The sequence below is a fragment of the Leopardus geoffroyi genome, chromosome A2 (genome assembly GCF_018350155.1).
Source record: "Leopardus geoffroyi isolate Oge1 chromosome A2, O.geoffroyi_Oge1_pat1.0, whole genome shotgun sequence".
NCBI lineage: Eukaryota > Metazoa > Chordata > Mammalia > Carnivora > Felidae > Leopardus > Leopardus geoffroyi.
This window is the reverse complement of record NC_059331.1, coordinates 162,531,314-162,582,074: the sequence shown is the minus strand read 5'-3', so window position 1 is coordinate 162,582,074 and position 50,761 is coordinate 162,531,314. Positions and strand designations below refer to the sequence as shown.

The window sequence follows — 50,761 nt, the reverse complement described above, 5'->3', positions numbered from 1 at the left end:
TTTCTTTTGGGGGAGCCCTGAAGGTTAAGAAAGAGCATTCCCACAAGGGGCTGGCACAGCAACTTAGGGTAAACAAGTCCCTTCCCGCTCGGCCTCAGTTTCCTCCCAAACGACGGGTCCGGCCCCTTCCAGCCCCAGCACTCTATGATTCTCGGAATTGTGTCCTTTCATGTCGAAAACAACACTCGGGCATTTCACAAAAGCACCCAGCCCCCTTGTTACCCTTGGAACCACGCAGCCCGCTTCCCTGGAACCCGGGCTGCACAGAGCCGGTCACATGAACTCGGGCTTTCTTTGCCGTGCCGGGTTTCTTAGATCCCTTTGTGAGCGCAGGTTTTGAAAGGGAACGACCCGGGTTCTGGGTTTGAGAGGAGCAGGGGGATCCGGCGGGAGGAAGGCTGTCGGAGCCAATCAAGCCGCCTCCAGACCCCAGCACGTCGCCTTGGCTGCGCGCGGCTGTTTGTGCTCGGCTCTCCCGCCTCCGGGTCTCGCCCCAGGCTGCCCGGGGAGGCGAGGACCCCAGGTGAGAGGCCAGGGAGGGGGGGACCCCGGGGGGGAGGCCGAGCGGTTCGGCCCGGGCTCCACGACGGGCTGGCCCGGGGCTCAGGGCGTGTCCGTCGCCGCCTGGCTGCTCGCTCGACACTGTTCGCTCCTACCGGCTGTAGATGGAGCTGTCTGGGTTCCTGCAGCCTCCGACGAGCCTCGGAGTGTTTCTCTTTAAACGGCCTGAGAGGGACATGCCTCCCAGGATGCAGTTTGTATCAACATGGCAGCTGCTGTGCAGCTCCCCTGCTGAAGAGGCGCCGGGACGGCAGCGCAGCTCGCAGCCGGGGCCGGGGCCGGAGCCGGGGTCGCAGCCGCGGCCGCAGAGGGGCCGCGCGCGGGCCGGGGGCCGGTGCTGAGGGCCGGGGCCCAGCTCGCGGCCGGGGCGCAGCCCGCCCGGCCGCCCGCACCGCCGCGCGCCCCGCTCCGACGCCGCCGCCCGGCTCGGCCGCTCCGTCCCCGCCCGCCCTGAGCAGGCCGGGCCCGACGGCCGCGCGAGCCCGGGCGGGGAAGGCAGGGCCGGGCGGGCGCCGCCTGCGGAGAGGCCGGGAGGGGGGGCGGCCTGCGTGGGGCCGCGCGGCGGCGGCGGCGGCGGCGGCGGCGACTCCGGCCCGGGCCGGACAGCGCAGGGCCATGGCCGAGGCGGCCCCGGCTCCGGTGAGGGCGGCCCGCGCGCGCACGGACGCGCGGACTCGGGGCCCGGGGGACGGCCTGCGCGTCCCCGGCTCGGCGGCCCGGCCTGGGGTCTCGGTAAGGGACACAAACGCCGCGACGTGGGGGGCGGGGGGTGGGGGGCCGGAGGGCTCGCGCGTCCCTTAACGGGAGTGGGGGTGGGGGGGGAGGGCTGCGGGATGGCAGCGGGGCCGAGGAGCCGGCCGCCGTCCGGGCGAGGCTGCGGGGACGCCGGGGCCTGGCCCGCTCGCGGGCCCGGAGGTGGGCGCCCGGGGCGGCGCGCCTCGCTCCCTGCGGAGCCGGCGCTGCGTCCGTCGGGGTTGCCGCCGCACGTTTTCCGCAGAGCTCGCCCCCGCCGAGCCTCCCGCGGCCGGAGCGCGGCGCTGACGCGGCTCTCCCCATTTCGCAGAGCGGAGACACTGAGGCACAGACACCTGGCGGCGACCCGGCCGGCCTGCCCCAAGGTCACGTAGCGAGTCATCCGTGGCCCGCTGCCCGCGTCCCCAGAAAGGCCAGCCTCCCGGGCGGCGGGCCTGGACGGGGAGGGGGGCGGCTCTGGCGGCGGCCTGCCCTGGATTAGGGGCCTGGCCCGGCTTGCGGTGGACGCGGCCCGTCGGGGGGGAGGTGACGGCAGGGTGAGAGGCCGGGCAGCGCCCGGCCGAGCGGTTGCGTCGTGGGGAGCAGGTGACCCTCGGGCTCCGGCGCCTGGGGCCTCCAGCCCCTGCCTCCGGAGGGCCCCCTGCCAAATTCTGGGTGTCCAGACAGATGGGGTCGGGGAAGCGAGCTCCTAGGGGTTTGGTAGCTGATGTTCCTCTTTAATGGGCCATTCTCAAAAATCGGTCCTAAAATCTCCCCGCAGACCTGCTCTTTGAGATGCGGTGGCTGTGCCTGGGAGCAGGATTGCTGCATGAGGGTCAGTGCCTCTGAGCCTCAGTTTACTGGTGTGTACAGGAAGGGGTCGGGATAAACGCTTCCTAAAGAGCCTCCCGGTTCAATAAAACTCATCATCATCTCTTGGAAAAACAAAATACAGTGGAGATTTCAAAATGCCCACCTCTGGGTTGAGGTCTCCAGGGCCCTTGAATGGTATATAATTCTGAGTGAACCACACCGGGTCATACAAGAAACTGGCACGGCTTTTCTTTCCTTTCCTTTTCTTTTCTTTTCTTTTCTTTTCTTTTCTTTTCTTTTCTTTCCTTTCCTTTCCTTTCCTTTTCTTTCCTTTTCTTTCTTTCTTTCTTTCTTTCTTTCTTTCTTTCTTTCTTTCTTTTCTTTTCTTTTCTTTTCTTTTCTTTTCTTTATACATTGATAGGAATGGTTCTGTATTATTCTGCTAAGATAAATGAAGCCTGGAGACCCCCATCCACTTGGGATACAGGAGGCAGGGAGAGTCGGTTAAATCCTGTGATAAAGGTCCAGAATCCTCTCTGCCCCCCCCCTCACCCCCCATGGTTTGAGAATGCAAGCTTGTTCATCTTAGATATTATATTTACAGCTCCATCCCTCTCCTTGGCCATTTCTTTATGCTTAGGGTAAAATCAAGCCACAGGTTTATTGGTACTGACGACATTATAGCAAGGGGCTTTAATTTGGGGGTAGAGGAGGGGGTGTGCTCCTGTGGCCCCCTCATCCCTCAGCAGTCCTCCAAATCTGGAAATGGGAAGAGCCAGGCTAATCATAGAGAGCAAAGAAATGGTAGTTTCCTTGAGCCCTGATGAGACTGGTTGGGAAAGGTATCTTAGCCTGCTGGCTCTCTGTACTGTACTGGATGGGGCTTTTTGTCATGGTTTTAGTTAAACCCCTGTATCACTCAGGGACACTAACTTGGCCCCTGGGGATTTTCCCTTCTTCCTAGTAGTTGTAGACAAATACCCTAATCCCCCTCCCAGCACAGGGCCCTGATGGGCTTATTGTGTTGCATTATGCTAGTCACTTGCCCTGTGTCTGAGGCTCCTGTCCCACAGGCCTGGCCTCTGTCTGCCTTCACCGGTGAGGAGCTGAGAGATGGCTTACTTGTTGATGAGTCTTCAGGTCTAGGGGTCTGCAAAGCCCTTGAAAGCGTTCGCTGACTTTTGTGTGGGGGCCGGTGTGTGTTTTTTCGGGGGGGGGGTGGAGAATCCATAACTTTCATTAGGGTTTCAAAGGCGTCCCTGACCCCTGGCTTTCAGCGGCCCTGTCTTTATGGGCAGGGCCTTCCCTAACATAGAACCTACCCCCAGGTCTTTGGGAAGTCTCCATGCCTCTGGATGTTAGAGGTGGAGAGGATTCAGAACACTTACCGACCAGCTGCCCGCAGGCCCAGGTTCTGCGGCCAGCCCGCTGTGTGACCTTGGCCGAGTGAGTTGGCCTCTCCACGCCTCAGCGTCTTCATATGCTAAGTGTGGGGAATGGTTCTCAGAGTCCCTATTTCATAGGGTTTCCTGGGGATTAAATGAGATAACCCTTTAACGTGCTTAACACTGTTCATGGCACACAGTAAGTGCTGAGTAATTGTTAGCTGTTATCTGACTAATAGGCTCTCACATCTGGCTAGCTGCAGAGCTCTCAGATCGTACTTACCTCGGAAAACATTCTGCCTGAACAGGCCTTACGTTTTCAGTTCTTGGCTTGAGAGTGTGGTGCTGTCTCAGTTAAGGCTCTCGTGAGTGAATGGATGAGCAAATAAAGGAAAGAGAGCGGGAGGAAACGTAAATAGGTTTAGGCTCTGACAGGTGACCGAAGGAGCGTCATTTTTGTTTTTGTTGTGACCCAATCACGTATACTGTTCATTCATCCAGCTGACGTTTATTGAGCACGTACTACATGTCAGACTGGACACCAGGGATATACTCCTTTTCAAACAAAGAGAAGGGGCATTTCAGTTGTATTAAAGATCGCTTGTGTGTGGCACAGTGACAGGCCATTCAGATTCGCTGAAGGAAGATTATGAGGAAATGGACAAACATGTTATAGAAGGAATTCTGTTCAGCTCCAATAAAGCTATTGATTGTCTGGATAAGTAAATACAGAGCTAGTCATTCAGAAGACCTTGGCTTCACCTCCCCGGTGACACAAGAATTCTCTCAATGTGAATGTAGCAAGGTGGGGAATAGGAAGAGAGTGAATAAAGAAAGTCTCGAAAGGAATCGATCTTTCTTTTGGTTCTAGTCCCCACCAGCCTTGAGGCGAGTCACAGAACTGGCTGACTTCGGCTCTGTTTCCAGTCTGTCCAGGCCTTGGCTCCTCAGTTCCCATCTCACAAACCACAGGGAGGAGCCCAGACCACCAGGAGTGCACCTGCCTCAGTGGACCATCTGCCCCGGGGACCTTGCCTCCCGTACAAGTGGCTGAATTGCCATATCCCTGGCCTGGCTGAGGGTCTCTCTTCTCTCTTTGCTTATAGCCTGGACTGCCCAGAAGCCCACTCAGCCTCTCCAGGAGGGGCTGGGTCCATATAACATGTCTCAAAGTCAAACCTATACCATATAAATCCTTTGAAAAATGCTATTGCTAAGTCAGTAAGCTTTTATCAAAGAGCCTGGGAAACAAGGTAATTGTGTGTCCTCACTACTAGAGTAAGTGAGGGAAAGCATTAAGAGGGCTGGGACTACCTGATCATTCACGTAAGAAGCAGTGGGGCCAGATGGTATGTTCGTCTTGCAGGTAAGTCCTCGAACAGCACTGGCCCCACCGCTGTCTCCTCCCACCTTGCTGGGAGTCTTGGGGTAGTAACAGTGCCCAGCACCGATAAAACTCTGTCGTTTTGCCAGGTTTTATTTCATTTCATGCTCAGTGCTCAAACTCAGCGAGGTGGTCTTTGTTTCACGTGTGAGGGCACTGCGAACAGGTCGAGTAACCAGGCAGTGGTCCGTGTGGACAGGACCGAAAGCCAAGGCCAGCGTCCGTCTCCTACGCTGCTGGTCATGGGTGATCCTGTGAGGCACCTGTTGTGAAGAAAGAGACGCCTCCATCGAAGCAGAAGGTGGCATGGCCGCCCTTTCTTGGTTGTTAGTTGTGCTTTGGTCACTGATCTCTGAATCAGCGTGAGGTTCTCAAGAAGAGAGTCGTGTCCGTGGAACAGATCTTGATTGCCAATAAACCGGAAACCCTTTTTTACGTGGGTGCCTGACTTTGGCGTTTATTTTGCCAGCTGGAGACTGTGGCCTTCAATCCTGCCCTTTCTTTCCTTGACCACAGGTCCAGCAGCTGGACATGGAGACCCAACGCTCCTCACCTCTGTCCTTCCCCAGTGTCCTGCAAGAAGAGACCCCACGTCAGGCCCCTGCTGGACCCCCCCGAGAAACTCTGTTCCAGTCGCGTGTTCTTCCCCCCAAAGAAATTCCTTCTTCGTCTCCCCCCATTCCCCGACAAGCCTCCCTGCCCCAAACTCCCAAGCTAGAGACCTCTGGCCGGATGCCACACGTTCTCCAGAAGGGACCCTCACTCCTGTATCCTGCCACTTCTGAGCAAGAGACTCGTCTCCAGGGTCGCCCGGCTTCTCAAGAAGAGACCCAGTATCCACCCCCAGCTGCTGCTGAACAAGAAATATCACTTCTGTCCCACTCCGCCCCCCACCAAGAAGCCCTCCTCCACTCGCCTGAAGTTCCTGAGAAAGACCCCCTGACCCTGTCCCCCACAGTTCCCGAGACCGACATGGACCCCCTGCTTCAGAGCCCAGTTTCCCAAAAAGACACCCCCTTCCAGATCTCTTCGGCCGCCCAGAAGGACACACCGCTCCCGACAGCGGAGATCACCCGCTTGGCCGTGTGGGCTGCCGTCCAGGCCGTGGAGAGGAAACTGGAGGCCCAGGCCATGCGGCTCCTGACCCTGGAGGGGCGGACGGGGACGGCCGAGAAGAAGCTGGCGGACTGCGAGAAGACGGCCGTGGAGTTTGCAAACCATCTGGAGAGCAAGTGGGTCGTGCTGGGGACCCTGCTGCAGGAGTACGGGCTGCTGCAGAGGCGGCTGGAGAACATGGAGAACCTGCTGAAAAACCGAAATTTCTGGATCCTGCGACTGCCACCAGGGAGCAACGGAGAAGTTCCCAAGGTAAGAGCTATCCCAACTGGGGCTTCCCAAGGAGCCATCTGAACTGGGACGTGTTCTAGGAGTTTCATATAAAAGAAGGGAAAAGAGATGCTTAAGAAGGCAACAAATACTGGGGGCGTCTGGGTGGCTCAGTTGGTTAAGCGCCAGACTTCAGCTCAAGGCATGACCTCACGGTTTGTGGGTTCGAGCCCCGCATCAAGCTCTGTGCTGACAGCTAGAGCCTGGAGCCTGCTGCAGATTCTGTGTCTCCCTCTCTCTCTCTGCCCCTTCTTGGCTCACACTCTGTCTGTCTCTCTCTCTCTCTCTCAAAAAATAAATAAACATTAAAAAAATTAAAAAAAAAAAGGAAACAAATACAATGATACCTAGTTGCCAACATTGCTGCACTAAACCCAAGATGGCCCAAATTCAGATGATTTGTCCCGTTAATAAAACCCTACGTGAATAGAAGAGAACGTCCGACGACATCCTAGTGACCAGGGACCGTCGATTTGGAAGGGTGTTCAATTCACAACAGGTGTGAACCCGTGGTTCGCTGTTGAGGTGGACGGAGAACTTGGTGAAATGTCCCAGGGCTCTGTTCGGCCTGACGCTTTTATCAGTTGACTTATAAATTATGTTGATGCCAGTAAAAAAATGTGATTTCAAGAGGTATCCTAAAAGGCTAGGGAGTGGTTGGGTTTTAATATTATGTCCCAGAAGATCCTGATAGAACTTGAACGTGGACTGGTTTTCTTTCTGTTCTTTTGTGTGTTGTCCCTGTTCACAGCCTTATGTAGGGATGAGACTTGGACAACATCCTGTAGGCCAGCGCTTCTCAGATGTTCTTGGGTACTTGAATCCCCTGGGGACCTTACTAAACGCAGAATCCAATTTAGTGGGCCTACAGCGGGCCTGAGGGGCTGCATTTCTAGCAGGTTCCCTGGTACCATGGTGCTGGTCTGCAGACCATGCTTTTAGAGCCGCAAGGATTATCCTAGACAGAAAACGGACCAGATAAAATGAGGCCCTTACTCTGTGGGGCCAGGACAGTGGCTAAAGTCAGGCCAGGTTTCTAGAGAGATCCGTGGTGAATACCTACAGCTGTGCCTTTGGGCCTCGCCCACTCCAGTCCTAAGAAGAGGTGTTTGAGCCAGGGCGTTGGGGGGGGGGGGGGAGAGTGGAGCCTTTCGCCGCCTTGTGATTTGGCAGCTGAGGGCCTGTGACTGCCTTCTGGTCGGTCCAAGCTGAGCTTGTGTGGTTTCAGGTCCCTGTCACCTTCGATGATGTCGCCGTCCATTTCTCAGAGCAGGAGTGGGGGAACCTGTCAGAGTGGCAGAAGGAGCTCTACAAGAACGTGATGAGGGGCAACTATGAGTCTCTGGTTTCTATGGGTAAGGAGAAGGTTCGCTTATGGGGGGCTTCCTTGACACCGGCCTGGGGTTTGGAAACGTTGGGAGTTCTGTGCTCCAGTGCTCCCCATAGTCAAAAACAAGGGACACTGGGGCAAGGAGGGGGAAGACAGACATCAGGGTCTCACCTTTATATGAGTTTCCCCATGGTGTGTGTGTGTGTGTGTGTGTGTGTGATGAATTTGTCCAGCAAACTATTATTAAACAGAGTGCGAGGTGCTTCACTGAGAAGCACGTTACTTAATCCCCCGACTCTCCGGTGAGGGAGATGGGACAGGTGTTAGTGATCCCGTTGGACCATCCAGCTGACTGAACATTGTCCCTGATGGAGGGCGTATGTCCCCCGGGTTCTGGTCTCTACTGTGCATAGAGAAGGCTGTGACCCAGGAGTTTAATACTCATGCCAGATCCCTACCAAAAAGTCACAATTTCACTGAGAACTCTAATACCCCAAAGTTTGTGGACTCTTGCTGTTTTCATTTTAATAAGAGCATTTAAAGAGGCAAACCTGGGAAAATATACTTTAGTTTTATAGGTATCCTTTTCTCTGTGGTGGGAAACTCTTTGGACACACACAAAAAGTGAGAAAAACATTATATATGCTGTTGCATAGAAACTTTGATTCTTGTCAGAACCGTTAATTTTCTGCACCAATACCTCCCCGTTAGGACTTTTTTCTTTTTCATTTTTTTCTTTTCTTTTGAAAGTACATACATAATAGTGAAAATTCAGCAATCTAGATTTATATAGTAAGGAGCAATCCCTGCCCTCCCCCCAGTACTTCTCCCCAGAGGAAACCACCACAGACCCTTTGGCACGTATTAATGCGCGCACACACACGCACGCACACACGAGGCAGGTACTCGTGCATATGCAGTCTGTGGTATGCACGAATGGGATTGTTCACCTGTTTTACCAACCAGTAGGCCGTAGACAGCTTTCCGTGTCAGCTCAGAAAGACGGGGCAGCATTCCAGGTGAACCTCTGGGCGTTTGACCTTTCTGCTGTCGGTGAGCGGCAGGCCGATTGCGTCTTCTCGCTGCCACCAAACGTAATCAACATCTCTGTGTATTTACGTGTGCTTCCGTGAGTATTTCCATGGGACACATTCCAAGGAGGAGGTTTGCCGAGTAAGGAGAGTGCAGGTTTACAATACCACGGCCACTGCCTCCAGAAGGCTGTGTGTGTTTACACCACAGAGTGTGACAATGTCGTCTCACCGTGCCCTGGCCCGAACCGATGTCCTTCCATTTTAAATAGTTGTCTTTTCTGTCGGGTGGAAAATAACACTTCATTATTTAAGTATGTCTGTCTTCGATGACTGGTGAACTGGTGTATCTTTTCCTGCGTGTGCTGGCCACTTGCATTTCCTCTGTGAATTACGTACTTAAATTTCCTTTTTTATTTTTCACTTATTGTAGAGGCTCTTTATATATAATGATGGACGTTAACTATTTAGTATAGAAGCCTCGCCTATGACAAATACGTGCACATGTATTTCCCGCAGGTTTATCTCATAACTCTGTCTCCAAAGAGCTTTAAACTTTTTTTAATGTGAGGCACACTATTACTATCGAGTTTGATGGCTTCTAGGTTTCATCAGGATTAGTTTTTCACTCTAGGAGATTTCAAATCTCTTGGGTCTTTGTCACGAGAACCTGAGCAGGCATTGGCGGCAACGGGAGCCACAGATGACAGAGGGCCAGTCTCCACCGGTGGAAGGCGGTGCCTGCTGCGGCTCCCTCGTGGGAGGCCCTGCTTAACGCACATGCGTGCAGGCCCACACACACATGTACACGCACACGCGTGCAGGCCCACACACACCAGGGCCCCTAAGGAGAAGGGCCGGGAACTTGGCCCGTTTCTCTTCCGACACGGCCACTGGTAGGGTGGCTGCTCCTAGGGTCCCGGTCACCCAGGTGACACCTCACCACACAGGATGCCTTCTTTCCTTCCTTCTGCCCAGACTATGCAATTTCCAAACCAGACCTCATGTCGCAGATGGAGCGTGGGGAGAGGCCGACCATGCAGGAACAAGAGGACTCCGAGGAAGGCGAGACGCCCGCGGATCCCAGTGCTGGTGAGTGGCTACTGGGTGGCCCGGAGCTCTGCCTTCTGGATCTTTCAGCACTCAGGGGGCCCAGCATGGAGCGTTGCAATCCACGGTAGACCCCGGAGGGATGTGTCAGCAAGTTGTGTGCGGGAAGGAGGCCTGCAGGTACTAGGGCCTGCCGGAGGCCTCCTCAATCCCCAGTGGCCCAAGTGGCCAACAAATAAAAATGCCACTGGGTTCATCGTCTTAGGGAGTGTTTGCCCTTGTCTCACTCTTGCAGGAAACAAAACCAGAACCAAAAGAAAAGTGGTCACTTGGCGAGATGCTAGTGATCATGCATTCTGGAGCCCCCCAGAGAAGGGCCACACCCTGGGTCCTGCAGCCGGTCAGTGGAAGGATAGGGACAGACAGACTTGATCGGGAATGTTGTGCAACATGCAGGGCAATGTCTAGGTGGGACAGTTTGAGGGGCACCCGGGTGGCTCGGTCGGTTGAGTGTCCAGCTTCGGCTCAGGTTACGATCTCGCGGTTTGTGAGTTCGAGCCCCGCGTCGGGCTCCGTGCTGACAGCTCAGAGCCTGGAGCCTGCTTCGGATTCGGTGTCTCCCTGTCTCTCTTCTGCTCTCTCTCTCTCTCTCAAAAGTAAATAAAGATTTAAAAAAATTTCTTAGATGGGACGGTTTGATGGAGGCAGCAGAAAGGTGCCAAGCAGGACTGGCCATATTCTCAAGCACAGACTCCAGTGTCAGGTGCCTGCCCTAGAATCCCAGCTTCTCTGCTCACTCGTGGTTTGATGTTAGTTACTCAGCCTTTTTGGAAACTTGTTTTCGCCATCTACAAAATAGGACTGGGAATAATACCTAGGGCCTGATGGGGTGACTGGCATGCACCAGTGGCCCAGTAAACCCCAGCTGTTCTCATTCTGCGTGGGGTCTTGTCCCTCCCCAGCCGCCCTATCCGTGGCCCACATGCTTGCCCTGCGGGTGCTTTCATGGTGCACAGTCTGTTTTTGGAGTTCCTGTTCTGGAATCGCCTTTGGGCTTGTATCGCTGCTTGAAGGTCTGCAGCGAAGCTGATGCTTGTCCTTCGCAGCCAGACATCATTGGTGATCATATCTTTTGAAAAAGGATGACAGTCTCGCGGGAGAACTCATTGGAGCCTACAGCCAGGTCTTGTTATGAAGTAATGTCGCCGATTCCGGGACCTGTCAGCCGGCTTCCGGCAGGAGGCCCAGAGACACCGAGCAACGTCAACCCCGTGGACCGAAAGCAACGGCAACTGACAGAAGAGACAGAAGCCTGTGGAAAATGGGTGCTGGCATCCTTCAGAGAAAGCCAGTGGCCTTACTTCCTAGAGACTCACACTGAGAGTAGAGGCTCCTCTGAATTCATTCTGGCAGACAAAAAAGACGATTTAAAAGTAGGCGAGAACGGGGGCTTGGGGACAAAGTATAGTATCTGGCAGAGGGTCCTTTGGTTTGGAAGAAAATAAGCGTATCCAAAAGGCTCGCGTGGCCACAGCCAAAAATGAAGGTCAGGTGAGAAGAAGAAACATATCTGAAGCAGAAGAAATGAGAAAGAAGGCCTCGGAGGCTGAGAATGAGAAGACGGGAGAGCGGTTTATGGTAAATACCCTAAGGTCCGGTCTGACGTCCCAGGAGGATTTTGTGGTCCACGCACTGCTTCTCTAGCATCTTCTTAGAAGCGCTGGGATGACAGCATCGATCCCCGAACCCCGTCGATGTGTTCACACCCTCATCACAGATGGGCCTCCCACAGGGTAGGGCCAGAATTGAAAGCAAATCACCTCAACCCACTCTGCCTCAGGCCGGGTTTGTTCTGGCACACGCACATCTGTGGCCCGAGCTTCCGTGGGAAGCGGCCGCCTCACAGAGGCTGCCTTGTGTGGCTGGAATGTGCCATTTGTTCCACTGACCATCTCTGGCGTCTCAGAGCCTGGACTGGAGGGAGGACAGGGGAGGACGTGGGAACCAGCGTCACACAGGGCTGGCTGTGAACTCGCACCCCAGTGCGAGACCAGAGGCCCTGGCCTCTGGACAGTGGGATTGTTCTGTGAATCTGCGGTTATCTGAGCCCCAGACGTGCTAGTGGTAACCTGCCTGTTCTCGTGTCTTCTCCCTGAGAAGGGTGGCTGCAAAACCAGCTCTGGTGTGATACCGGTGAGGAAAAGCCTAGAACGTTGAGAACTTTTCACAGTTCCAAATGCATTGAACATGACAATTTTATGAACTGGCTAAGTAAAATTTGTTCAGTAAACCGTTATTTATGGTTTGGATCCCTGAGGGCAAGGAGATCCAAAAATGATTCAGATATCGACTCTGCTCTCCAAATACTCAGAGCCCGGGCTCCCATTCGTGGCCCTACGAGGGGGCAATAGAGGCCCGGCGAAGCTAGGTGCCGTTTTCACCTAACAGACGAGCAGAGAGTAAAACAGACCAGGAGGCATGGCTGAAATCCAAGGTCTCGGGCTTTTTAAAAAGCAATTTGATATTTTTTTAGTCTGTAAATACGTTTTAAATATTTCAAGTGTTCATATACTTGACCTAATAATTTCCTTCCCTTTCTGAGAGTCTGTAGCACAGAAGAGAATCCAAACGATGGATTAAGATGTACAAATACTTTGTTGCATGACAATAGTCTCTTAGCCACTAAAATCATAAGTGAAGTTTGTATACCATATGTTTCATTTGTATGGTGATTACTTAGTTCATCAATTTGCATATGTCAAGAGGCTTATAGCAATAACCAGCCCCCCTCTACCCCCCGCATTTAAAATTACAGTAAGGAACGGTGGGAGAGCTGTGGAGGCAAGCATCCGAGCCCAATCGACTCTACTGAGATAGGAGAGCAGAAGAGGCCTCTTTGGCAAGTGGAATGTCTAGTGGGAACTTAAAGAGCAAGTAGGAGTTCCACTTGCCCCAGGGAGAACTTACTGGAAGGAAGGAAGTCTGGAAGCTAGGAGACCAGGCGGAGACTTTTTGTAGTCCAAGCGGGCGACCGTGGCGTAGCCCAGGAGAGAAGCGGGTATTTCCGAGATCTGTTTTGGCAGTAGAGACTTCGAGACAACCTGCAGTTGGCGGGTGTTGGCCGAGGGAGATTGTCCCCCCGCCCCGACCCCCCCCGCCCCCCCGCCTGTGACTGCAGTAGGACACTAGATGGAGGACAATAGGAGGTGCAGACCTAGACATATGACAAGAACATGTCAGGTTTGAGATCCCTGCAGGGGTTCCAGGAGAGAGTGTTGGTGTTGAGAAAGCAGCTGAATAAAGAGTTAAAAACAGAAATGTGAGCTAGAGACAGACATCTGGGCATTGGTAGCATAGGCCCAGTCTGGAGAGGGAGAGGAGAAAGAGCAGAGGCCATGCCCTTGGGAGCCCTGAATTTTAGAGTAAATTTGGCCATTTGGAATATATCAGTCTGGGTGGGGCCTAGGCGTTAATATTCTTTAAAACGCTCCCAAGATGATTCTCATGCACAGCCAGGATTTGAAAAAGGAAGGATGAAGCAGAGGAACCGAAGGAAACAGAAGGAGTGGTCAGAAAGGTAGCAAAAAATTAGGATAGTTGGGGCCCAGCAGGCGGCTGGCTCAGTCGGTAGAGGATGCAAAATTCCGATAGCGCATTGTTGGGTATTTCAAGAGGAGGGCGCTTCCAGAAGCAGGGAGCGTGGTCAACCATGTTGGATCCTGCAGTGCAGCTCAGTGAGGCAGAAACTGCCGTGTCCACCAGTGACCTCGGCAGGAGGAGCGTTGGCGGTGTGATGGAGTGGATGGAGGGGAGAATGGGAGGGGAGGGAGGCAGCGCCCACCATCAGTGAGTGGGGAGTGGAAATAAGGGGGCAGTGGCTGGGGGAGCGGACCCTGTCTACTTAAGATGGGGATCGCTAACGCCGATGAGGGATACTGATGGCAGTGATCCAGTTGATAGGGGAAGTTAATGATGCAGAAGTGGAAAATGTAAATGTAACATGAAGTCCATGATGTAAACAAAGGATAGGAAAAAAAAATTCAATGAAGAAATGCGATTTCATTATGTTTCCACTTGACTTTTTTTCCTATTTTTTGTATGCTTTGTAGAATGTTCTGAAGTAAGTATATATTACTTCTTATTCAGTAAAAATAATTTTTGACAAAAACAATGCATGAAGAAAGACTTCGAGTTAAAGATGGCAGGTTGAACATGTGTTTACTCCTACCTCCCAGAATCCTTCTAAAGCAAGAGCGAAGGGACTTTTAAAAGGAATGGACAAGGAGACAACAGCAACCAAATCTTGGAAGTCTGAAAGCAGATGGCTGGGTGATTACTGATTTAGAAAGCTAAATCCAAAATTGGTATTGGGGAAAGCAGAAAAGAAACTCGATTTGCACTCCACCCCCCATCCCTACTCAAGACTTGGGAATCAGCAGTACCAGAGACTCTAGGTATCTTTGGAAATGGGGGCAAAAGTGGTGTTAAAAACAGAAGATTGGTCAAACATCTTTTTTTTTTTTTTTTAATATTTATTTTTGAGAGAGAGAGCACGAATGAGGAAGGGGCAGAGATGGGGGTGGGCAGAGAATCCGAAGCAGGCTCCCACTGATATCCTGATTCGGGTCCAAACTCACGAATCATGAGATCATGACCTGAATTGAAGTCGGATGCTCAGCCAACTGAGCCACCCAGGCGCCCCAAAGTCAGAGATCTTTTAAAGAGGCATTTAAACACTACCATATCCCCTCCGCCGCCCCCTTCAATCCCTACAACTGGCATCTGCCTCTGCCAACCCTGGTGGACAACCAAGGCTTACTCCCTGGAGAAGATCAACACGAGGATGTCTGAACGTGGACGCCAGGCACCATGAAGGGTGGGCACCATGCTGAAAACAAGGGAATCAGTGAAACTTGACCTACAGATGTTGAGATCTCCAGCCTTCCTCCCTAACCGGACTCCAAAATGATGCTGACATCCAGGACGAGACCTCAGGGCAGTGTATTCGAAGAGTCTTGTCCGGAGACTTTTGGGACCAGCCTAAGGTATTTCCCAGTGAAATGACTCCTTGAAGTCATCCTGTTGGGAAACCCATCACTAGCAAGCCCTACCTAAATACACCAAACTTTAAATCTCTTTTGAGTATTCTACTTATAAATAGAAAACCAAGAACCACAGACATTTGGGGAAAGCCTCTAATATACAAAGGCCAAAGGAAAAGAAAGCAGAAAAAATAGATTCCAAAGAAACATGGACCATGCAGAGGAATTTAAAAAACTATGTTTTCGGGCACCTGGGTGGCTCAGTCGGTTGAGCGTCCGACTTTGGCTCAGGTCATGATCTCGCGGTTTATGAGTTCAAGCCCCGCATCGGGCTCTGTGCTGACAGCCCAGAGCCTGGAGCCTGCTTCAGATTCTGTGTCTCCCTCCCTCTCTGCTCCTCCCCTGCTCACACTCTGTCTCTCTCTCAAAAATAAATAAACATTTTTTTTTTAACTGGAAAATATTTTCCAACGATTCTAGGGTTTTCTATCAGCCAGACCCTTCTAATTAATGTGAGAAATGAAATCGAGACGTTTTCAAGGTCTCCTGTGCGCGCCCTCTCTCAAAGTGAGGGAGACGCTTTGCTAAAATGAGGACGTAAGCCGAGCAAGAGGTGTTAGGAGCTCCAACATGAGCGAGGCGAGGCGAAATCCCTGGGGTGCTGCCGAAGGGGGAATCCCAAGAAGACAGCTGTGCACCTGGAGGCAACCAGTCCAGACTGGAGCACATCAGAAGGTTCTAGGAAATTTTTCTTCAAGTAGATGAAAGTAAGAAATGCCCATTATATCTGAATGTTTCGAAGAGACCATTACAGAGGAGGTTGGGGAGTTTAGAGCCCACTTCATGAAAACAGTAAGCTAAGCCAAGGGAAAAAAAATGATCAACTCCAGGGAAAGCAAGAACGTTCGCAGACAGACAAGTAACTGTGGTATATACTACACATTCGATTTTACATAACATTTATGTCGTCTAGTCATGTGAACACCTGAAATTAATCCAGCCAGAGTTGCAACCTAAATTGGAAGGATGAGGGATTTGGAAAAGATTTGCCTGGATGCGGAGGGATGGTCTTCATGTTCAGCTCTTGGAAGTCAATAGGTGATGTTTAAATTGAAAACTCAAGGAGTATCAATAGAAGTCTGTTCCTTAGAGTTAGGAAGGAGAATGACAAAGGAATCAGCTGGAGTTGCCTCTGGGGAGCAGGAAATAGTGGTTGGGAGTGGGGGGAGCTCTTTAAAAACATTTTGAAAAACTATTTAACCCTTGGCCTGGGTACATATATAAATTTTTTTTTTAAGATTTTTTTTTTAACCTTTTATTTATCTTTGAGAGAGAGAGCGCGCACGAGCAAAGGAGGGGCAGAGAGAGAGGGAGACACAGAATCCGAAGCAGCTCCAGGTTCCAAGCTGTCAGCACAGAGCCGGACATGGGGCTCGAACCCACGAAGTGTGAGATCATGAACTGAGCCAAAGTCGGACGCTCAACTGACTGAGCCACCGAGGCGCCCCTAAGATTTTAAAAACTAATATGCCAAAAACTTTTAAAGTCTAACAGAAAGTGCAGCTATAAGAAGGTTGGAAAGCTAGTGCTGACCATCATTGCTTTGCTTTGAGCTGATAGGGAAGGTTAACGTGGCAACACTCGTTTTTACTTTCCAGTAAAACTCTGAAGTTTCATCAGCGCAATTCAAAAACTGAATGCAGAGAAAGCGAAAGTCCCACGCAGTTCTCTCTCACAAGACAACAGTTTATTCCTTCTAATTTATGTGCACATAACACACACACAACTTTAATTATATAAGTAAGACATAAATACCTTCTCATTGTAAAAAAATATATGTATAGCAGTACATACATTGGGAACTCGCTTTTTCCAATTGCGTCTCTTTGACTTCTTTGCGTGTAAGAACATACAAATCTTTTTTTAATAGCAGACTATAGTATTCTATGTATTGATCTCATAACTTATTTAAATGAACTCCCACTGATGTACATTTAGAGTGTTTACAAGTTTCAGTGCTTCACTAAAGATCCTTTGTAAGTAAATCTTATGCACTTGTCAGAAAGTTGTTTAGAAGTAGACTTTGTGGATAGAAGGGTAGACCCATTAAAAAATTTGATACATACTGTGGCGCCTGGGTGGCTCAGTCGGTTGAGCATCTGACTTCAGCTCAGGTCATGATCTCCGAGTCTGTGAGTTCGAGCCCCGCATCGGGCTCTGTGCTGACAGCTCGGAGCTCTGTCTCTCTCTGTCTCAAAAATAAATAAAAACATTTAAAAAAATAAATTAAAAAAATTGATACATACTTTAAAAATGTCCCTTAAAACTGGGGTGCCTGTGTGGCCCCATCAGTTGAGCGTCCAACTTCAGCTCAGGTCATGATCTCACAGTTTGGGGGTTCAAGCCCCGCATCAGGCTCTGTGCTGACAGCTCGGAGCCTGGAGCCTGCTTTGGATTCTGTGTCTCCCTCTCTCTCTGCCCCTTCCCCACTCGCATTCTGTCTCTTGCACACGCGCTCTCAAAAATAAACATTAAAAAAAAAAAAAAAGTCCCTCAAAACAATTGTGCCAATTTATACACCTTCGGTTTTATACACAACCATGTGACTACCTGTTTTCCCCACACTGAAGCCGATATTAGGTATTATTTATCTTTTTATTATTTGCCCAAACTGATGGGTAGAAAAGACAATATTTTGGTGCTTTCATTTGACTTCTGTAAGAGCAATGTTGAGCCTATTTTCCTACCTTTATTGATCACCAGGATGTCTTGTCTTATGAATTATCTTCTGCTTATTGTCCTTTGGGATTATTCATCTTTTTATTGATTTGTGAAAGCTTTTTAAATGTTAAGGGTATTAGGTCTTATTATGTATATAAATATATGGTTTACCTTTGTATATAGTATTTGTGTGGGGGTGGATATGGCTGTTTTAAATTGTTGTGTGTTCAAATTTATCATTTTTTTTTAACATTTATTTATTTTTGAGACAGAGAGAGACAGAGCATGAATGGGGGAGGGTCACAGAGAGAGGGAGACACAGAATCTGAAACAGGCTCCAGGCTCTGAGCTGTCGGCACAGAGCCTGACGCGGGGCTCGAACCCACGGACCGTGAGACCATGACCTGAGCCGAAGTCAGATGCTTAACCGACCGAGCCACCCAGGCGCCCCCAAATTTATCAGTTTTAAGTTTCTGCATATTCAGATTTACCCATTATTTTCTTTATGGTGACTGGGTTTCACATTATGTGTAGAAATACTTACTCAGCCCCTTTTATTTAGTAAACATGATCACAGGTCTTGGGCCTATGAGCTTTCAAAAGCCTCTAAAACTATTTGAAATCTGAAATAAACTATATTTTTTTGCTCCAGAAAACAAAAAATCGCAGAATATACATAATGACACATTTTAACTAAGTGTCTGCAAATATAACATTATTTCAGCTTCACTAACTATTAAATGTGGTGCTCACAGACCCACCATACATTTGGAAACCATTTGTAGGATAGTATTTTTTTTCCCATCTTGCAGAGGTTCTTAGGAAGAATTGTACTTACAGAGATCACAAACCAAGCACAAACTAAAGAAGTCCCTCATCACCAAACAATGTCCAGGCAAAACTAGAGAAATTCTTTCCAAAACAAGTTACAGCTAAAAATGAGAGTGGGTATGTGTTGGGCACATTTCACGTTTGGTGTGGCTGGCCAGACGGCCTCCAGAAGGAGTATCTGAAGTCCCAGAGGGCGTGGGGTAGGGCCTCTTCCACACCTCACAGTTGTATAAAGAAAGAAAAAAGGAAAGGGAAGAAGCTGGGCTTTCTTCTTCTAATACTAGTGTGATTTCATGGTGTCTAAAGTCTTGTTTCATCAGTGATTTATTTTGATGTCGAGATGCTTGTCTTGTTGGGAAGCCAGTTGTCTCCACTCCATTCATTCATTCATTCATTCATTCATTTGTTCCCACTCCATTTACTTAAAACTTTTCCTTACTGTTCTGCCATTGGTCATAAACTATAGTCCTACAAGGGATGTGTCTTTATTTATTTTTTTTAATGGGAGAACAAATTACTGCCTATAATGTATATTTATTTTTGAGAGAGAGTGTGAGTGAGGGACGGGCAGAGAGAGAGGGAGACGCAGAATCCGAAGCAGGCTCCAGGCTCTGAGCTGTCAGCACAGAGCCCGACGCGGCACTTGAACTCACGAACCGCGAGATCATGACCTGAGCCGAAGTCGGATGCTTAACCTACTGAGCCACCCAGGCACCCCACAAATTACTTCTTATAAATGCAATTTGGTTGTCAATACTGTTTCAAAAGTTGTTTGGGGTGGGGAGGAAGTCTTTTTGATGGGAGACAGCTGGCTTCCCTACTGTCTAACAAATGGAAGGGAAGCATGAAAATGTATACACATGGCACATTTTGAGGGAAAAAGAAAGAAACGCCATAGAGAGGAGTACAGTTACATTCAGCTGAGAGCATGGTAGGAGGTTTGGCAGAGTGAGGTCTCAAATCCCACAAACCGCCCCCCCGTCCCCATCCTAGGAGGGAGCATTTCTCTGAGGTATAAAAAGCCCCGTGGGTCACAGAGACAATCCAGAACGCAGGGATAACATGGCCGCAAGTGCATCGCGTTGGGACCCATATGGCAAATTCTTTCGCAAGTTAGATCATTTGCAATACTTTGCTTTCAACAAAATTGAAAGAGAACCTAATTAAGTTGTCAGCTAATAGGTCATTAGAAACAGTTTTTGATGGTATGTTAACCATGTGTGCTTTCATAGCATTATAATTCAGACAAATTCGAAGAATCAAGTGATGATTCCGTAACAAAGCTCCCGCCAGCCCATCCATGTATCTTTGTAAATGAGCTTTCCCAATGCTTGTATTTATGAAAATGAAAATTAGGAATATGTTTGATTCTGAACTGTGTCTCAATCAAGCAATAAGAATATTCATTCTCAGGGGGCGCCTGGGTGGCTCAGTTGGTTAAGTGACCGACTTCGGCTCAGGTCATGATCTCGCAGTTTGTGGGTTCGAGCCCCGCATCGGGCTCTGTGCTGACATCTCGGAGCCTGGAGCCTACTTCAGATTCTGTCTCCCCCTCTCTCTGCCCCTCCCCTGCTCACACTCTGTGTCTCTCTGTCTCTCAATAATAAATAAATGTTAAAAAAATTATTAAAAAAGAAAGAATATTCATTCTCAGATAAGCAAACTAATTGGTAAAAAAAAAAAAATTCCTCCCATCCTTCTAAGAGACGTTTCTAATACATTTTTTGTTTTCTATCTTGAATAACCACTGTGTATCATTCTATAGTAATAATAACTAAGGATAACTTAAGCCAGGAAGACAGCAAGTAGAGAGCCCTGTGATTAGTAGAAATGAAAGCAAGATTAATCTTTCAATTTACATACACATTTTTGTGGCAGAATGGTAGACGAGGAGACCCGTGAAAGTCTTCTAAGCATAAAAATATATTCTATTAGGATAATATTCTGTGGGCAAAGTGGGAATGGAAATAGAAGTTCAGGGTGCAAAGGGATGATACAAAAATTGCAACTATCAAAGAAGAACTTGTTTGTGTATTTTTTAAGTGAATAATAGCGGGATTAAAATTGTTGCGGTCCTTAGATGCCACTGGTGACATTAAAAAGTGACGGAAAAGTTTATTTTAAAACATCAATATTTACAGTATTCCAGAAATGACATCTTTTGCAGTTACTGAAGCATTTGATATGTTTATTCAAAAAAAAGTGCAAAGGGGTACCTAGTTTTTAAAGACTACTTTAAGGGGGCGCCTGGGTGGCTCAGTCGTCTAGGTGTGTGACTTCTGCTCAGGTCACGATCTCGCGGTTTGTGAGTTCGAGCCCCGTGTTGGGCTCTGTGCTGACAGCTCGGAGCCTGGAGCCCGCTTCGGATTCTGTGTCTCCCTCTCTCTCTGCCCCTCCCCCGCTCGCACTCTGTGTGTGTGTGTGTGTGTGTGTGTGTGTGTGTGTGTGTGTCTGTCTCAAAAACAAATAAACATTAAAAAAAATTTTTTTTAAAGACTACTTTAGGGAGGAGGCAAGCAAAATGTTTTCAGGTGTTTGTGAAGTCAGGGAAGATCTTCTCCTGGTGCCAGAGTCACGGTCGTGCCTGTGACCCTAGCAACAGAGACCAGGATTGCAGAGAGAAGCGGGCCCTGCTGGTGGAGCGCGGTGGCCGGTGGCCCCATGAACACTGGAAACTGGCAGGGTTAAGGGAAAGAGCAGAGGGGCCACTGTCCCCTCCCCCCCCCCCCCCCAGTGGGAGAGGAAAGGGGAGGAAGCAGGATGACTGAGCTAGAGCAGGAGCAAGGCACTGACGTGAGCATGTGTGACTCCATCTTCTTTGTGAGACAGAGAATAGGATGGAAGTGTTCTGGAGACTTGGTTGTTGGGGAGGAGGTGGGCACGTCCGTGTTTAAGGCTGCGGACAGGGCGTCGGGGACCATCAGAGCTGCCTTATATTGCCGCTACTCCCCACGCTGGCAGGAGACAGGTTGGCTGCGTGGAAGAGGATTAAAGGGTTGCCGGGCATCGGGAAGAACGCAGCTTCGGGTCCCGTGGCATCAGCTGCTAGTAAGTGCACTTGGTGCTCCGCTTTCCCCGGCTTTGAGCTTGGGGATCAGCAGTGCCCGCGGTCAACAGCCAGGAGGCTTCACAGGGGCAGGGACTGTTGGCTTTGTTTACGAGTTTCCTGGTTTCTTTTCTCTTCCCACAACACTTATCACGCTCTGGCTTACCATATAATTTATTAATTATGTTTATTGCCTGAGGTGAGATGTGTGAGGAAGGGGAGAAGCTCTGCTATGCTCACTGATGTATCCCAAGCCATTCGAACACCCCATCGCCCATAGTTGGTGCTCAGTAAATATGCACTGAATGAATGAATAAATGAATGAACGAATGAATGAATATGTTTAGGCATTATACATTTAAATTTTTTTTTTAATGTTTATTTACTTTTGAGACAGAGACAGAGAGAGACAGAGCATGAATGGGGGAGGGTCAGAGAGAGAGAGGGAGACACAGAATCTGAAACAGGCTCCAGGCTCTGAGCTGTCAGCACAGAGCCCGACACGGGGCTCGAACTCACAAAGTGAGATCATGACCTGAGCCGAAGTCGGACGCTTAACCGACTGAGCCACCCAGGCGCCCCGGCATTATACATTTATAAGTTCCTTAATTAACAAAATGATTTTCAACCGTGAGGGAGTTGATGCCGGCACAGCTCTCTCCATATGGAAGAAAGTAAGACTGAATCCCTACCTCACTCTCTACACAAAATAAATTTCAGATGGAGCAAAGACCTAAATGTAAACAATAAAACCATAAAAACCTTGAAGTAAAATCCAGGAGACCAGATGAACCATCCAGGGGCGGAGGAGACCCTCCTAACTAAGACAGAAAACCCAGAAGCCATGAAAGAAAGAGGGACATGGGTGACCACGTGAAAACGTGAAGAAAGCCGTCTGATAAGAGGTGGCACAGAGTCAACAGACAAACGTTAGATTTGGGAGTGTCTGAAATGCTGCTAAGGGAAGACGGGTTATCTTTAGCACAGGAACCAAAGGACCCTTACCGATTGACAAAAACAGAACACGGTTCATGCAGAATCAACTAGAAAAGGCCAATAAGTAAAAGAAATACTCAGATCACCCGAGTCAGGAGAGTATCAGTAAATTGTCAATTTACCCCCATCTGAGTGAGGAAAATTTTAGGTGTCTGTCACTGGCAGGGGTGTGGGGAAGAGGATGTTCTCATGCAGGTAGAAATACGAATTGTCACAGCCTGGCTCAAAAGGAGCCTGACGACTTGTACCAGATTAAAAATAACGACACCTTAGACTCCGAGGCCCCCGCTCCTGGGGTTCTCACGGAAATAAAATCCCTAGTTGATAGGCGGCCATGTAAATCAACATGTGATTGCAGCACAGTTGATCACGCAAAAAGACCAGAAACAAAAAAGTGAATGTTCCTGCGGGAAGGGAGTGGTTGGACACACACGCAGCACTTAGGAGGAGTGCATTAGCTGTGCAGAAATTGCCGTGCAGGAATTTCTACAGGATACCTGAGAGGGAAGAGGAGGTATATGGCAATTTTCTTTTTTTTTTTTTTTAACCAATAATGGCCAGAAAATAAAAACAGATACGCATCAACTTGTTGCAATAAATAACCACAGAAGCATAGAGAAAAATACTAGGTTAACTACAGGAGTTGCCGGGGAGGCCATAAGCCGCGACAGGGGAATTGGGGGAAAGGGAAGGGCAAATCAAAAGAGAAAAATCTGTGCGCTAAAAGAGTATGTGCGAGATCCCGCTTAGGCAACATGATGCCCGTGTGTGTGTGTGTGTGTGTGTGTGTGTGTGTGTGTGTTGACATTTGAAATCACCTGCAGGCCTACCGGCAAGTTGAAAAAAAGGGCAATGTGTGTAATCAGATGCTGTTTAACCTAAAACAAACCCAAGAGCTCCGAGGGTACATGTGCTCGTGCTTGTTAACTGTGGGCCGGGGTGGTGGGGGGACTCGGGGGGCTCTGGTCTGTCCGTGTCGGACCCCTGGGGCATGGGCTGGAAGGGTGTGCAGGGTGAGGAGATGGTTGGCCTTTTCGTTATTCACCTTGACTGTAAGGGAGAGAAACTGTCGACTTTGGCTGGCCTGACCCGGGAAAGGGAATTAAGATCTCTTTTTAAACCCTGGCAATACTATTTTAAATTTTTTTTTTTAACGTTTATTTATTTTTGAGACAGACAGAGCATGAACGGGGGAGGGGCAGAGAGAGAGGGAGACACAGAATCCAAAGCAGGCTCCAGGCTCTGAGCCATCAGCCCAGAGCCCGATGCGGGGCTCGAACTCACGGACCGCGTGATTGTGACCTGAGCCGAAGTCGGACGCCCAACCGACTGAGCCACCCAGGTGCCCCGAAACCCTGGCAATACTATTTTAAAAACTGTAGGGGTTGTGGAACACAAACTCTGCATCTATTTAACTTTACTCCAGTGCGTACAAAATGTCCAGAAAATTCTGTCTACTCACTCAACATTGTATTTCCTCACGGTCTCTAAAATCACAATTCTTGAAATGTAAAATCTAGGCTGCAGAAACCTTGGCCGTGCAATGACCACGTTCTGGGTTCTTTTGTTTCCCTCCCCCACCCCCGTCCCCTCCCCCTCCCCGCCCTCCCAGCACACGACGGGATCGTGATTAAGATCGAGGTGCAGACCAACGACGAGGGCTCAGAAAGTTTGGAGACCCCGGAGCCCCTGATGGGACAGGTGGAGGAGCATGGCTTTCAGGACTCCGAGCTGGGCGACCCGTGTGCGGAGCAGCCAGACTTGGACATGCAAGAACAGGACAATACGCTGGAAGAGTCCACCGAAGGCTCCAGCGAGTTCAGCGAGCTCAAACAGATGCTGGTGCAGCAGAGAAACTGCGCAGGTCAGTTGGAGGGGGTCCAGGCGTGGGGAGCTGCTGCCATCAGGCCCGCGGGCAGGCCCCTGCCTCGTGGGAAAGTTGGAGTTTCTCTCCGAAAGGTCACGTGGCAGTGATCAGTGGACAGGTGTGACGTCCCCCGGCGTGGTCTCAGGTGCAGGTGTCCTGCCTCAGGATTTGTAAGAATCGGTCTCTGGCCTGGGCAGAAGGTATTAACAGCCAAAGACTAGGTCAGATGAGGACCCAAAGGGACCTCAGAGATCATCTCTCTCCAGCTCCCCTCCTTCTACAGGCAGAGAAGGTCAGATCAATTGCCCAAGGTCACGACATTGGGGCCAAGCTAGAATTTCCGTCTCCTGGTGTGTCCTTGATGGTTCTTAGGTCACTCTGGAAGCCTCAGTGACCCGGAGATCTCAACCCCCACAACGCATGCTTTTTAAAATGCCGGCCTGTACGGTCCCTTCCCGGTAGAATCGGGCCATCACTTGTGTTTGATCGTGAAACCTCTGGGTCACCCTTCTGCACACTTGGGAGTTCTTGCTCCTCGGGAGTTCAAGAACAGTGAGGAAGTGTCGCCCTCAGCAGCCTGAGCTCAGGACATCTTTTGTGGCTGATTGATGCTGAACGGTCCGGGCAGTCCTGAGAAAATCCCCATCTTGTCATCATGGTGTATTTCTTTTTTTTTTTTTTTTTTTAATTTTTTTTTTCAACGTTTATTTATTTTGGGGACAGAGAGAGACAGAGCATGAACGGGGGAGGGGCAGAGAGAGAGAGGGAGACACAGAATGGGAAACAGGCTCCAGGCTCTGAGCCATCAGCCCAGAGCCCGACGCGGGGCTCGAACTCACGGACTGCGAGATCGTGACCTGGCTGAAGTCGGACACTTAACCGACTGCGCCACCCAGGCGCCCCCATCATGATGTATTTCTAAAACGCACCATTAGGCTTAGTTAGCTACTGTTTTGTTCAGGAGTTCTCAGCTCTATTCATAAAGCAAATCAGCCTGAACCTTTCTTCAGCCACCCTCGTCTAGTTTGGGAAATAAAATGATCTTCTACTTACCAACTGAACTGGGAAGCTTCTGCTCTTTTTTCCCACATTCTGCATCTACTGTGGGAGGTAGGAATTAAGTGAGTTCTACCGAATTTTTAAGGAATACACTTAGGTTCTGGTTTTTGTTTAGATGTTTTGTTTATGTGCAAAAGAGTCATTAGCTATATCCTATCAGTTTATATGCTGTTTGTACTGAGAAATGTGTCCACATCCATTCTTTATTTAATAGGTTTTTTTAAAGTATGATGCTGATGCTTTAAAAAAAATTGTTCACTTTGTAGATGATTCCTTTGCAGTTTGCCTTTTTTGCACGTCATAAAATAGCACGGACATCTTTCTTAGGCAAAAGATGTGGATCTAACTCCTTGTTTTTAAAGAACTGCATGATATTCCAGAAATCCTTCTAATATACCATATGCTGTCTCTGGAAAACAGTGAAAGATGCAGGGCAAACTCTGAGGATGTGCCACAGCAAAGCCTCACAATAGAAAGGCCAGAGTCCCCTCTGGGCACTCCTGTTAATTTTACTGGGAACCTTAGGAAATTCCTGAATGGCACTTGGTGGGATTTGGAGTCCTGGGTTTTAGGGCTGTTTCATTCTCATCTCACTGAAAAAACAAAAACAAAAACTTTGATGCTCAAGGAGAGTTTTTTTTTTCTTTAACGTTCATTCATTGTTGAGAGAGAGACAGAGCACAAGCAGGGGAGAGACAGAGAGAGAGGGAGACACAGAATCCGAAGCAGGCTCCAGGCTCTGAGCTGTCAGCACAGAGCCCGAGGTGGGGCTCGAACCCACAAACCGTGAGATCATGACCTGAGCCGAAGTCGGACGCTTAACCGACTGAGCCACCCAGGCGCCCCTCAAGGAGAGTTTAAATGTCCCAAGGCGCCCATAGTTCCCCTAGGTCTTTCAGAAACAACCCTCATTTTCAGGATAAGCACAGGGACAGCTAATTACTGACCTCTGAAGCTGCCTCCTCCTTCCTGATCTTTTAAGCATCCTGTTCTGAGGATGTTCTGGGTCCCTTGCTACTGAGAATCTGTTGTCCAGCCTGAGCGGGGACTGGCACACTTATGTCCTGCCATGTCCTGGGTTCAGAGGAGTAGAACGGGCCGTGGCCCGGCGGTCACTAACGAATTTGTGGCCAAGACCTTGGCCAGCTCGCGCACGCCGCCAGCTTGTTTCCCCGTCAGCTGAGGAGACAGACTAGGTGGTCCCTAAGTTGCAAGCTCTGAAAAGGTCTGACTGCACTTACTTTATTTGGAACTGTCACTTGGTATCTCTGGGGTGGACGCCCCACGTCTGTGTTGCTCGACTTACCCTCTAAGAGATAGTGAATAAAAAGACACCAGTTGTCAGGCGAGAACTTGAAAAAGTTCTCGTTTGTTTGCTTTTAAGAATCCTGCAAATGCCAACTATTGCCGCGTCCGCCTCACAGGTGGGCCTAGAAAGGTGAGTGCCTTTCTCATGTCACACAGTGTGTGACACCAATTATCAGTGTTTAGGGGGTTGCCAAGTAAGTACTAGGCATCTGAGAAAATGCAAACAGGAGTCAGAGGCCACTCCTTTCCTCTAGGACTTAGGTGCTCGGGGAACACTATAGAACACCACGCAGAACAGCTAACAAGTTGGGCCCTAAAGGGCCAGCCTAGAGGGTGGAGGGCGGGGTGGAGGAGCGCATCGTCCAGTCCGGGAGTTCGCAGAACAACCCCCACAGCAGAGCGTGGGGGAGAGGCAGAGGAGACTCCCCCCCCCCCCCCCCCGACCCCAGCTTCAGGGTCGGTAGAGCCACCGCAGGTGAGTCCCCCACCTGTGCGTGCGCGGTGCCACGTGAGAAGCCTGAGGTCCCCACGTCCTGGGGAGGCGCACCAGCTTGTGCTGTGCGCTCACGGGCGCTTGAGGGCTGCAGCTTGGGCAGGTCAAGGAAGGTTTTAGGGCAAAGACAGGATTGGAGGTGGGTGTTGTGTGACCCTGGTGATTTGGAGGCATGGAGAGGAGGGAGCAGTTGCTGGAGGAAGGCGAGTAAAGGCACTTGAGGGAAGCCCAGAGGTGCGCTCAGGAAAGAGGGAGACCTGGGAGACCTGGGAGCCAGAAAACAGTGACAGCCTGACGAGTCAAGGCCCTTTCCATACAGATGGTAGAAACCCACCTCCCCAAGCAGCCTAAGTGAAAACCGAAAGGCGTGGTTATTGGCCCACGATAGGAATCCATAGGTCCACCAGCATGCCAGCTTCAGGCACCCGGGACCGTAGTGGTTCCCCGGGGGGCTCCGCATGCTGGGTTCCTTCGTTCCTGCTGAGTACTGCCCGCCAGCAGCTTGGGGAGATGGGCGCCGGGCCGCCCCTTTCCTGCTCCCTCTGCACAGAATTCCCAGAGAGGGCTCCCACGGGCCACTGGGGGCCTGGGCTCCTTCCTGACCCAACCCCGAGGCCCGCCTGGGTCAGACACCCAACCCCGTGGAGGTGGGGGCCGCGGGGCGGCAGGGAGTGGAAAGGAGCGTTTTCCCAAAAGAAGGCACCGGGGCCGGTGAGACACAGGCAGTGTGTGTGGGCGAGGGTGAAGCCACCTCACCCGCCGGCGCCCAGGGCGGAGGCCCCGGGCGACAGCTGACCTCTCTCCGTCTCTCTCCCTGTCCCTGGAGCAGAGGGGATCGTGATCAAAACCGAGGAGCAGGAGGAGGAGGAGGAAGAGGAGGAGGAGGACGAGCTGCCGCAGCACCTGCAGGCCCTCGGGCAGCTGTCGGGGCGCTACGAGGCCGGCATGTACCAGACCCCGCTGCCCGGGGAGCTGTCCCCCGAGGGCGAGGAGAGCCCCCCGCCGCTGCAGCTGGGCAAGCCGGCCGTGAAGAGGCTGGCGCCACCGACGCACGGGGAGCGGCACCCGGGCGACAACCGCGGCTCCTCGAGCCAGCAGCAGCGGAACCGGCGCGGCGAGCGGCCCTTCACCTGCATGGAGTGCGGCAAGAGCTTCCGGCTGAAGATCAACCTCATCATCCACCAGCGCAACCACATCAAGGAGGGGCCGTACGAGTGCGCCGAGTGCGAGATCAGCTTCCGCCACAAGCAGCAGCTCACGCTGCACCAGCGCATCCACCGCGTCCGCGGCGGCTACGCGTCCCCCGAGCGCGGGCCCGGCTTCACCCCCAAGCACACGCTCAAGCCGCGCCCCAAGTCGCCCAGCTCGGGCAGCGGCGGCGGCGGCCCCAAGCCCTACAAGTGCCCCGAGTGCGACAGCAGCTTCAGCCACAAGTCGAGCCTGACCAAGCACCAGATCACGCACACGGGCGAGCGGCCCTACACGTGCCCCGAGTGCAAGAAGAGCTTCCGCCTGCACATCAGCCTGGTGATCCACCAGCGCGTGCACGCGGGCAAGCACGAGGTCTCCTTCATCTGCAGCCTGTGCGGCAAGAGCTTCAGCCGCCCGTCGCACCTGCTGCGCCACCAGCGGACTCACACGGGCGAGCGGCCCTTCAAGTGCCCCGAGTGCGAGAAGAGCTTCAGCGAGAAGTCCAAGCTCACCAACCACTGCCGCGTGCACTCGCGCGAGCGCCCGCACGCCTGCCCCGAGTGCGGCAAGAGCTTCATCCGCAAGCACCACCTGCTCGAGCACCGGCGCATCCACACGGGCGAGCGGCCCTACCACTGCGCCGAGTGCGGCAAGCGCTTCACGCAGAAGCACCACCTGCTGGAGCACCAGCGCGCGCACACGGGCGAGCGGCCCTACCCCTGCACGCACTGCGCCAAGTGCTTCCGCTACAAGCAGTCGCTCAAGTACCACCTGCGGACCCACACGGGCGAGTGAGCGCGCCCGCCGCCGCGCCGCCCGGCCAGGTGCGCCGCCAGCTGCGCGGCCCGGCCCGCCCCGGACACCTGCCCGGCCGCCGCCGCCGCCGCGAGGCCCGAGCCGGGCGGGCAGGGGCGGGGCGCCCCCAGCCCCCTTGCCGTGAGCCCCCCTCCCTCCCTTCGTCCCTCCTCCCAAGGACACGGGGGTAGTGAGACCAGGTCGCTTGCTGCCGTGTTTACCGTGTTTACCGGGGGCCCCGGGGGGGGCGGGGGGGGAGTGCGGGGACCTGGGGAACCCCCTTCGGGCTGTTAATTTCCTTGACAATAAAATGGATGAAACCAATCAGCACGGGGGGAGTGATTTGGCCGCCGGCCACTCGGAGGGGCGGTGTAGGGCCACTTAGTTGGGGAATAGAACTTTATAATTACCTTTTGGATACTGTGGTTCTATTTGATAATAATAGAGTAATTTTTAAAAGACGAGCGTTTCCTGTTTGCCGTTTTTGTTTGGTTTTGAAGGGGAGGGTTGAGAAGGTGGCCGAGGGGCGTGTGCCTAGCGTCAGTTGACAGGTTCTCTGGAGCCCCTCTTCTGTGCCCACTCCCTGTGTTGGGTGGTGGAGGGGGCGCGGAGCCCGCGGATTAGAACATGGAAAAGGTGGCGAGCTTGTAGTGAATCCCTGGATGGCAGGGCAGACGCGCCTGGCTGCGGACCCTGGCGCGCGCCGTGGTGTGGGGAGGACAGTGGGAGCCGAGGGAGCGGTAGGGCCCGGTTGACCAGAATGGTCAGGGAGGGTAACAGGTTTGGAATGGGCTGGAGAGACAGTTCTACGGCAAAAGCTGGGCGCTTCCCTCGGGACCGGGCCAGATCTCCCGCCCAGCTTGAAATGCAGCTGGTGGGGGATAGCGGGCCAGGGGTGCAGGGAGGGGGTAGGGAAGGGGTGCAGAGGCTCCTGGTGCCCGTGGTTGGAGGAACCACAAAAGGCTCCGGTCAGACCTTTTTTATGTGTATGTTGCGCCAAAGCTACTCTCTGGGTTTGTGAAATGCACCAACGCACCCTGGTTGTAGGTGTTGGTTCATCTCCGATGACCCCCCCCCCCCCCCCCCCCCCCCAGTGAGGCGCCCAGAGAGAAACTGCAGGTGCATTACTTTGCCCACCGGAGCGGTTTATTCTCAACTGCTCCTGGGCTTGGCAGTGACCCAGAGAGAATTCGGACAATTTGAAGAGACAATTCATGGAGGCTAGCAGAGGGCCGAGCTCAGCCTGGTAAACCGGGGAGGCCAGGCTTCTGCTGAAAAATGGGGAGAACAGCGGGCGAGACAAGAAGTGCTCGGGGGAGGCAGGTTAAGCTGTGAGTCAGGGTGGAGAGGAGCGGATGGTGGACAAGAGGATCGGAAAAGGGAATCTGAGGGAGAAGGTGCCTTGTCATTGGCTCTGCAGAGACCCAGAGGTCGTCAACTGCCTCCTTTATCAGGATGCATAAACTGAGGCACAGAGAGGGGAGGTGATGCTCAAGGTCTCACATTTGAAAGGATCTGACTTTTCTGGAAAGTTTCTGCAAGGCTGGTAGGACATTAGAACAAGCAGCTGGAGGCCGGAAGGAGGCCGGGGCTAGTGCGAGGGGCTTGCAAGGCCAGCCTTGGTCCTGGGCTGCAGAACCAGCTGAAGAGCAGTCAGATCCAGGAGCAGGCAGTGAGGCAGACCACAGGGGGAGGATCCTGGAGGAGTCAGAAGAGCTTCTCCACGAGGGTGGTGACGGAGCCCATCCCGGGCTGCAGAGGATTCCACGGAGGAGAGAAATGGGCCAGGCCTTCTCGGCGGCGGGATCCTTAAAGGGGGAGGTATGGCAAATGAGCTCCAATGTTAAGCAGTGACTGATGAAACCCACTGAGCTGGAGAAAGGGCTTGGGTAGGAAACCAAGGTCAAAAAGGTTGGCTTGAAGCAGATTCTGTGTGCAGTGCAAAGAGGGTTTTGGACCTAAGACTTCGTGACGGTGGGGTTTGATTTGCTCTCGTGCGGGAAACCCTTGCCAAGCAGGAGAGGCTTGATACGGACAGATAGCAGGAGACCGAAGCGGACCAGGAGGGAAACGTGCCGTGGTCAGACATCTGGGGGAAGCAGCCGTGTGCAGCGGACGGGCCACGGATGATGGGTCTGGTGGCTAGTGCTGAAGGAATGCCGGAGGACCCGGTGCTCTGGAACACCAGGATATTTGAGGCCTGGAAGGGATGTTAGAGGCGTTGTGGAGATACTTGGTGGAGGGCCATTGGTGCCCAATTTACTGGTCCCGGAACTGGAGGACCAAGAGTGCCGGAGATGCTCAGACTTGAGAAGGAGACCGCGGTGGTTTGGGGAGGCTCAGAGTGACTTCATTTGTTACACCCAGTTACCAGGGCATCCTCGGGGCATTGGGGGCCACATGGCGATGGTGAGCCTTTCTTTTCCTAGGAAATCTGGCTGTAACGGATTAAATATAGCCAGGGACCCGTACTCCTTGCGTGGGGCTCGCCTGGGCTTTCGGGGGTTCTCTGTGCCTCTACCTTCCCTTCCTTGGCTCTAACCCCCTCTCCAAGCGTCTTGGGGGGTGGCGGTGGAGGGGGGGGAGGCTGTGCTCCACGGTATCTCTTCGCTCACACCATGGTGACTCTCACTCTCCATCCACCACGATCTCCATGGCGTCAGAGGCCAACAGCTCTCGAGGACGGTTACGGAAGTGCAGACAGACTCTGGAGTGGACCAGATGTGGCTTTAAACTTGACAGCGGTATGGCCTTGAACCAGCTAATTAGCAGAACGTCAACTTCCTCGCCCCGTTCAATGGGGATAAATAAGGCTCCACTGTTCGGAGGCTTAAATCACGTAAAGAATAAATAAGTAGCAAAGAGGCTGGCACATACTCAGGTCTCGGTAAAAGTTTGCTTTTTTCATTATTAGCTCATAATTAAAGACGGCTTAATTTACATAGAAACAGAAGTTCAGGTAGGTAGCCGGCTCCGTGTTGTATTCTGAAAGAATGAATCTCCGAGAAGGAGATTTTCCCCCACAGGCAGAAGCAGAAAGTTATTTTGGTGTGAAGAAGTTCAAGAGCACACAAGCAACTCTCGGTCTCGATGTCAGAGTGGACAGGGATTGAAACACGCCTGTCCGCCGCAAGCCAGAATTTGCAGTGGGCTGTACCCCACCTTTCTGGGTATCTGGTCGTCATCCACAGTGCTCTCCCCGGGCGCCCTTAATTTAATTAGAAGGGCAGACTTTGAAACCAGTTGCCATGGGCCCCATGGAGTTGTGTACCAGGAAGAGCAATTGCCATTAATTGAATGCTAATTACTGTTGAAGACCTTAGTTATACTCTTTTTTATAGATGAAGAGGTTGAGGCTCAGAGAGGTTAACTAGACCCAAAGTCACCCAGCAACCTAATGGTACAGTCAAAATTTGAACTCAAGTCTTTTTTTTTTTTTTAACATTTATTTTTTTTTTAATTTTTTTTTCAATGTTTATTTATTTTTGGGACAGAGAGAGACAGAGCATGAACGGGGGAGGGGCAGAGAGAGAGGGAGACACAGAATCGGAAACAGGCTCCAGGCTCTGAGCCATCAGCCCAGAGCCCGACGCGGGGCTCAAACTCTCGGACCGCGAGATCGTGACCTGGCTGAAGTCGGACGCTTAACCGACTGCGCCACCCAGGCGCCCCAACATTTATTTATTTTTGAGAGAGAGAGAGAGAGAGCATGAGCAGGGAAGGGGCAGAGAGGGAGACACAGAATCTAGAAGCAGGCTCCAGGCTCCGAGCTGTTAGCACCGAGCCTGACGCGGGGCTTGAACTCACGAATCGCGAGATCATGACCGAGTCGGACACTCAACCGACTGAGCCACCCAAGCGCGCCTGACCTCAAGCCTTTTTGACTCCCAAACCCATGTGCTTGACCAGAGTCCTTTCCCTGGGATCTGAATGGTTGTTGGAAAAGGAAAGCCAGCCCCTCTTTCAAATTATTCCATTGTATCCTCAGATGTAAGACAAAATTTGAGGAAACAGAATATAGTGAGCAGAACATGCCCTGAGCCATATGTTTGCCAAAATTATGAACGTCATCAGAGAAGAGAAGACAGTTGCAGAGGCAAAAAAAGGCCTCTGTGTGGACTCTATGCCATTGCAGCTGGAGAAATTAATGCAACTTCCTCAGGTTGGGGGTGGGGGTCAGCCAGCGGGAGCAGGACCTGAGTCTGGTCCCTTGGGGACAGCCCCAGGTACTTATTAAGCACCACTCGTGTGCAAAGCGGTTGTGTTGGGCCCCATGGAGAAACACAGAAGGATGGGAAGCCATCTGCTTCCTCGACATGCCGGATACTCGGAGGCCTAGTCTTCTAGACCAAGCCTTCGGGGGTCTGGAAAGCTGAGACCCTCACGGACACATTTAGGCAGCTGTGTTCCAGGAAAGAGCCCCGCCTCCATCTCCTCTGGGTGCTTTAACCAGCCAGGTGTCGGGGGAGACCTTTCCCGAGGCACAGTGGTGGAGGCTCCTCAGATTAAGGGATCAGGGCCGGAGGCCTCCAGGCCCTCCTGTTGCCAGGGCAACGGTGAGTCAGGCCAAGGCCTCTCCTCCAGCTCTGGAAAGCTGTTTGGCTACTGAAGCCTCTCACTGCTTCCCAGGCGTAGCGGGAACTTCTAGATTAAAATTAAAAAAAAAAAAAAAAAAAAAAAAGTCTTCATGGACCTCCTCTAGTTGGGTTCCTTAAAACGAGTATTTTTATTAAAATACAATAGAATCTAACCCTTTTATTTCTATTTTCTACAAGAGGTAACTCCAGGCTAACACGCTTTTTAAAAAAGAAAGAGAAAGGGAGAGAGAGGAAGAAAGGAGGGAAGGAAGAGGAAAGAAAGAACGAGAAAAGGAAAAATGAAATCGAGTACTGCGGACGCTGGCCTTACCGGAGGACTGACTTCCGGTCAGCGCTCAGCCCAGCCTTGAGTTTTAGGGACGGTAACAATCATCACCACGATTCAGCGGATCTTCCTATGTTCCAGGCACTGTGCTAACGAAATGCTTTCATTTCATTTTCTCTTGTGCCCACCTGTGAAATCGGTATTCGTCCCTGCCTTTTCCAGATAAAATCCAGAGAGGTCAAGCATTTAGTCCAAGGTCACGTGACCAGAATGGACCCTTAAGCGCGTGCGACCCAAAGCGTGTGCTGTTAACTGCTGTTCCATACTGCCTCCCAATTTCTTCAGCGTGGATCCTTAATAAAAAAAAGGCAAAGAGCACTATTTCTCTCTGATTCGCAGCCCTGACCGTCCTGTGGACACTGCACCTAAGCTCTGCATCTGGCTGAAAGCAGAGGGCTCACTGGCCCACCAGCTTAGCTCAGCCAGGCCTGGCCTGGCCTGCAACCCTGGGACCCGGCCACCCTGGGACGCGGCCCCCCTGGGACGCGGCCCCCCTGGGAGGCCCAGCTCACCTGCAGATGCCTCAGTGGCTGAACTGCCCAGCTAGGAATCCCTCCACCCCCACCCGTTTAAAACTGAGTCTCTCTCTTGCTTAAGGCGTTTGGGAAGACAACTGTGTGTTAAGGCCAGGGGCTCCCCTTCTGTTTGTTGCTGAAGTCAGGACCTAACAAGCCATTTGTTTAACAGAGGAGCTGGGCGAGGGAGATGATGACAAAGAAAATGCACCTGCTCCCTAATAAAATACCACTCTCCTCTTCCAGGCGACACTGCCTGTGGTCGTCACTGTTCCTTCTCGCCATTCCTGCCAGCCGCATGAATGAAACTCACGGCTTCTCTTTGTAAATAATACCCCGGTTCCCAATTAACTCGAGTGTAAGATAGGAAGGAGCCAACTACGGTCTATCAACCAGAGAAAGGGAAAGTTGAATTTTAATGATGAAATATACCAGTGAAAACTTCTATCACTTAAATAATGAATATCAGGATAACAAACTGTTTCCTTTTAGAATCAGAAGAGTCTATACCTTTTTAAGCACGGTATTCCATCAGTTCTTTATCTACAGGATACAGAAACACTATGGTGGTGCCCTCAAAGGATTGAAATTGATTGGATTTAACCTAAATTCAGCAGAAAGTTAAACAGGTTATGAAACCTGACTTTTGCCATTCTTCCACTGAGGGGATGATCCAAGAGCCACATGGCTCCATGATCGAATTTTCTGCAGGCAAATTATTGATGTAAATTCTAAAATCTAAGATAAAATGTTATGTATGTATTGTCCTTTTTTAAGTGTTTTTTTAAATTTTTTTTTTAATTTTTTTTTTCAACGTTTATTTATTTTTGGGACAGAGAGAGACAGAGCATGAACGGGGGAGGGGCAGAGAGAGAGGGAGACACAGAATCGGAAACAGGCTCCAGGCTCCGAGCCATCAGCCCAGAGCCCGACGCGGGGCTCGAACTCACGGACCGCGAGATCGTGACCTGGCTGAAGTCGGACGCTTAACCGACTGCGCCACCCAGGCGCCCCTTAAGTGTTTTTTTAAATGTTAATTTATATTTGAGAGAGAGAGAGCATGGGGGAAGGGCAGAGAGAGAATCCCAAGCAGGCTCCATGCTGTCAGCACAGAGCCTGACCCGGGGCTCGAACTCACAAACCATGAGATCATGATCTGAGCTGAAACCAAGAGTCAGATGCTTAACCAACGGAGCCACCCAGTTTGTGTTGCCTACTTGGCAACTTAATCGTCATCGTTGAAAGTCACATTAATTTTGTCCAAAAGTAAAAGGAGTACATTGATTTTGCATAGTTACCCTCTGCACAATTTAATAATGTATCCAACTAAAATTACTATTATTCCCTTCCCACTTTAAGGCAGTGGTTTCCTTAGCTTATCTTGAATTAACTGATTTACCAAGTCAAAGGTTTGTAATACATTTTGAAATAAGTTTGAAAAAAAAAATTAAACCTCAAACATTTCAGAGCACTGCTAAAAAAAACAAGTCAATATCCAGACCAAATTACACCAGTCTCCAGTATATTTAATTCAAACAGTAGACATATTGAGAGGAAATAGACACATTTTTCTTGCCCGAATCTGTGCCAGCTTTTTAGAGTCTTGGAACGGGCATAAACTGCATACAAACATGCTTGGGTGTTCATTTTACCAAAAAGATGAACTCACATTAGTATGTAATAAGCACATAATAGGATTTTAGAATTTAATTTAAAACCCTTTTCCCCCCAACTGAAAATAGCATTGTTATTTTTCCTGTGAAAGGAATTTTTGAGTTCCAAACAATAAAAGTTTATCTCAAAATTGAATGAGCCCTTTATTTCTTCAGAAGAAGGCATCAAGTCTCCTCAGTAAATGTAACAGAAGAAATCATTTTATTTACCACCCAGTATGAGGACTTCTAACCACCTCCACACCTGTGAAAGTAAACGGATTACTTGGAAGAAACTGAATCGGCAGAAACTAAATCTATAATATTTTAGAATGTCTTTCAGACTAAGGACACAAAATCTTCATCAAATATACAATGATCAGCCAAATGTTCTGGGCTTCATCTGTCAGTGTTTTCAGGCTTTTGTTTTTAGCCCAGGATCCTGTTCAAATAAAGCCATTTTCAGAAAGTAAACAAGTAAAATAACGGGGGGGGGGGGGGGGGGGGGGGGGGCAGGGTGCCAGGGAGGTACTAAGCCCACCTGATCAGCCCTCCCCTGGCCCTCGGGATGCCCTCCGGGTCTCTGACGACCCTTCTCACTTCACCTTTCCCAGTTCAATCCAAACTCTGTGTGTTTGATTTATCCAGAGACCCATTCCATGCTTACTTCATTCTCTGATAGGACACACGGTTTCTTATTTCTTCCTTTCGGGCTATAAACATTTCCATTCTCTATAACCACTACAATACTGGGCAGATGTTCTCATCAGACAGTGGCGAGTCCCAGTGAAATCTAGCAGAGGTGACGCTCTCCAAGAATCCCTGGAAGGCAGGGGGAAATAGCAGCACAGATGTCCCAGAAAAGCCCCGTCAGAAGCTACAAGGATCCCCAAAGAAATTTTTACAGCAAATGCGTACACGGTGAAGGCAAGGGAAGATCCAGATGCCCGTTACGCCTGCAGGACACTGGGCCACACACAACGCCGCTCCCAGCTTCCCTGGGCTCTGTGTGCAGGGCTGGCACTGAGGGCGCGGGGGGGGGGGGGGGGGGGGGGGGGGGCGGGGACAGTTGTCCTCAGTCTTCCCAGGGGCAGGTTGTTTGCTCCCGCATCTGGCCCCCCGGGGCTGACCCACGCGAGGGGCGCGGTAAATGTGAAAATGATTGGGTGAGTGGGCCACAGGTGACCCTGTGCAGGAAGAGACACAGGTGACACCCCCAAATCTCTGCCCCGTTGGTGGGGCTGCCGACGATTTTCTCCAGTCAAGCTAATCCAAATTCTTTAAAAGATATCATTAAAAATCGCATTTTATCTTTCCCTCCGATATTTCAGCCCCAATATTAGGTAGAGCCCCCGAGTCACTGCCAAATCCTCTTACCACGGTCGCAGGGTACCTAGGGGCGACGGCAGGAATCCTCTGGGCTGCCCTGCCTTTGAAAGAGGGTCACCCAGCCGCCTCCTGAGTCCAAGGGTCCGCGGGCAGCAGAGCTGCACCGGGGGGAGATGGAGCCGTTGGGATTCCCCCGGCACCCGGGGCCCCTCCCACCCTTCCCCCGCCGGCTGCGCGCTGTCACCGTCGTCCGTTTGCACAGGCCGGCGGCGACGCCGAGGCTCCCCGGCTTCCAGCGGCCCGGCTCCGCGTCCTCCTGCTCTCCGCTCCGCCTAGGACCCGGCGGCGGCGGCGGCGGCGGCGGCCCCGGGACGCGTCCCCCGCGCCGTGCAGCCCCGGGCCCCCCCGCCCCCGAGGACCGCCCCGCCGCGGCCCCCGCTCCCTCCCTTCCCGCCCGAGCCCTCCGCGACCCCGCGGCAGCCCGGGCCCCGGGCGCGCCCCTGGGAAACGGAGACAGGCGCTGAAAGCCGTGCGGCGGAGCTGATGGAGCCAGGGCCGGAGGGGAGCCACTCTGCAGCGTTTCCTTTCAAAACTTTACTTCTCTGGACTTGTTTTAAATGAGTGCGCGTGCGTTTTGTAAATTTAATCCCTAATGACTTGAACCGAGCCGCCGCCCGCCCGGCCGCGGAAGGCGTCCGGCGCCCCCAGGCCGGCCGCGGCCCTCGGCCTCGCCGCCCGCTCCCCCGCCACGTGGGGCGGCCGCCGCCGTGCTGCCCCCTGCCGGCCGGAGCCCGGAGGCCGCCGCGCGCACCTGGCCGCCCGCGGCCGCTCTAGGAACGCCGGCCTCTCGGTGGTGGCGCGGGCGGCCGCCGCGCGCCTACCGGGGGGCCGTCCCCGGGGTCCCGGGTGCGTGGGGGGAGGGGGGGCTCTCCCTCCGAGGCCGCCCCGCCCGGGACCAGCCCTTCCTGGTGTTCTCGTTGCTTCGCGCGCCCCGCCTGCCCGGCCCCGTTCCCGAGCTTCGCGGGGCCCGTGCTTTGTGCAGATCCGGGTGCGAACACAAAGGGCAGGCCCCGGGTTCGCCGCGCGGTGGAGCGCGGGGACGGGCGCCACCCCGGAGGCCAGCCGCCGCCGCCGCCGCCGGGGAGAGCGGGGAGCGAATCCTGGGCGCCCGGGACCCCGGGAGCTGCGGGCCGCACCAGCCCTTTCGCGGGCAGCGTTGCCTTTTGGCCACTCGCCTCAAGCTCCAGTCGGTTAAGCTGGAGGCCGATGGATCTGCACCACGCGGAGGTGGACCTTGAGAAGCACCGTGACGAGCGGCTGGACTTTCTGTCTGTTCTTTATACATTTTCAAATATTTGGTTATTTCCAAGAGGTGGATTTGCCCTGTCAAAGGGTATGGACTTTTTTTTTTTTTTTTTTTTTAAGGCTTTTGATGCATCTTGTCAAACCTTTTCCCAGAATGTCCACCTCGTTTGTTATCTGCAGGAAGTAGATAGGGTACCTGCGGGCCCGGCTCAGACGGGGAAGGTCGGCTCTTGCCAGGGAGGGGAGGGAGGTTAACAATCACCTGGCATTTGAGGAACTACCAACGGTGTGTGGTTCCGTGTGACCAGGCAAGGCACTGGAGCCGGGACTGGGTCATATTGTGGGGCCCCACCCTCGATGGACTGAATGCTTTTGAGACATTGAGCCGCCAGAGGGATCCTCTGAAAATGCAGATTTGATCACTGCCTTCTTTTGTGGGTCACCCTAGGAGCAGCGGTTCCCCCATGGCTCTTAGGGTAAAAATCCAGAATCCCATCAGGGCCCACTAGGCTCCGCCCAGCTCTCCAGCCCGAACTGAGGCCACGTATCCGTTTGCTAAGGCTTCCACAGCAAAGTTCCACAAACCGGTGGCTTTGCCCAACAGAAACCGAGGGGGAAATCTGTTCCTCGCTTCTAGGTCCTGGCGGTTGCCAGAAATCCTTGGCATGCCTTGGCTTAGAAACACATCACTCCAATGTCTGCCTCTGTCGTTACATGGCATTTTCCGTGCATGTGTGTGTCTTCACATGGTGTTCTCCTCATGTGTCTCTCCTTTTATAAAGACAACAGTCCTGGGGCACCTGGGTGGCTCAGTCCGTTACACGTCGGACTCTGGTTCGGGTCACGATCTCACGGTTTGTGAGTTCGACCCCAGCATCCAGCTCTCTACTGTTAACGCAGAGCCCGCTTGGGACCCTCTTTCTCTGTTCCCCCACTTTCTCTGCTCTTCTCCTGCTCATGCAGACTCTCTCTCTCGAAAATAAACATAAACAAAAAAAAAAAATACAGACAAGAGTCCAATTAGATTAAAGACCCACCCTAATCCGGTATGACCTCATCTTAGTTTAACTAATTAAATCTGCAATGACCGTATTTCTTTTTTTTTTTAATGTTTATTTATTTTTGAGACAGAGAGAGACAGAGCATGAACAGGGGAGGGTCAGAGAGAGAGGGAGACACAGAATCTGAAGCAGGCTCCAGGCTGTGAGCTGTCAGCACAGAGCCCGACGCGCGGCTCGAACTCACGGACCGTGAGATTGTGATCTGAGCCGAAGTCGGACACTCAACCAACTGAGCCACCCAGGTGCCCCTGCAATGACCGTATTTCTGAATAATGCAACATGCTGAGGTTCCTGGATGAACATGAATTTGGGGCGACGCTATTCAACCCACAAAAAGCTGTCTCAGGCACCCTGGCCTTCACTCACTCTTCTGGCTCCGGCCTCCACCTGAACTGCACAGTCCTCCTGGACGGCTCATCCCCGCCTAACTTCCCTTTTTCCTGCAAGGTGTTACGGAAATGTCACTGCCTCAGAGAAACCTTCTGGAGCCCCACAGACTAGGGCCATCCCGCCCCACGTGGGTCCATGGCAGTCGTCACGATTACCGCCGAAGACGTCCCTGATCACATGTGTGTGTCCTCCATTAGAAAGTTGTCTCCTGGGGCGCCTGGGTGGCTCAGTCAGTTGAGCGTCCAACTTCAGCTCAGGTCATGACCTCACGGCTCGTGGGTTCGAACCCCGTATCAGGTTCTGTGTTGACAACTCAGAGCCTGGAGCCTGCTTCGGATTCTGTGTCTCCCTCTCTCTCTCTCTGCCCTCCCCCTGCCTTGTGCTCTCTCTCTCTCTCAAAAATAAGCATTTTTTAAAAAATGTCTTTAAAAAAGAAAGTTGTTTCCATGAGGACAGGGACCAGGTGGGCTGAATGAACAATAACAAACCTAAATTTGTAGCCAAAGGGACTGACAGACTGACACGGGAAGCCCATTGCAATCGTGCCAGAGACGACAGGTCCCACGTTGAGACCACCTGGGGGAGCCCATTAGGAAGTTCTGAGTGGCCCCGTCCCTGGGAGGAGACAATCTGTATTCAGTCCAGGCTCCATCCTTCCCTTGGTGGCACATGAAATAACGCCCACCATCTGACTCTCCCCCACCTCGCTGACCTCTACTTGAACCCCTGTCCTGCTCTGTCCCTTTGCCGCAGCCACACTGGCACTGTTCACACCCCTCCATCCTGCCAAGCTAGTTTCTGCCTTCACGCCTTGGCAGTCACCGTACCACAGCCTGGAATGCTCTGCATCCGCATTTTACCCGCTGGCTGATCATTCAGACTTCCACTCAAACGGTCACTTCCCTGACCCCTCCCTCCCACCCCCCACCATCTTCCATCACATCACCCTGCTTTGTGTTCCTCTTGTAACGTCAGTATCTGCAACGATCTGGCTCCTTTATTTGTTTTCTTGTCTGTTCCCCCCACACCTCTAGGAAATTACAGGGGCCCGCAGGGCAGAGACCTTGTTACTTTACCTGTTCACTGCTGAACCCTCAGTGCTAGACTAGAAGCTGGAACGGAGTGGATACTTACTAAGTATTCATTAAATGAATGAAAGTAAACCCTCTGGTTTTGTGTTTCTTCATCTGCAAAATGGGGGCAATCCTAGCTGCTTCACGGGAGATGGTAAGTGTACCTACCTCAAAGAGTCCTTGGGAGGATTAAATGAGAAGAGGTACGTGAGTGCCTCCAACGTAGCCAACACGCAACATATCGGCACCATTGTTAGTATTTTAGATTGGCACACATCCTAAAACGGATGGGGGCAAGACGGCAGATGAGGCGGTAACTCATTCCACCCTCCTGCGATTCCACCTTCCTGTTCTTCCAGTTACCCACCGCTCCCCACAGAAGGACGGGAGAAGTGTGGTATGGTGGGAACAGCCATGGACTTGGACCAGAAGGTCTTGAAACTGAGTCTTTTGGCAACTTTCTGAAGCTGTGTCATCTTCAGGATGGAAATAACGATTCCTACGAAAGCTGAAATGAGCTATATGTGAACTATAAGGCAGACTTCCCAAATTAGCATTCCACTGATTCTTTTGATCTTAAAGCAATTACTTATTAGTTCTGGCACTCAGAGACGGTGTTGCTTGCAGTTACTAGAAGGGAATAGTCTTAAGTTTGTAATGTTTCTTGGTTTTTCTGATTTTGAAAGCAACACATTTTATTGCAGAAAAATATTTTTTCTAATTTGATGGATGAAAAATATTATAATGCTGTTTTAATTTGTATTTCTTTGCTTTTACTAAGATGTATTCTGATTTACTGAGATTGAACACATCCTTGATGGCCTTTTCATTATATGTGGGCTCTTTACATGTGAAGGATATTAATTTGTAATATGTTGCCTATCGTAAATGATGAGAATATTTTCCCAACTTGCTATTAACCTTTTGATTTTGTTCATATGCCTAACCTTTGAATGCTTACATCGCCAAATCTATCGGTATTTTCTGTTGGGACTTATCCAGTGAAATGCTTTCCTTGCTGTTCAGAAATCAGTTTGATATTCATAGTATAAATATCCATTTATACCCTTGTACTTTCATTTATTTATACATAATGCCTAATCGACTTGGACTTTATTTTGTTATACAAAGAGAAGTTTAGTTGCTACTTTAATTATTTTTCCCAAATGGCCAACTGAATTCTCCTAGTATAATTTACACAAATGACCTTTCCTTTCCCCTATGCGTTTATGACTGCCGTAGCCATCACGCAAGTAAAACACTGTGGCGAAGCGTGTGGGCAAGCCAGACTGCTTAAGTTTGCAACCCTACTTACTAGTCATTTCACGTTGGGCTATTTATGTAACATCTGGGTGCCTCGGTTTCCTCATCTGTAAAATGGGGATAAGAATCATAGGCCCCGTCTGACTTCAGCCAGGTCACGATCTCGCGGTCCGTGAGTTCGAGCCCCGCGTCGGGCTCTGTGCTGGCAGCTCAGAGCCTGGAGCCTGCTTCCGATTCTGTGTCTCCCTCTCTCTGACCCTCCCCCGTTAATGCTCTATCTCTCTCTGTCCCAAAAATAAAGAAACGTTGAAAAAAAAATTTTTTTTTAAAAAGAATCATAGGCCCTAACCTTACGGGGCTGTCGTGAACATAATGGCTGCTCGGTAAACATCTGCGGTTATTTTGTGACATTTGTGTCTATACCACGTGGATTCCCAGGTCCGGGTTTCAGGTGTTTCTGTCCTCAGGCTGTTTTCAGTGGTGTGTTTCAGTAGCTGTTCCAGTATTTACCAGGACAAGTCCTCCCGTGGTGCACCTGTTACTTTCACAGTTCTCGTAGCTTCCAACCTGTTCCCGTTGTATTTACTGGGCCTGGTCTGCCATTTCCATACAGCCCAGGGAAGGTGTTAGCTTGGGGAAGGCAATGCCTGATTTGGTAAGGGGCCCACGAGGTCTCGGTGACTAGGAGAGGAGAGTGGTGCGCAGGGCCGTGAGTGACATCAGAGAGCAGTGGGAAGAGGAGGGACAGGCGGCGAAGAGGGGAGAAGCAGGGCAAAGGGGAGAAAGGGCGGAAAGGGGCAGACGAGAGAAGCTGCTAGGCGAAAACCCAGGTGACCCGCGCTCTCAGACCCGGCGCTGGGCGTGGCGAGGGGCTCCGGGAGGCCTGGGTTGCGGGGTCTAGGTGAGGAGAGGGTCCCGAACCTCTGCTGCCTCCGGCTGTGGCGCAAGATCAGGGGAGCCACCTAACTCGGGCAAGAGAGCGAGCGGGAGTTCGGGGAAGAAAGGCCAGTTTGGCGCGAAGCGGCAGGCGCGGAGGGCGCCGAGGCCGGCGGGGCCGGGTGTGGCTGCGTGCGCAGAAGAGCGTGCGTGAGACGCAGCACGCAGGCCCGGGGGTATAGCTCAGGGGTAGAGCATTTGACTGCAGATCAAGAGGTCCCCGGTTCAAATCCGGGTGCCCCCTGTGTGAGCCGTGTGTTTTATCCCGCGTCCTGGCTGCAACGTGGAGCTGAAAGCAACCACCGGCGTCCTTTCTTGCCCAGCTCCCAGAGCCCCGGACCAGAGAGAAGCACGGAGCCAATGCTTTGGGGGAGGGGGCCGGGCTCTGGGGTCACAGGCAACGCCCGCCAGCGAGGTCGGCCTTGCGGAGGCCAAGGTCTACCCCAGCCCGGAAGTAGAACGCAAACTATGTTTCTAAGTTTATGTTTTCTAGTAGGCACTTTAAATAAAGCAAAAAAGGGCCCGATGGGGTGAAGGGGGTCACAAGGAAGTCCCAGGGTCGCCAGGTGGTTGTAGATAACTGTACTGTGTTGTATATTTAGGAGTTGCTAAGAGAGTAGATCTTAAAAGTTGCCATCACGAGGAAAATATATATATAACTGATGGATGTGAACTAGACTTACGAGGGTGGTCATTTCTCAATTCCAACATATAATGTGGTGTGTCAATTATATCTCAACAAAAGTGAGAACTTTTTAAAAATATAAAGTAAAAATCAGCGACACTAAGTGCCATATGTTTAATGCAATATATCCAAAACGTTATCATTTCAACATGTAATCAATATAAAAACGTATAGGGGTGCCTGGGTGGCTCCCCACAGTGCGGTGGGCTGCTCCCCCAATTACAGACAGAGACCCCGGTAGTAGGCAGGCGGCTCTGGGAAGGTGTAGGAAACCCACGGATTTCCAGGTCCCTGGACAACTACCTTCAATTTTCTCTGCAGACCCTCGTACATTTAATGAAAATGCTTTAATAAGGGTGCTAAGGCAACTGGGAAGCTCGGGGCAAAATACGCTAATTAGAGTATTCTTGGTGCTAATTGTGTGTGTGTGTGTGTGTGTGTGTGTGTGTGTGTATTGCCATATGTAAATATTTTAGTCACAAAATTTTCATAGGGCCTGTCTTTTTGCGTCCATTCAAAGTACGTTTCTTCCACACAGCATTTAGAAGACAGATATTGCCACAAAATATTTAGAAGACAAAGCTCTTCAGATGAGTGTGAGGTAGGGGTCTGAGTAAAGTGGGGGTTAATGCTCGTTTTGTCATTTACTCTGTCAGGTGGGGCAAGTTGCCTTGATCTCCTGTGTCATCGTCCTCCACGACGAGGATGCTGATGGTGGTGGGGGCGACAGCACAGGCACAAACGGTTTTTAAATGGTATAGACCTATCTAGATCCCTATCTACCTCTCTGTATATAAAGCTCTTAGAATAGTTTATCTGGCACACTAGGAATGTTCAGTAAACATTAGGTCCAGTTCCACAGAGGTCTTGGGTGTGGTACCCAAGTGAAAAGTCCTGAGCAAGGTGGGTTGTTCTAGCAGGGAGTATGGCTCAGGGGCAAGTTGCCTGACTGCAGATTATAAGGTCCCCGGTTCAAGTCCGGGTGTCCCTGGTCCCTTACAATTATCCCCAAAATTCCTTCTACTCACTGTTGTCACACCATGACATTCCTGAGAGCTTTGAGGCTCTGTCCCATCTGGGGGGGACAAGCTCCCCTCCTATGGAGAGGAGTGGTTGCCGGCAAGGAATGCCATTATTTATATAAAACTAAATTACATGAGAAAAGTAAGGGCGATACAGTGTGTGGGTCCCGCCACCATTTGTGTTTATCAAAAAAATCCGAGAGAGCCTATGGGTTAATTACATGTACAGAGCGGGGAAGACTGTAGAAGAAACGGCTAGTACGGCTTTCCTCCAAGCACCAGGAGCGGGAGGCTTGTCAGACGAGTACGAGGGAGAATTTTCACCGCATGCCTTTTTTCTCGTTTTATTCTTTAAATCTATTTATTTTTCAGATCTCATTTTTTTTTTTTTTTTTTTTTTAGTTTCAGGATCACAGCAAAATTGAGAGGAAGGGGCAGAAATTTCCCATATACCCCCGCCTCCCCACCCCCCACCAGCACACAGCCTCCCCACTGTCAACATCCCTCACCGGAGTGGGGCATCTGGTACCGGGATGAGCACACAGGGACACAACACAATCGCCCAAGTGCACGGTGGACCCGAGGGTTCAGTCTGGCTGTTGTCCGCGGGTTTGGACAAACGTACGACGACATGTACCCATTACTACAGGATCACACGGAGTACTTTCACACACACCCCCGCCCACCCCGGGAAAAAAATCCTCTGTGCTCTGCCTGATTAATCTCTCTCCTCATCCCTGAACCCCCTGGCAACCGCTGAACTTTTTACCATCTCCATAGCTTTGCCTTTTCTGGAAAGCGGGACGGGATGTACCCTTTCCAGATTGGCTTCTTCGGTTAGTACTAGGCGTCGAAGCTTTCCCCACGTCTTTCCGTGGCTTGTTAGCTCATTCCGTCTCGGCACTAACATTTCGGGACCTGGACACGTGGGACAGTGCCTTTCCACGCATACTTTTTTGTGCCTTTTGTACATCATGTCATGTGAACCCTGTGACTTCAGTATTTACCTTTCAAAAGTACAATCTACAGTTTTATTGTTTTCCTGTTTATTTATTTTGAGAGAGAGAGCTAGCGGGTGAGGGGCAGAGAGAAAGGGAGGGAGGGAGAATCCCGAACAGGCCCTCCGCCGGCAGTGCAGAGCCTGACGCGGGGCTCGATCTCACGAGCTGCGAGATCATGACCTGAGCTGAAATCAAGATTCGGCCGCTTAGCCACCTGAGCCACCCAGGTGCCCCCACTGTAATTTACAGTTTTAAAACAAATGAGGTCTCACCCACCAAGATTGGAGGGGAACCCAGCATGGGTCCGTTCGAATGTCCTGCTCTATTCTGTGTTTTGCCAGAATCTCCAGCGTGGAAAGTCTGCACTGAGGCCCACTCCTCGGCCAGGTCGGCCCCAGCCATTTCCAGGCAAGAAGCTTCTGTGGGACTCCCCTCCATCGGGCCTGAGCCCTGGTCCTTCGAGGGTCTCCAGGAGTCCTCTCCAAAGACTCCGTGTTCTCTTGGGAGTCAAGCTCCTCCACAACCCGAACCTGTCCTTCCCAGCCTGGCAAGTTCCAGCCAACGCTTGTCCAGTGGGGGCCACCCCCCTCCACCTTGCAGACAAACTCAAGTCAGCCTCTGTGATGGGGCTCGATGCCTCCTTAAAGGTGGCCCGCCCAGCCTGGCAGTCTCAGTTTGCTCGCGCAGACGCACGCAAACACACACCCTCACACTCACCCCCACAGGAAACAAGGAAATTCCCCAAGACTGATAGAAGCGTGTCACGTGGACAGAGCCAAAGGTGGGACAATTGGAGGACCCAAAAGAAAAACGAGCGTAACTGATTGAAACACATAAAATATGCATTTAAGAATCCATTCATTCTCGGGCGCCTGGGTGGCGCCGTCGGGTAAGCGTCCGACTTCAGCCAGGTCACGATCTCGCGGTCCGTGAGTTCGAGCCCCGCGTCGGGCTCTGGGCTGATGGCTCAGAGCCTGGAGCCTGTTTCCGATTCTGTGTCTACCTCTCTCTCTGCCCCTCCCCCGTTCATGCTCTGTCTCTCTCTGTCCCAAAAATAAATAAACGTTGAAAAAAAATTTTTTTTTTAAAAAGAATCCATTCATTCTCGTTTCTGTTTCTGTCTCTGCGGAGAACCCTGGCCCAGACGCGGGATGATGGATGCCACTACTTTCGTATATACGTGAGATGTTCCAGAAAAAAATTTAAAAACTCCTTTCCCAGGGATAAGTGTTTTTGAATATAACAGAAGGAAATGGTGCCCCCCAGTGAAAAAAACAATACGATTTTTCATTTTCTGGTTCCGATTAGGGCTTGTATCTGACATTAATAAGCCGTGCATTGGCGTGTGAGGGGGACAATGTTCTTTATTCCTCTTAGCGCCACGGAGAGAGGCCGACTTCTCAAAAGGAACTTCGCTGACAAGCAGGGAGAAACAAAGACGCCCGCTCATAGAACCAGTCGCTATGGTTTCGGGCTCCTTTAACATCAGGAGCATCGCTAGCAACAGAGGGCGAGGTAACAAGTGTACGGGGCACGTTCATGGGCCTTGGCTACTCTGTGCCCCCCGCCCCAGCTGGGTCCCCGCCTCGGGGATCGGGTAAATGACTCATCTTGCCCAGAGATTAGGGGAAAGTGCTTCCCTCCAACTCCTGGGACCCCCTCCCACTTTTGTTTATATTTGGGATGGTGATACCCCTGAAACTTGAAGATAATATTGGCCCGTGGGAGCAAAACTACAATCGGCAAAAAATGGATAGGACTGGCCATCAGCGGAAATGACCCAGAAAGTCGTGTTTACGGGAAGATCATTCAAAGTGACTTCTCCAAGCAGCGGAACTTAAGTGCAGCACAGGGGAAGTTGTGCGGGGCCCCAGAGTTGGGTGACTAAATTTCTGTCATTCAGCAGGATGGGACACAAAAGAGAGATCAAGTTGTTTCACAGAAAAATGAAGCGATGGATCCTCTAGCCCTCGATTTGTGGACCCAGGTTGATACACAGAGGTCACGAGATTGATTCAGAAGCCGGTCACAGAGTTGAGAGACTAGACGGAGAAGGGGGGGCGGGGTGCATGTGGTCAGGAGAGGGGGTGACAGGACGCAGCGACCTAGTACAAGTCACTGAGGACACACCGAGATTCCCACTTGGGAGGATGTGGCCTCTAGAGAAGGGACAGTACTTTGGAACAGGAATAAGTCGTGAAAATGTTCCATGGCCTGAGGGAAAAAACCCTCAGGAGCATTCGATTCCATTTGCTCTGACTGCATATCTTCACTGAGCAACCTTCTGAGAGCTAATCTGGTTTCCCAGGTAACCTGGAGGGCATTCTGGCTTATTCGGTGTCTGTCTTGGAGAGTCTAATTAGGGGGGTCTTGAGGGCCAGGTCAAATCAGGCCTCATCTATAAATTCAGGGGTCTGGTATGCACGTCTGGGAGCCAAGCTCCCTACTACACTGAAGTTCTGCCAGTTCAGGATTTCTGGACACCTGTTTCGGGGCCGACGGTGAACCCTCTGGGAGGGGCAGAGTCAATGTGGAAACCCGGCAGGACCACAGGGGAGGGACGAGAAGCGGAGAGCACAGGACAGCCACCGGCCACGCTTGCTGAGAAGCGCCGCCGTGAGCCACGTCCTTGGAGCCTGACGTGCCCCTTTTAGGAATCAGTCCTTGGGAAACCGCGAGAAGCGGGCAATGGGTTATGTTCACATTCATCAAAGCCTTGTTGAAAACCGTGGGAAAAAAATCATCCACTTACCACCACTCTTGACTCTTTTTTTTTTTTTTTTTTTTGAATAAAGGGAAAGTGCCACATATACACCTCATTTGGATGTGTCTGGCGTCTTGGGAGCTTGACTAGCTTCCATCCTCCTACACGGGGACCTTGAGAGCTTGTGGGGAGGTTCTAGTATGGACCACAGCTACTCGGACGCTGTTGAGCAACCAACTGTCCTCCTGGACCGGGGAAGGCCAATCTCACTTCAGAGACATTTAAATACAGTAACAGAAAAATCCTGGGGCGCCCGGGTGGCTCAGTCGATTGAGCACCTGACTCCTGGTTTTGGCTCAGGTCATGATTTCATGGTTCGTGAGTTCAAGCCCCACGTCGGGTTCTGTGCTGACGGTGCAGAGCCTGCTTGGGATTCTCTCTTTCTCCCCCTCTCTCTGTCCCCCCCCCCCCCCCCGTGCTCTCTCTCTCTCTCTCTCTCAAAGTAAATAAATAAACTTAGAAAAAATAATAGAAAATCCTGTCCAATAGTATAGGACAACATAACCAGGAAAGAGTCAAACAGAAACACAATGATGGCTCAGTACTAGAAAAATATATTGCCGTCGAGCTGGGGCTATTTGAGAGCAAGCATCCTGTGCCCAGTCCCGGGCCCTCCCACTGTGCCCACCCCTGGGCTTTTCCTTGCTGCAGACCAGCAGGTGCTTGGTTCAAATCCAAGTGACTCTATATCATGGGCCTTTGACTCCAGGGGAAGGGCAGCTCCTTGCTCCCCGGTAGGCCCAGCCTCCTGGAATCTAGATTTCCAACATGTAGTAAAAGACTCGAATGTTCCCCCTGTGGCATTTCTCTTGTGTTTCATGTTTACATCCTCAGCCACGCTCATTTCCCAAAGGGATAGAAGAAGTCTGCCCCAGGCTTTCTGGGTGTTTCCCTCGTGCCTAATTATTACCATCCAGATTTTATTTGTTTAGCCCAAGCTTGCTTCAAAAAAAAAAAAAAAAAAAAAAAAAATGAATCCGAGGCAGCTTGCAATAAAAGATATAATAAAAATCCAGCCACTCAAACGAGTGTGAAAAGGGCTGACTCACACGAGGCGGTGAAAATCATGGCGACAGAAAGTGGAAGGGTAGCTGTCGGGGACTGGGGGCAAGGGGCGGGGAGTTATTGCTGAATGGGGACAGGCTTTCAGTTGGGGAAGATGGAGAAGTTCAGGAAATGGATGGGGTGCTGTGTACACAACAGTGTGCGTGTACTTAATGCCCCTGAACCGTGCGCTTAAGCGTGGTTAAGGTAACTCATTTTATGTCTGGGGTCTTTTACCACAATTAAAAATATATATATAACGTTTATTTATTTTTAAGAGAGAGAGACAGAGTGTGAGCAGGGGAGGGTCAGAGAGAGAGGGAGACACAGAATCCGAAGCAGGCTCCGGGCTCCGAGCTGGTTACGGATAGGGCAGCCATGTAGAGATATACAGGGTGTGTATTATACGATTCCACCAATTACATAGCACCCTGCGGTCATGCAACGGGGTGACCCTAGATACTGGCTACATTTTACCCACTTTGCCAAAAAAAAAAAAAAAAAAAAAAAAAGGTAGAAACTGTGCTACACGCACGTGCGTGTGTGTGCACACAGATACATGTGTGTGTGTGGAAGGGGCAAAGCTCGCCAGTTAACTACCTAATATACATTCTCCCCTCTTCCTTAGTAACAGACCGCTGATTTTTTTACCCAGCAGTTATGTCCCTCCTACAAGACCACATTTCCTGGCCTCTCTTTGGCTACGGGAGGAAATGAGGGAGAAGAAGCAATCATTGGACAAGACTTCTGGGAAAGCTTAAGAGATAGACAGACACA

At 51.3% G+C, this 50,761-nt stretch overlaps 1 protein-coding gene, 1 long non-coding RNA gene and 1 other non-coding gene across 6 annotated transcripts; 2 read left to right on the top strand and 1 right to left on the bottom strand.

Moving 5' to 3' along the window:
- Positions 1 to 421: 421 nt before the first annotated feature.
- ZNF777 (zinc finger protein 777) lies at positions 422 to 29,483 on the top strand. 3 transcript variants are annotated; one of them, XM_045496064.1, is made up of 6 exons: positions 422 to 523; positions 5,392 to 6,243; positions 7,490 to 7,616; positions 9,601 to 9,714; positions 23,921 to 24,172; positions 27,865 to 29,483. In XM_045496064.1, the coding sequence occupies exons 2-6, from the start codon at positions 5,407 to 5,409 to the stop codon at positions 29,019 to 29,021; spliced, it is 2,487 nt and encodes an 828-aa protein (XP_045352020.1). In that variant the 5' UTR covers positions 422 to 523; positions 5,392 to 5,406; the 3' UTR covers positions 29,022 to 29,483. The 3 variants fall into 3 exon arrangements, with proteins under 3 accessions (XP_045352020.1, XP_045352019.1, XP_045352021.1); XM_045496063.1 differs by lacking the exon at positions 422 to 523 and adding an exon at positions 1,053 to 1,293; XM_045496065.1 differs by lacking the exon at positions 422 to 523 and adding an exon at positions 3,425 to 3,552.
- A 6,481-nt stretch (positions 29,484 to 35,964) lies between these two features.
- On the bottom strand, positions 35,965 to 37,814 carry LOC123607713. 2 transcript variants are annotated; one of them, XR_006716860.1, is made up of 3 exons: positions 37,489 to 37,814; positions 36,779 to 36,933; positions 35,965 to 36,553 (listed from the first exon to the last, which is right to left on the bottom strand). It is a non-coding gene; the product is annotated as an uncharacterized LOC123607713 (long non-coding RNA). The 2 variants fall into 2 exon arrangements; XR_006716859.1 differs by having other exon boundaries at positions 35,965 to 36,933.
- A 5,826-nt stretch (positions 37,815 to 43,640) lies between these two features.
- Positions 43,641 to 43,712, top strand: TRNAC-GCA. Its single transcript has one exon. It is a non-coding gene; the product is annotated as a tRNA-Cys (tRNA).
- Positions 43,713 to 50,761: the final 7,049 nt, after the last annotated feature.

Excerpts from the sequence above, each read along its gene's own strand:
- ZNF777 (XM_045496063.1), top strand. The coding sequence starts at position 1,177 with ATGGCCGAGGCGGCCCCGGCTCCGGTGAGGGCGGCCCGCGCGCGCACG. Across the intron at positions 1,294-5,391 it reads CGGCCCGGCCTGGGGTCTCG|GTCCAGCAGCTGGACATGGA; the intron begins GTAAGGGACACA and ends CCTTGACCACAG. Across the intron at positions 9,715-23,920 it reads GCCCGCGGATCCCAGTGCTG|CACACGACGGGATCGTGATT; the intron begins GTGAGTGGCTAC and ends CCGCCCTCCCAG.